At 41.1% G+C, this 72,089-nt stretch overlaps 2 protein-coding genes and 1 pseudogene across 2 annotated transcripts; 2 read left to right on the top strand and 1 right to left on the bottom strand.

Moving 5' to 3' along the window:
- Positions 1-235: 235 nt before the first annotated feature.
- Positions 236-9,480, top strand: LOC125349730 (annotated as a pseudogene).
- An 8,548-nt stretch (positions 9,481-18,028) lies between these two features.
- On the bottom strand, positions 18,029-26,078 carry LOC125349729 (zinc finger protein ZFP2-like). The gene is made up of 4 exons (XM_048344101.1): positions 26,048-26,078; positions 21,590-23,348; positions 21,237-21,339; positions 18,029-18,157 (listed from the first exon to the last, which is right to left on the bottom strand). Exons 1-4 carry the CDS (start codon positions 26,076-26,078, stop codon positions 18,029-18,031), a joined length of 2,022 nt encoding a protein of 673 aa, XP_048200058.1.
- Positions 26,079-39,988: 13,910 nt separating this feature from the next.
- LOC125347777 (zinc finger protein OZF-like) lies at positions 39,989-63,253 on the top strand. The gene is given in 6 exon segments (XM_048340738.1): positions 39,989-40,009; positions 48,534-48,621; positions 58,981-59,070; positions 61,810-62,551; positions 62,553-62,624; positions 62,695-63,253. Coding segments are annotated over 6 exon segments (1,572 nt in total).
- The last annotated feature ends 8,836 nt before the right edge of the window (positions 63,254-72,089 follow it).

The raw sequence follows: 72,089 nt of genomic DNA, 5'->3' as shown, positions 1-72,089 counted from the left end.
AGTCCTGACATCTAATTAAGCAATCATTTCTCAATGAACTTCATTCAAAATGTAATATGTTGGGTCAGTTTGAAATGAGCATCATTTTAGGATGTTATAGGAATTTCACATAGTAAAAGTACAACAGGGAAAGGTCCTTGTCTCAAAAATATGGACCAGTTGGACCTGCCCAGTGGAAGAAATTGCACATCCTGGAATGTGAGTTCATCATCCAGGACTGTATTCCAAAAAGGCAATGAGCCATGCATTTATTCACAACTTTTCTATTCCTTGTCTATTGTCAAGCCCTGTTTGGAGACGGTTACCCTTTATTAATCTAGCATCAAAAATTGAAGAGGTTCTCTGGAGGATAAGAAGGAAAATGAATGTACTGAACCACCTCAGGCAAGAGGAAAAAGGACTACCAACCCTCTGGTGCTTGACTACCTTCATAACAAACAAAAATTTGTCAAGACTGTGCTGAGCATGCTGAAGTAGTTGTGCTTCTGCCTCCTGCCAAGCACACTAATAAGATCATTGTTATGTATCTTCATATTTATAAAGTAAACATAATCAAACCCTAGTACACACTGCAAGGAATTACATGATAGTCTATGGACCAATGTTTTTGTTCCTTTCCAACCGGAGACCATCCTGTGTTGTGTGTGTGTGTGTGTGTGTGTGTACATTTGCATGCCCATTGGTCCCTTCTTTTTAGAACTATCAAATATGAGATTCAGAATATCTACATTCAGATACTCTGGCTCTATACAAGGTAATAATCACACTATGAATTACTAGAACAAGAAATAGAGAAACCAGTAGTCTTGAAGCAAAGTCAAAAGCAGAAGGACAGTAATAAGATGGGACCCTGGCTCTGTACACCTTGGGAAATTGTCACCAGACTCCAAGCCATTGTCACCTAGAAAAGGAATGGAGGAAGAGAAGTCCCCAGTCTCAATCAGTGTGAAGATGGACAAAAACGAACCTAGAGACAGACCGCAGACTTCCAAAAGCTATTTAAGAAGTGGTATAAGAAAAGGCAGCAAAGTGAGTTAGTCAAGATCGCAAAAGCAGTCATGGTCTAGATCACACAGTCCCAGAAGACATTACAAGGGGTGGACTCACTTGGGAACATGCACCTCGAGGTCCTGAAACTGTCCCACAGGCCAGTGAGCACCTTCAAAGACACCACAATCAGGCTTCCCCCCACATTAGGCCAGGTATACCACAGATGCCTTGAAATATTCAAATAGACACAGCCATAAGAGAAAAACATGCCATTCTCCACCTCAGAGCACATTTGGTGATCATTCAGATGCTGCTAAGAAGCACAGAAAGGAAAAGGGCCATCACAGGGACAGGTGCCCGCGATCTTCTTCCTCTTCTCCCATAAAGGCAAGCACTATGACATCAGCAGCACAGGACATGTCAGTCAGGGGCACTGACTAGCCTGGTATCTTTATTACCTACAGCCAGGTGTGTACCCTCCCTCAAAAGTAATTCTGGGGGCTGGGGATATAGCCTAGTGGCAAGAGTGCCTGCCTCGGATACACGAGGCCCTAGGTTCGATTCCCCAGCACCACATATACAGAAAACGGCCAGAAGCGGCGCTATGGCTCAAGTGGCAGAGTGCTAGCCTTGAGCGGGAAGAAGCCAGGGACAGTGCTCAGGCCCTGAGTCCAAGGCCCAGGACTGGCCAAAAAAAAAAAAAAGTAATTCTGATTTGATTTCTTCAAAGTGGGATTCCAGAAATTCTTAGGACATTTTCTTCTAAAAAGAACTATATTAAACTTTTAGACAAATTAAAATAATTCAAGTGTCTAATACAATAATGTGCAATAGAAAACTTTAAATTTTTAAGCAGAACTGTTTAGTCTGTTATACCCAGATTTCAGGTCCCCAAAGACCACCAAGGAGCCGATTCCGATGCAAATGCACAAGAGTCTTTATTGCAAGCCTGGACTCTCAACTGTCACTGACACAGCAGATCTGGATTGAGACCCCTGGCCCTCAGATAGGCAGGGTTTTTATTGTGATTACAACAGGGGCAGGGTATTTCCAACTTGGAAGACTCTTGATTGGATGGTATTTAGCAAGCTAGCCTTGTCCTATTTCTATTGGCTATCTTCCATTTCAGACATCTATTTTGGCTTTGATAATGGGAACTGGTCTTGGTATCAGGAACTGACAGCAGGTGGTCATGTAGCATTGATGCAGGGGCTTAAAGCAGGCATAGAGCAAGTCACAAATGGGTTTTGCAAACCATTTACAGAAGCAGAATTCTACAGTCATGCTGACCTAGTGCCAACTTTATGTTAACAATTGCTACCATGTTTTCCCATTACCACTAAGCAAGCTTTAGTGGGCTACAACAATCCAGTACTCCATCAGAAGTAAACCAACCCAACAGTTACCATGGCATTTCTACTACTTTTATGGTTATTTCTATAGTCTATGATTATGATCATTTTTACTGTCTGTTACCATGGTTACTATCTAGGTACAGAGGGGAACAAGAGCTCCCTTTATTTTTAAATGTCAAGCTACAAAAAACTAGTCTCATGGGTTGAGAGTGCATCCCTCTAGCATGGAGTCATTACCAGGGTTTAGAAGCTGTTATAATTTTAACACTTAAACTTATATTTAGTCACTCAGGATCTTAGGTTAGCCCTTACAAATCACTAGTGAGTAAGAAGATAGTCCAAATCCGGAGAGAAGGAAGGTATCCCACCCCGAAATCAATAACACCGTTGATCTCAAGCATTGATTATGGACACTTAGCCTACAATGAATTTATTTCAATTTTTTTTTACTTTCCACTCCTAGGCTTGAACTCTGGGATCTAGGCAATGTCCTTCAGCCTCTTTTCCCAACGCCAGCATTCTACCACTTGATCAACAGCAGCACTCTGGCATTTTCCGTTCATGAGGAATCAATCCCAGGGCTTCATGCATGCCAGGCAAGCACTCGACACTGAGCCATAGTCCCATCCACTTAAATTTGTTTAAGTAAGAACATATTCTTGTGATATATCAAAACCCAACAGTAATATACAATATTGTTTTCAAGTGATTCATATTATCTCTTAGCAAAAATACCCTCACTAAAGGCTACAGAGTAGATTTTCTTTCTTTTTTTGTACAACACTGTAGAAATTCACAGTGTATTTTGAGTTTCCATCTTCCATACTGGTGTTAAAAAACTGGAATACTAGCATTTCCTCTGTAATCCACAATCATATTCTACTGGCAAGGGCACACAGCCAATTAATTTGTTTTAAGTTTTATGGAACTCCATTTTCAGGTGTACTCAGCTTGGTATTTTGTGTTGATATTGTTTCAGTAACATGTGACTTTAATCATTTGGTTGCTTGAGTGAGGATGGTTGGTTCAGATTTGTGTTATGCCATGTATGTCCAGGAGAAAAGCCCAGGTTTTTCATATGACTGTGTTTAGGAAGATTAGCACTGAGGCATTTTTAAGACTGTTCTGACACTGAAGTTTTCACCAATTGCTTTTATAATAGCTATCTACTAACTAATGGACTTAGGTTTGTGTTTATTGGACAGTTGAAACGATCTAATGGAAACCCAGAAGATTCTTCTCCCTTAAAAAGTCTTTATTTTTTTCCAGCCAATGTATAATATTTTCAGGAAATTCTGGGGGCAAATTTCCAATATTTCCTTTCCTGACTACCTCATTTGCCTTTTTTCCCAACCTTGCTTCCAGAATATTCTGTTCATTGTCAACAGCAACACAGAATGGATGGATCTCAGGTGAGTTGCTTTTGATTTCTCACTTAGTTTTACATTCCATTTTATGAACTTAATGGGGTCTGAGATTTAAAATGGAAAAGTATATTCAGCTTCAAGAAAACATACCTAAATAAGACAAAGTTGGATTGTATATTATGTAGCTGATAAAATTTTACATTCTATCTAGATTTGCTTCAATTGGTCTCTAGGTTTTCTTTCCTTTGTTTGATTGTCAGCCTTGAACTCAATGGCTGGGTTCTGTCCCTGAGCCTCTCTGGCCTCAAGACTATCACTTGAGCCACTACACCACCTCTGCTTTTTCCTTATTATGTGGTGCTATGGGATGGTACCCAGGGATTCATGCATGCTAAGCAAGCACTGTACAGATGAGCTACATTCCCAGCCCTGTAGGTTGATTGGGCATTTTTTCTTTATGTGATGAAAACGTGGTCACACTTGTTATGTGACTCAATCACTCCCAGGAAGTCACTTCTCAGGGAAAGTGAGGGTTTGCTGGCAACTAATCAGAAACCACATCCTCTTTAATAATATTAAACTGTTTTAATGAAGCTTTACTGGAGTGACTGAAATAGTGTGGTCACAAACACCTTCAAATATTCTACAGGAATGAGTAAGCCATAGGTTCTTAAAGTACTCTTGGTACATATTTCTTGTTAGTGCCCATTTCCCAAAGGAAAACTAGTAGACTTTACAGTTGTGTTTATTCAAAAGCTCATCAGTTCAATCCCATGACTGCTTTGTGGTGTTTCTTTTACTTGAACCTCACCTGAACCATGCCTTCAACCTGTTTATTAGCAAGTTAACTGCAGTGGTAGAGTGCTATCCTTGAGCAATAAAGACGCCAGCAACAATGTTCACACCCTGAGTTCAAGCCCCAGGACTGGTAATAAAAGCAAACAAAAAAACCAAATTAAGTGTAGCATTTTATTTCTAATAATTGGAACTGTCCTTCTAATCTGGTACATTTTCTTATTTTCTCCAGTAATCACATAGCCTTGGGTAGCACAATTTGATGGATGAATTTTTATATAATTAGTTTAATTCATTGGTATTATAGAGGCTGTGTATAGAGATTACAATTCCATGAGTCAGGTAATTAGTGCGTTTTTTTCTTTTCTTTTCCTTTCTTTTCTTTTCTTTGTAATCTCATTGGCCACCTGTTTGTGGCAGGTTTGACTATTTGATGCTTGTCTTTGTTTTTATTTGTTTGTTTTGCAAGTCTTGGGCCTTGATCTCAGGGCCTGTGCACTGACCCTTGCTTTTTTGCTCAAGGATAGCACTCTGGCCATTTTGTATATATGTGCTACTGAGGAATTGAACCCAGGACTTCATGTATATGAGGTAAGCACTCTTGCCACTAGGCCATATTCCCAGCCCCTGCATTTCTTTTTATACTGTGACATATGTTGTTTTGTTACTCTCATACTCACTCACTCCTGTCTTGACCCACAAGTTGTAGAGTTGACTTTCAACTGTATACAGTGACTGCCACAGTTTCACCCTATATTCCTTGAGTTCTGTGCCATACCTACCTACACACTCCAGGAGGTATTACATGTGAACTCAGCATGCATAAGGACAACATTTGCTTTTCTCTCACAGTTGAAGGGTAGTCATTTTTAATATAGGAAAAATCACAGTGCTTGGGTATATTTTGTTCCAGATCCATTCCAAACTCCCTATGTTTATTTCACGCATAGGTTACTGGAAATATATAATATAATTTTAATGTATTAATATTCTATAGCTTTATTTTTCCTGTCAGTTTCTCTTAAGTGTGTCTAGAGGTTTATTTTTACTTTCTTCTTTTTATAAATTTTTAAAAATTTTATTGTAAAACTGATGTACAGAGAGGTTACAGTTTCATCAATAGGCATTGGAGACACTTCTTGTACTGTTTGTTATCTCCTCCCTCATTCCCACCTCTCCCTTTCTCTTCCCCCCCACCATGAGTGGTTCAGTTCATTTAAACCAAACAGTTTTACAAGTATTGCTTTTTTTTTTTTTTTTTTTTTTTGGTCAGTCCTGGGGCTTGCACTAAGGGCCTGAACACTGTCCCTGGCTTCTTTTTGCTCAAAGCTAGCACTCTGCCACTTAAGCCACAGTGCCACTTCTGGCCGTTTTCTGTATATGTGGTGCCGGGGAATCGAACCCAGGGCCTCGTGTATGAGGCAGGCACTCTTGCCACTAGGCCATATCCCCAGCACGCAAGTATTGCTTTTGTAGTCACTTGCCTTTTTGTAGTCTGTGTCTCTCCATATTGTTATTCCCTTTCACTTTCCAAGTGCAAATACCAGTATACAGTTTCCAATGTACTCAGAGAAGATACAGAGATACTTGTTGTTCTGCTTTCTTTCTTGTTGTTGTTCTTGTTCTTCTGCTTCTTGCTGTTATTGTTGTTGTTCTTCTTCTTTTTCTTCATGTTCTTCTTGTTCTTGTTCTCCTCCTCCTCCTTTTCCTTCTCCTCCTCCCACGTCTACAACAGTTCATTTTATTTTTATTTTTGCAAGTCCTGGAACTTGGACTCAGGGCCTGAGCACTGTCCCTGCCTTCTTTATTTTTTTCTTTTTTTTGCTCAGGTTAGCACTCTGCCACTTGAGCCACAGCACCACTTCTGGCCATTTTCTATATAGGTGGTGCTGGGGAATTGAACCCAGGGCTTCATGTATATGACGAAGCACTCTTGCCACTGGGCCATATCCCCAGCCCTATTTTTACTTTCATTCTGTTTGTCTTGGTAAATGTCACACAACTGTGCTTTATTACTGTCTTTAGGTTATGACAATGTCGTCAATAAGTGTCTCCCCACTGACTTTTGTTGTTCTATGAGTTATTAAGAGAATTAATGTTCTCCAATAACAATGGCATATTAACAAAAAGACCTTTAATTTATGTGTTTTGAAACTTTGATATTGAGCATGAAGCTTTTACTATGGAGATATATGATCTGTCTCTTATTATCCGTGGTCTGTATCAGTGCTCATACCATTTATACTGATGTTCATTTCCTTACAGACTATGTGTATTTGTATTTTTCATTCTTCATTTTTCCTACGGTATTTTGTATTAATTTGTTTGTGTCTTTTGATTTCTCTGTATTTAATGTATGTCTCTTTGGATACGATTTCTTCAGATATTGTGGGATTTTTTGGTAATGTCAAACAGTGCCACTTGTCTATTTATACTTATGTATTTTTCTGTGTATCCATACTATATTTATATTGTGATTATGTTTATGATGGTAATTTCCTTACTTATTACATGTTTGAATAATCTGATATTTCCTATTTTTCTTACAAGTAACCAGCAGGCATCCTTCCTGTAATGTAACCTGCAAACATTCTTCTATATACTGTAAATAACCTCTGATATCTGTTCCAATTTAAATCCTGTGGGAAAAGTTGGCTTTGTCTTCATTGTTGTTGTTGTTTTCCAGTAATAGGTCTTGAACTGGGGGCCTGGGCACTCTACCTGAGCTGCCCTGTCTGAAGAAAAGCACTCTACCACTTGAGCCACAATGAGACTACTTGTCATTTCTGTTTATGTGATACTGCTTTATTCAACCAGGGGTTGATGCATGATAGGCAAGCAGTCAACCACAAAGCTATTTTCCCACCCTCTTCTATATACTGTATTATTCATAGAAAACTGACAGTTGGTTTGCAAACTGCATATTTAATAGAGATGTCATCTTTTTTCAAGTATTTAGATGCCATGTTTGGTAGAATCTGTGACATTCATATACATGCAAGGGCTCATATACTCCTTTGAAAACCTCATTATGTGTTAGCTCTTATCTGCTTGGCTAATTTGAATGTTTTGTTCCTAAAACAGTAACCAAACATCTTATGTACAGAACAAGGACCATCCTTAGGCTGAAGCATGAAGCTTCAGAAGAATTAGCCTTAATGTTGTCATGCCAGACTTGTACACCTCAGAATTCTCTTGTCTCTATTGCTAATAACAGAGAAATGGTCTGATATATTAGGGAAACTTTCTATTAGTAAAATAGAGCCAAATATTTCTACATAAATTTTTCTTTATTCTATATATAGATAATGGAACAAGTTCCAAACATTTTATGTAAGAGAAAAGCATATATGAAGAAGAATAAAATTCCAGACTTGATCTTCTCATGACTCAGGGATAATTTATTTGATGAAAATGTGCCATTACAGAAGCCCATGTCCTTTGAATATGTGGCTATGGACTTCAGCTGGGAGGAGTGGCAGGACCTGGACATTGCTCAGAGATGTAGTGCTGGAGACCTACAGCAACCTGGTGCTCTGGGTGAGCAAAAGTCACATTGACAGGCTGGGAATATCGCCTAGTGGCAAAGTGCTCATCTCCTATACATGAAGCCCTGGGTTCGATTCCTCAGCACCACATATATAGAAAAAGCTGGAAGTGGTGCTGTGGATCAAGTGGCAGAGTGCAAGCCTAGCCTTGAGCAATAAGAGGCCAGCGATAGTGCTCAGGCCCTGATTTCAAGCCCCAGGCCTCACAAATAAAACAAAAACCAAACAAAAGTCACATTGACACACAAGGTCAAGTGCTTTGTTTTTAGTAGAACTGTGAATATATATAAAAGTGTTAATGCTATTTAGAAGTAAGAATCCAGTCCACGGGAAGTGTTACTTCTTTCAAAGAAAATCCTCCTCTTGATGATATTACTCCAGAGGCAATTATATTTTTATTCTTCAAGAAGTAAATAGCCACAGTTTGGCAACTTTTCTGACATATGTTTTATTAAGAGGGGACTGTTCTGAAATTGAGATGATTGTTATAGATGGATATATAATCTAGACTAAAATGCATGACTCCTGAACGTGTGTCCTGCAAATTACCAGTATAAAAGGACATTTAAAATCAAGAGCTGGCACTGGGCATACCATTTCATACCTGTAATCCTAGCTATTGAATCCTGAAGAACAAGGTTTGACACCACCCCAGGAGCAAGAGTCCCCATGAAACAGACTCTTTTGTTCCAATTAGCCAATCTAAAAGGAGTAGGGAAACTGTTATTGAAAGATGTAGAACACTAGCCTTGAGCAAAAGAGCTCAGGGACCTTGGCCATGCATTGAGTTCAAGCAGAAACAATGAGGAAAAAAACCCCAAAGCTTCTATTTACAGGAAACTTCAACCATAGAGCTCATGAGAAATTAGAAACTAGATTTAGGAGCAACATTATATACCATAATTTCTGAGGTCATTACAGCAGGGAGGATCCAGAACGAGGAATGGGTCTGTACTGTTTCCTCTAAACAGGGCACTGTGATTTTAAACCCAAATTGATTGTCAAGCTGGAGGAAGGTACAGAACAATGGATGGGAGAAGCTCCAACTAAGAATTCCACGGGTGAGTGAATGCATCCTATACAGTGATGTTGCAGACAGAGCCCTGTTGGTAAGTTCATGTTGAGCTGTACTGAGCAGTAATGTTCCTCGTTCCCCTGAGTCCTGTATTTGGCAGAGAATTAGGTGATTCTTTGTCCTAAGGAGTGGAAAGTGAAAAATTCATGTGGAGACATATTAAGTTCTGTGTGGGAATAGAGTTAATTTAGCAAATGTCTTTCTCCTTGTGATACTATTTCTGAAACAAAAAAGAATATGAGAAATGTACACTTTGTGTCATTTCTGCTTTGTACCATTATGCAGGTCTGAGCAAATCAGAAGGACACGAGTATTGCTGTCCACGAAGAAGGAAAAGAGCTTCTCAATGATTGTGGTATTCACAAACAAAACCTTTAGTGTACCAAGCATGATTACCTGAGTGGTGGTTTGGAATATCCTTTCTCATCAATGGTTCTGAGGGTCAGGAGTGTCAGTAAAGTAATTTTGATGACACCCAGAAGGATGGGGGAAATCAGATTTAAAAATTCCCACATATGCCTATAGTAATTCTTGGTGAGAAGTTAGAGACTTGTAGAAATGTGGGGATAAATCCTTACTCACAGGAACTATTCCTGCGTAGGTGAAAGGCAAGGATTTTATAAAACACTTTTGTGATCTATGAACCTAAAAAATTGCTGTTCCTAACCTAATAGTTGAGAAGAAAAGCAGCACAGAACACAGGAAGAAAACACAGCAAGTATTCTTCGATATCAAAACTTATTTGTAAGGGTAACTAACTGAATGCTAATGGGAGATTGTAAATACTCACCATAAAATTATTGCTATAAAACTCTTAATTATGTAATTTGAGTAATTATTTCTTTTGCTGTAAAAGAAAACAAGTAAAACAGAAAAACATTATTTTGCATTGTATTATATTAGTATGAATTTCTTCCATAATTCTTTAGGGGTTAAGCATGTATTTCTCATTAATTCCTAGTATTGATATTTTAAATTCTATAATAATTATTAAGTGTGGAAATTTCGTAAGTTTTACATTAAAAGCTCTTTGGATCTCATTCATGTTTTTTTTTCCTTGTTTTTGGATGCATCATTTTAGATGTCCAAGGAATGGATGACATACTTAAGACTTGCCGGGAAATTCCAGATAATTGGCTTCGTGATTTAGCAACGCTGTGGAGGAAACAGTGAGATTAGTTAGAGCTTCTAATGTGAGCTCAATACACGTGCCAGTGCTGAGTGGGAATAATGGGAACTCCTTAGAAATGAGGACTGAGGCATCCATTGCATGTCAGAACATGCTTCCCTACAGTGAGCCTGAAGAGATGCATGCTGGATCCAGGCCTGGTGTCTATCATGTAGTGGAAAAATCCCTCAGCCATATGAAACATTTTACTCAACATTCTGAGAGTCCAAATGAGCATCAGTATTTCAAGGTGGTAAAGAAGGTATGGTATTAAACTCAGAGACCATATTCTTTAAAAATAATGGTGTTTGTGTGGGAGAACATTCCCAGAACCATAATGAATACAGAGAATGCAATGGTAAATCTGCTCTCACTGGCCAAGAAATATTTCAGGGAGTGAGGAAATCACCTGAATGCACTGTATGGGAGAAAACATTCTGCTTCAGACCTACAGTCAGTAGACATCAGAAGGGACACAATGGAAACCATCCCTGTCCATGGAGTGAACCTGAGAAAACTTTCAATAAGGAAATCGATCTTATTAACCATTGCAACAAATATCCAGAGAAGTCTGATTAGTATAACAAAGGTGGAAAGAAACCATATGAATGTAACCAATGTGGAAAGTCTTTTACCTGGAAGTCACATGTTAGTGTTCATCAAAGAACCCACACAGGGGAGAAAACTTATAAATGTAACCAATGTGGGAAGGTCTTCACACACTGCTTCTCTCTAAGAAATCATAAGAGAATTCACAGGTGAAAAACCCGATAAACTTAACACATGGAAACAGCACTCAACAGCATAAGAGGAGTCACACAGATGAGAAACTATGAATATAGCCAATGTGAATACCACATGAGCAAGGGTGCGGCTATAAAACAATTTGATGTTGTTAACCTGAGGTGGCACTTGCAAACCTAATGTCCTATATCAACAAAAACCTTTGTACTAGTAACAAATAGAACAATGATTGAATGAATTAATAGATACAGAAATCATTACCTACCGAGGTAGAAAGACAAATGTAATCACAATATTATATGTAAATCACTAATTCAATTAATTAACAAATAATTGCTATGAAATTGCATGAAAACTAGCTATGCAAGCCCAAAGTACAACATTTAGTTCTATCGATGAATCTCAAGTATATTTGCAAAGAGAACTCATGATGAACAAAAAAGCCTAATGAAAATCCCTTGGACGGAACTTGTCATCTGGGCACAAAACATAGATGTGTTATTTGAAAACTGTCATCTCATGGGTGCATTGTCTTCTCTTCCCAGAGTATATAAAATAGAATTCATCTGTAGTGAAAAAATTGGAAGAATTTTTTTACTTTTAAGAAACACTTAATACTAGGTATGGGAATATGGCCTAGTGGAAAGAGTGCTTGCCTTGTATACATGAGGCCCTGGATTTGATCCCTGAACACCACATATATAGAAAAGGCCAGAAGTGGCGCTGTGGTAGAGTGCTAGCCTTTAGCAAAAAGAAGCCAGTGACAGTGCTCAGGCCCTGACTTCAAGCCCCAGAACTGGCAAAAAAAAAAAAAAAAGTAATACTATACTGTCACCACTAATACCAACTTTGGAAATATAGTCTGATTTCACTATAAGGTTCTTGGCTACTTACAAATAGTAAAGTATCAATCTTTTCCATCTCAGGCCAACATATATAAAATAGTAAATACAGATATACATAACTATATATTTATAATTGTGTTATATTTATATATTGTTCTGTTCGATAATATACTATTATATATGTTATATATGTATGTGTGTGTGTATATATATATATATATATATATATATATCAAGAAAGTAATCATGTAGTAGGATTTACTTCATTCTGAGATTTATCCATCTGTTAGAGTACTTATATATGTTCTGTGGACAATCCGATAGTACTAAGCCAAGAATTCCTAAACTTAAGTATGGAATAAAACCTAAGGATTTGGTAAATTCAATATTCTGATCTGCAGTGGGCTGGGAATAAGGCCTGGTGGCAAGAGCACTTGCCTTCTATACATGAAGCCCTGAGTTTGATTCCCCAGCACCACATATATAGAAAATGGCCAGAAGTGGCGCTGTGGCTCAAGTGGCAGAGTGCTAGCCTTGAGCAAAAAGAAGCCAGGGACAGTGTCAGGCCTTGAGTCCAAGCCCAATACTGGCAAAAAAAAAAAAAAAATTCTGATCTGCAGACATCGTTGGTTTTAATTTACAAGTACTGAGTATGGAGGGCCGTCATCACTTTAATTTATTTAAATATGGATTTCTAACAAATTCCAAAAGAATGTTGGTGCATCTGGATTGCACACTCCACTGTGAGCCTCACTTAAGGAATTCTGACTTACTATAGAAATCAAGCACCTTTACATCTAGAATTACTTTCTGTTGAGATGTATTCAAAGTGACAAGTATTTATACTCTGGAGAGACTTTCATTGAACATTCTAAGAGTGGCGTATCCTAGTGCAACACAGGAAGTTTACACTTGTAATCGTTGCTAGACATTAGGGTAAGACCTCATATGACAGTTCAAAGTCAGTGTCGGGAGAACCTTTGGGACTTTTACCCCTATTAATTAATAAAAACCAAAAAGTACAGCACAAAGCTTAGAAAGTGCACCAGGCCAGCATTCAAACCACAATGTATAGTACTTTCACAGAATGATGAAGATGAGGATGATAGTGTTAATGACTGCAGTGATTAAAAAAAAAAGTGGAATGCTCTAGTTTCAAATATGTGGAAAAGAAAACCAGGAAAATGGGCTGTGAATGTGGCTTCGTGGTCGAGTGCCTGCCTGGCATGCATGAAGCCCTGGGTTCAATTCCTCAGTAGCACATAACCAGAGAAGGCTGGTAGTGGCACTGTCGCTCAAGTGGTAGAATGTTAGCCTTCAGCAAAATGAAGCTCAGAAACAGCACCCAGGCCCTGATTTCAAGACTGGCAGCAACAACAAACCCCCACAAAAACAAAAAAGAATACCAGGAAAACTGAAGTGAATTATATATTCATAATAGTTGTGGATGGCTGGACAAGATCCATCTCAGGTTTTCTTTTATTCTCCAAGTTGTTTTAAAAGCAGCCTAAGCTTACCCAGGCACAGTCTCATGTCTCTGTTCCTAGTGACTCAGGAGGGGCTGGGAATATGGCCTAGTGGCAAGAGTGCTTGCCTCATATACATGAGGCCCTGGGTTCGATTCCTCAGCACCACATATACAGAAAATGGCCAGAAGTGGCGCTGTGTCTCAAGTGGCAGAGTGCTAGCCTTGAGCAAATAAGAAGCCAGGAACAGTGCTCAGGCCCTGAGTTTGCGGCCTAGGACTGGCAAAAAAAAAAAAAAAAAAAAAAAGAAAAGAAAAAGAAAAAGACTGACCATTCCTAGTGACTCAGGAGACTGAGATCTGAGTATTACATTTCAAAGGAATCCTGGGCAGATAAACACGTGAAACTGGAATGTTTAATTAGGTAGTAAAATTTTGAAGTCAACCTGTGGCTTAATTATGGAGCAGAAAAGAGCAGTTGTGTGCTTGAAGGTGTGAGTGGAACACTGGAGAGAGGAAGGCAAGGAACCTCACCCTTCCCAAGATGCCAGGTTGTATTTGCAAAGATATCCCTTGAGTATTATGACTGCATCAATGAGCCATTTAGTACCTATGAATATGCTCATTACATGCTTGTAGACTGAATTCACTCCTCAAACTGCTGTAAATTTCATGCATTTTTTGAGTGAAGATAGCTTCATTATTGCCATTTTCTAGATTCTTGGGCTACAATGCTTCTGCCTTTTAAGGCAGTTACTAGAGAAGAAACCAGATAAGAATACAGTGAGTGCTACAACAGTGGTGTACATAGGCCCTTGTAGAAACACTAGTGCAAATAACAGTGTAGCAAGAGTCAGCCTGATAATGACCTGTGAATAATATGGTGACCACTATAGTTATTTTTAGTTAGCTTTCTTTATTATTATGTGCAGAGGGATTTTTTTTGCAAGTTTTTATTATCAAACTGATGTACAGAGAGGTTAGTTTCATACGTTAGGCATTGGATACATTTCTTGTACTGTTTGTTACCTTGTCCTTCAGACCCCCCTCCCCCCTCCCCCTTCCCCCCTGAGGTGTTTAGTTCACTTACACCAAACAGTTTTGCAAGTATTGCTTTTGTTGTTGTTTCTCTTATTTTACCCTTTGTCTCTCAATTTTGGCATTCCCTTTCAATTTCTTAATTCTATTACCAGTATACACGGTTTCCAATATACTCAGATAAGATTACAGAGATAGTGTAGATACAATCACAAGAAGGTGATACAAGAACATCATCAATAATAGAAGCTACAGATACACATGGGACGTTGAAAGTAGTTACAACTGTGATATAACAATCGTTTCCATAACATGGAGTTCATTTCACTTAGCATCATCTTATGCATTCCTAAGGGCATAGATATTAGGTTCTTGTGATGCTCTGCTATTACTAGCCTAAACCTGTACTAATTATTCCGAATAAGGGAGACAATAGAGTCTATGTTTCTTTGGGTCTGGCTCACTTCACTTAGTATAATTTTTTCCAAGTCCTTCCATTTCCTTACAAATGGGGCAATGTCATTCTTTCTGATAGAGGCATAAAATTCCATTGTGTATATGTACCACATTTTCCTGATCCATTCGTCTACTGAGGGGCATCTGGGTTGGTTCCAGATTCTAGCTATGACAAATTGTGCAGCGATGAACATGGTTGTACTGGTGGCATTACTGTGATTTTGTTTGTGGTCTTTTGGATAGATACCCAAAGGTGGGGCTGCTGGGTCATAGGGGAGTTCTATATTTAGCCTTCTGAGGAGTCTCCATACTGCTTGCCAGAGTGGCTGAACCAGTTACATTCACACCAACAATGAAGTAGGGTGAGGGATTATAACTAGATGAGTCATTCACTTTTGATCTCTCCATCAAGACTTAGGACCATCAAAAATAAACAGAATATTTGAATATATAGATATAGTAGGTGCTTAGACCTGGGATGATAAGAAGGAGCATTGTTTTACAAGCAGTAAGATTCCTTGAGATAAGTTATGGAGACAGCGGGAATGTTGCCTAAGTGAATGTAATAATTGCCATTGAGCTGTGTTATTGAAGATAGCTAATAGTCAATATTACATGTATTTCACCACAGTAAAAATTTAATGGAAAGAAAGAAATTTTTTTGCTTCACAATGAGGCTAGAACTCTGGTGCTGGGCACTGTCGCTGAGCCTTTCAGCTCAAGGATAAAGCTATACCACACTGAGGCACAGTGCAATTTTCCAATTTCTGGTGGTTAATTGCAGATGTATCTAATGGAATTCCTTACAAAGGCTGGCTTTGAAACAAGATCCTCAGATCGCAGCTTCCTGAACTGTAAGGATTACAGGCCTGAGCAACTGGCGCCTTGCTCATAGGACGTTTGAGGTCACACCCCGTACCCAGGGAGGTAAACTGAAGAACTCATGTAAACATCACTAGAGATTATTAAACCCCTGACCTACTATCCAGCAGCTTCAATAACACTGACTTTCAAGGAACAAAACAAGATGAAGAACTCGGGCTAGAGGAAGTCACATGGCCACCACTATATTTGGCAATGGCAAATAAGTAGTGATACAGAGAACTAAGCAAGGCTGCCCCTCTTTTTAAAGGATTAGCACTGAGAGTTTCTGCTTATGACACACAGATAAACCTCTTACTTTTTCCTTTGTTTTCTAGGCTTATGTGCTCAGGTTGCTGTGCCTTTTCTTATCTTTCTAATTTTTAAGTCAAAACAAGATTTGAATATTATTTCCTTGTAAAGAATCTTTCCATGTCAGAAAAACCCATGTACAATATTCACCATCATTTACAGAAACAAACCACTGAAGAGAACAGTGTCTGTAGTTTTAATTGTGCAAAAACAAAAGATAATTTTAGAGCATTTATGCTCAGGTTCTTATTGCAATAAAGAACACACACAATTATAATAAAGCACAATGGAAGCTGTTTGTGGTATTTTTCTTTTTTCTTTTGCCAGTCCTGGCACTTGGGACTCAGGGCCTGAGCACTATCCCTGGCTCCTCTATGCTAAAGCCTAGGACTCTGCCACTGGAGCCACAGCGCCTCTTCTGGCCTTTTCTATATAAGTGGTGCTGAGGAACTGAACCCAGGGCTTCATCTATACTAGGCAAGGGGTCTTGCCACTAGGCCATAATCCCAACACGTTTATGGGTTTCAATTAGATAATACAGGGTATTATAATTTGTATAAATGGTAATATAAAACCTTTCCAAAGAAAATACCCTGATTCTAGAAACCTACTTTGAAGACATTCTATCTAAACTTTTCTCTATTTTTTGCCAGGCCTGGGTATTGAACTCAGGGCCTGAGCAGTGTCCCTGGCTTCTTTCTGCTCAAGGCTAGCACTCTACCACTTGAGCCAGAGAGCCACATCTGGCTTTTTCTATATATGTGGAGCTGAGGAATCAAACCCAAGTCTTCATGTGTACGAGGCAAGTTCTCTGCAACGAGGCCATATTCCCAGCCCAAACAATGATCTTATTATTGTTTTTGACACTGAAATATATCTCCTCTAGCATCCTCTGCTAAGCCTTCACAAATTTGTGTTTGGTATAGTAATGGGGTCCGAGTGGGGGGAATCCTCCATCCCTTCAATTGTTCACCACTCAGAGACAGCCTCAAGTACCAAGAGGGGTTTATTGGAGAAGTAAACAGCAGAATGGCCATCCAAGGCCACAGCCTTGGAGCTGGGGAGAAGCACACTGGGCTGGGCTCAGGGCCGGGTTATATAGGCAAATATCACATGGTCAAGGCAGGCCACATGCAGGTGGCCAAGGAGGTTACAACACTTGCAGACAAACAGCATAGTCATGTCAGGTCATAGGCAGGTGGCCAATGGAGTTACAGTCTGCCTCATAGTAACTTGCTGAAAGAACCTATCATTTTAGATAGCATGGGCCCACGAATTTGGCAGGTCTCCACACAATGCAGGTGGGGGTAAGGCTGCTCCTTCCTGAAAGGGCACAGGTTGCTGGGCTGCTTTACTATCACTAGCCCCTAACAAGTACCATGGACTTGCTTTAACTCATGCTGCTATTAATCAGGCCAAGCTCTTAAATGCCAGAGAAAATTGGGAACTATTTTTAATGAAGTGACAACACTTATGTATAATGATGATGCTGAAAAAAAGGTATCAGGATAGCAAAGGATTGACTGGGTGCAGAGAACTGTGCAATAAATTAGCACCAGTGGGCTCACTGTGTGCTGGCCAGTTTGGGCAGAGCAGGGATAACTACCTTTAAATTCAAACAATTCTGATTTTTAAAGTTCCCTGGTTACATTGCAGACCATGAATATTATCTCTTTCAACTAGATGAATTGATTCAAATAAAACAAAAATTCAAATGTCAGTATAATTGTAGCTTTCTCAACATCCCCTAATGAGTGAAGCTTCAATAATCTTGGGGCTCGAGCTGAGAGCTTTTGTGCTCTAGGCTAAATGTTCTACCACTTGAGGCACAGCTCCACTTCCAGTTTACTGTTGGTTAACTGGAGATGAGAGTCTCAGAGTCTTTCTTGCCCAGGGAGTCTTCCACCCTTGATCCTCAGGTCTCACCCCCCTGAGTAGCTAGGCTTAAAGATATGAACTATGACACCCAGGACAATTTCTCTTTGGTCTCATGTACATCAAACAGGCTCTTAAGGTCTAGTCTGATGTTCATTCAAGCACTTCACACTCTGTTTCACAAGGTGGATGAAGCAGCAAGAGATGCAGGGGGCAGATCCAGTCAGGGGACACATGTCAGAGTGAGGACTGAAGGCATCTATCTGGAGAACACCCATAGAGTATGGGGGAATCCTTTGACGCTTCTTGTACCACAACTTTTTTTTTCTTTTGTCCAGTCCTGGGCCTTGTACTCTGGGCCTGAGCACTGTCCCTGGTTTCTTTTTGTTCAAGGTTAGCAATCTGCCACTTGAGCCACAGCATCACCTCTGTCCATTTTCTGTATATGTGGTGTTGGATAATTGAACCCAGTGCTTCATGTATATGAGGCAAGCACTCCTGCCACTAGGCCATATTCCCAGCCCCTGATGCTTCTTATGCCTACATTCAGTTCATGTAAACTATCAGAGATTTGTTTCATAAAGGGAGTTGCAGGTATACTTGTGGAGCTACTTCATAGACTCAATAGAGGGTTGCCCCTGTTTGAATTAGAAATGTAATTATTTAAATGAGTCGGGAAAACCCATTAGGTGAGGGTTGATATTTTGTTCTTTAAGTTGTGAGGAAAAACAATCCCTGTCCTTCCCCAAAGAAAAGAGTAACAAACCTAGAGCTGGGCTCAGAGTACAGGGGTTTTGGTAGCCCTGTGGATTGCAGCTTATTACATTCATACCACTGTAAGCAAAGTCTGTGGCTTAACTAGGCCCTAACATGCATCAGTTCCTTGATCTATGTGAAAAGGGAAATTTTCAGCTGTCACTTGGGGGTAAATTCTTTTCTGCTCTTCTTCACTGAAATATATTAATACTTAGTTGGTGAGATATTGAATTTTTGCCTGGTTATAGGATTATCCATCAGTGCACTAAACTCTCCATTGCCTCCTCCATCCTTTTTGGGGAACTGTCTTAGGAAAGATGGTGCTGTGAGCACCCACTCTCCTCTGGCTTTGTAAAACAGCACTAGAATGCTGCACATCAACTACATTGCCATTTTCATGATGGCGGTACAGAGGGGACACGGCAGGGGGTATGGGTGCTCAAAGCCATAGATCCCCTTACGCACTGGCTTATGGGTTTGGTTTTAGGTATTTGTTCATTAATTTCCAGCACTGGGGCTTGAACTCAGAGCATCATGCTCTACTTTGTTAAATTTTTTTGTTGATAAGGGGATGTACATAGAGGGTACAGTTACATAATAAGGTAGTGAGTACATTTCTTGTCATATTTGTTACACCCTCCTTCATTTTTCTTTCTCTTCCCTAGTTCAGATAAGCATATATACAATATCCAGTGTACCAGAATCATATACAGTGACCAACTGGGGTATGTCAAAGGAAATTCACCTAGTACATTAAACATAATGACGACAGTAAAATCCTCCTGTTTCCATCTCTTGGAGTTCATTTTGCTTAGTCTCATCTTATATAATCATATGTATGTAGCTGTTGAGCTATTGTGCTCCTGGCAGGTCTATCCTAGACCTTTTTATATTTATTTAGTAATTGTTTGGTTTTAGAGACATGATGTAAAGTCGCTGACCAAAACAGTAGAAATACCATTTGAAAAGAAGTTTATTTTACAGACATGATCTGTCCTCAGTGCTCTAGGCTTGTCTCGCTCAACATTATTCATTCCAGAACTGACCATTTCCCTGTGAATGCCATTATTTTATCATTTTTTTTGCCATTAAGATTACCATTAAGTACACATTAAACAAGAGATTATCTAAAATCAAATGTAACACTTTTGAAAGAGACATATTCTAAAGTACCTGATTTCAATGACAAATTAAAAATTTACTGAGTAGTCTGATTTCTAAGTTTATCTTACTGTTGGTCTTTGTTTTCTCTACTCAAGTCTGGTGCTTTAACACTTGGGCTACAGTTCCACTTCTGACTTTTTGCTGCTTAATTGCAAATAGTCGTGTGGAATTTTCTGCATGGACTGATTCTGAATCTAAATCCTCAGCCCACAGGCTCCAGAGTAGCTAGAATGAGAGGTGTGTGTCAAGGGCCAGCTTCATTGGCTACTGTGTTGATAATTTAGGTGGTCCAAATCAGTAAAAGATGTGGTTTTAGGGGCTGGGAATGTGTCCTAGTGGTCCTTTGTGCTTGCCTACCATGAATAAAGCACTGAGTTCGATTCTCCAGTACTACATATATAAAAAAAGCCAAAAGTGGTGCTGTGGCTCAAGTGATAGAGTGCTAGTCTTGAGCAATAAGAAGCCTGGGACATTGCTCAGGGCCTGAATTCAAACCCCAAGGATAGCACATAAAAAAGGAATTACTTTAGAAATTGGGTCTCAAAAATTATACAGAACCAAAAGATGTTCTGTATTCAGAAGAAAACTGATAGTACATCTTTATTTTGGGCTCCCAGCTCTTCCATGGACCTAGAACATTTCTCATCTTCCATTTCCATATGTGAAGCAGTAGAATCATTGAACATGCAGCTCTTGTGCCTCTCTATCCCAGGGTCCAGAGCCATCTTTCTTTTTCTATATGAGTTTGTTGATCATTGCACACTCAATAAGAGACAGCATGCCATGGCTGTTCCTTTCTAACTGGTGTATTTTCTTTAGCTGATTGTATTCAAGGTTCATCTCTAGTGTAATTTTGTAGTAATATTTTCTTCCTTTTCAATGCATTCAAGAATTGTTTTATGTGTTCCTATGTCTTGTTGGTGAGTAATAATGTAGCATTTTTTAAAGTAGTTACACTCCTCGCTAGACTTCTTTTGCACAGGTGTGTTTTCTCGGTGAAAGACTTCCCACACTGGTTAGATTCATGATTCCTGAACTTTGTAAATTCTGTTATGTTTCCTTAAGGATGACCTGACCCTGAAGGACTTTCCAAATGTGCTGCATTCCTAAGGTTTCTCTCCTGTGTATATTTGCTGATGAACAGGAAGATGGGATTTCTGGGTGAAAACTTCCCACATGTGCTAAATCCATAGTTTCTTTCATGTGTGTGTGTTCTCATGAAAAGCAAGGTGTGACTTCCAGGTGAGTGATTTTCCACATTGATTACATTGATAAAGTTTATCACTTGTTTGAACTCACTTCTGTGTACTTAGATATGACTTGTGGGTTAACAACTTTCCACAGTCGTTATGGTTTCTCTTCTGTGTTGACTGATGAATATTAACATGTCTTCTGGGTGAAAGACATTCCACTTGTGTTACATTTGTAAGGTTTCTCTCCTGTATGTGTTCTCTCATGAGCACTAAGGCTTGATTTCTGGGAAAAACACTTCCCACATGTGTTACATTTATACGGTTTCTCTCTTCTATGTGTGCTCTCATGAGCACTAACAACTGATTTCTGGGCAAATGACTGTCCACATGTGATACAATTATAAGGTTTCTCTCCTGTATGTATTCTCTCAGGAGCTCTAAGGCTTGATTTCTGTGTAAAATACTTCACATGTGTTACAATTATAAGGTTTCTCTCCTGTATGTGTTCTCTCATGAACACGAATCCTTGATTTATCTGCAAAACGCTTTCCACATGTGATACATATATAAGGTTTCTCTCACGTATGTGTTCTCTCATGAAGACTTACATATGATTTCTTGGTAAAACACTTTCCACATGTGGTACATTTGTAAGGTTTCTCACCTGTATGTCTTCTCTCATGAACTCTTAGGTATAATTTCAGGGTAAAACATTTTCCACATGTGGTACATTTGTAAGGTTTCTCTCCTGTATGTATTCTCTCATGAGCAGTAATGCTTGATTTCTGGACAAAAGACTTTCCACATGTGTTACACTTATAAGATTGCTCTCCTGTATGTGCTCTCTCATGAAATCTTTGATATGATTTCCGGGTAAAAGACTTTCCACATGTGTTACATTTATAAGGTTTCTCTCCTGTATGTGTTCTCTCATGAAGATTAACATGTGATTTGTGGGCAAAAGACCTTCCACATGTGATACATTTATAAGGTTTCTCTCCTGTATGTGTTCTCTCATGAAGACTTAGGGCTGATTTCCAGGTAAAATACTTTCCACATGTGTTACATTTATAAGGTTTCTCTCCTGCATGTGTTCTCTCATGATGACTTAGGTATGATTTCTGGGCAAAACACCTTCCACATATCTTACATTTATAAGGTTTCTCTTCTGTATGTGTTCTCTCATGAACACTAACACATGACTGACGGGCAAAAGACTTTCCACATGTGTTACATTTATAAGGTTTCTCTCCTGTATGTGTTCTCTCATGAACACTAAGCTTTGTTTTCCTGCCATAAGACTTTCCACATGTGTTACATTTATAAGGTTTCTCTCCTGTATGTATTCTCTCATGAAGACTTAGGTATGATTTCTGGGCAAAAGACCTTCCACATGTGTTACATTTATAAGGTTTCTCTCCAGTATGTGTTTTCTTATGAAGACTTAGGTATGATTTCCGGGCAAAAGATCTTCCACATGTGTTACATTTATAAGGCTTCTCTCCTGTATGTGTTCTCTCATGAAGACTTAGGTATGATTTCTTGAAAAAAGACTTTCCACATGTGTTACATTCATAAGGTTTCTCTCCTGTATGAGTTCCATGATGAATACTGAGTTGAGTTTTCCAGGTGAAGGACTTCCCACACTGGTTACATTCGTATGGTTTCCCAACTGAGTGAATTCTATTATGTGCATTTAAAATTGTCCTCAACCTCAAAGATTTTCCACATTTGTTACATAGATGAGGTCTCTCACCTGAGTCAATTTTGTTATGTCTTCTAAGAATTTTCTTGCTCCTGAAGGAATTTTCACATATATTACATTCATAATGTTTCTCACTAATATGTATTCCATTATGTGTTCTTAGAGTTGACATGTGTTTGTCGGACTTTCCATATTTGTTGCATTCATAATGATTTTCTCCCACATAAGCACAATTATTTTTAAAGAATATGGTCTTTGAGGTTAATACAATCCCTTCTCCACCATCTGTGAAATACTGCTGCTCACTGGGACTCTTGGAATTTTGATTAAAAGTCTCCATGTTGCCAAGAGATTTTTCATCTACATGAGAGACACCAGGCCTGGATCCAGCATGGATCTCTTCAGGCTCAAAATGGAGAACCATACTCTGATATGCAATGGATGCCTCAGTCCTCATTCCTAAGGATTTCCTACTATTCCTATGCAGCTCTGGCATGTGTTTAGGGCTCAAATGAAAAGATCTCAATAATCTCACTCTTTCATCCACAGGGTTGCTTTTGCTGATTGCTACTTCACACAGCCATTCTTCTGGACTTTCCTTGCAACTCTTAATCATGTCATCAATTTCCAGGACATCTAAAATGATTCATCAAAAAATAAATAAACATGAGGATCAAAGACATCCAAATAAAAACAGATACCCTGAAAACACTAAAAGAATAAGTAGGAGAAACACTTGGGTCCTTGGCACAGGATGAAATTGCCTTAATAAAGGCCCAGAAATGCTACAAATCAAAGAAAGGTTGGGCAAATGGAACTGCATAAAACTGCAGAGCTTTTGCTGGGCAAAAGACATAGTTTCAAAGATAAACAGAAAGCCCACAGATTGGGAACGTATCTTTACCAGCCCTACAATGGACAAAGGCCTCATATCTAAAATATATTCAGAACTAAAAAAATTAAATTCCGGGCTGGGATATGGCCTAGTGGCAAGAGTGCCTGCTTCATATACATGAGGCCCTGGGTTCGATTCCCCAGCACCACATATACAGAAAATGGCCAGAAGGGGCGCTGTGGCTCAGGTGGCAGATTGCTAGCCAAGAGCTGGAAGAAGCCAGGGACAGTGCTCAGGCCCTGAGTCCAAGGGCCAGGACTGGCCAAAAAAAAAATTTAAAATTAAATTCCTCCCAAATAAAACCTCAAAGAACCAAGCGCCCCCTCAACAAGTGAGCTAAATACTTAAAAAGAGACTTCTCTGATGAGGAAATGAGAAAGGCCAAGAGACATATGAAAAAGTACTCTTCGTCACTGGCCATAAAATAAATGGAAGTCAAACAACATTGAGATTCCACCTCAACCCAGTAAGAATGCCCTTTATTAGGAAAAAAAAACAGTAACAAATGTTGGAGGGGATGAGGACAAAAGGAACCCTACTTCATTGGAACAAATCTTCATTAAAGAGTCTCCTTTGTTAGCTAAAGGAAGACACTTTGTGTCATGAGACTCTTGCCCCCTGCATAGAGCCTCCCTGGGGAGACTTGTATGCACAGCTGCTCCAGCCAAAGCTTTTGACAGTAAATAGGGAAGTCAGTGATCTAAGATAATTAGTCTTGAGGAAATAGTAGCTAGCTGATAAGAGTTCTGCCTTGACTGGTTTGATCCTTTGTAGTAATGACACCCTTTGTAGTAGTGATAACCTTTGTAGTAGCAATAACCTTTGTAGCGACATCCCTTGCAGTAGCGACATTCGCAACTTTTGTATTGAACTTATAGGCACAGGAAGGAACTTCCTGAATAGAGTCCCAGGGGCACAACAGATGGGGAGAGTCTCGACAAATGGGATTACTACAAAACAAAAAGGTTCTGCACAGCTAAAGACATAGCCACCAAAGTAGAAAGACAGCCAACCATACGTGAAAGTATCTTTTCCAGCACAGCAACAGACAAAGGCCTAATATCCGTCATCTACAGAGAACTCAAAAAACTAAGCCCCTCCAAGCCCAGTAAACCAATTATGAAATGGGCAAAGGAGCTAAAGAGACACTTCACAAGAGAAGAGATAAAAATGGCAAAGAAACACATGAGGAAATGTTCAACATCCCTGGCAGAAAAGGAAATGTAAATAAAAACAGCCCTGAGATACCACCTCAATCCAGTTAGAATGGCCTATACTCTGAACTCAGGCAACAACAAATGCTGGAGTGGATGCAGGGAAAGAGGAACCCTTCCTCCCTATCGGTGGGAGTGAAAATCAGTACAACCTCTTTGGAGAACAGTATGGACGTTCCTCAAAAAGCTCAACATAGGGCTGGGAATATGGCCTAGTGGCAAGAGTGCTTGCCTCCTACACATGAAGCTCTCAGCTCAATACCCCAGCACCACATATATGGAAAACGGCCAGAAGGGGCGCTGTGGCTCAGGTGGCAGAGTGCTAGACTTGAGCGGGAAGAAGCCAGGGATAGTGCTCAGGCCCTGAGTCCAAGGCCCAGGACTGGCCAAAAAAAATAAAAGCTCAACATAGACCTACCCTATGACCCAGCCATAGCACTCCTAGGCATCTATCCTGAAAAACAGGTCTCGGGATATAAAAAAGACATCTGCACTTCCAAGTTTATCACTGCACAATTCACAATAGCCAAAATATGGAAACAACACAGATCCCCTACACAGATGATTGTATCCAAAAAATACGGTACCTATACACAATGGAATACTACATAGCAATTAGAAATGGTGAAATATTGGTATTCACAGGGAAATGGTCAGAACTTGAACACAGAAAACAAAGGGGCATGATCACCTTGACATATAACTGTTAAGGTGGGTGGAGGGGGAGACAGTAGAGACCAGGTCTGAGAAACAAAAAACTTCTTGTCAAATGGTATTGCCCACAAGTTTCAGTCAGCGACCTTACATTATGTAAATAAAACCAAACAACGAGGTCTAAAGTGGACCTCTCACTGGATCACAACAGCACAAAAGCTCTGTCTGAATGATCATAAAAGACAAGGATAAGCAAACTCTATTGTTGACGTTATATTTAAAGTTCTAGGTGAATTTCCTTTGGCATATGCCACGTGGCTACTGTATATGTTTTTGGTACACTGTGTATTGTATATATGCCTACCTGATCTAGGGAAGGCAAAGAAAAACATGAGTGTAAGATATCACAAGAAATGTACACACTGCCCTATTATGTAACTGTACCCCTTTTGCACAACACCTTGTCAACAAAATTTAATTAATAAATAAATTAAAAAACAAACAAACAAAAAAAGTGAACTTACCACCTGAGCTCTGTCTCCAACAGCACTGTGTAGGATGCATTCACTCACCTTGGAAATTCTTGCCTGAGGCTTCTCCCATCCATGTTTCTATACCTTCCTCTAGCTTGATAATCAACTTGGGTTTAGAAACACAGTGCCCTGTAACGAAGAAACAGTGGAGAACTATTGTTCATGCTGATTCTGGACATCTGTGCTATAATGATCTCAGACATTCTGGTACACAGGTTACTCCAAACTCTGCTTTCTCATTTCTCAATAGCTTCATGGTTGACTTCACATAGAAATACAAGCTTTGGTTTTTTGTTTTTTTTTTTCTGTGTATTCCCTTGAACTCAAGGAATGGCCGAGTCCCAGAGCTCTTTTGCTAAAGGCCAGAGTTCTACCACTTTCTTTTTTTTTTGGCCAGTCCTGGGTCTTGGACTCAGGGCCTGAGCACTATCCCTGGCTTCTTTTTGCTCAAGGCTAGCACTCTGCCACTTGAGCCACAGCGCCACTTCTGGCCATTTTTTTCTGTATATGTGGTGCTGGGGAATTGAACCCAGAGCCTCATGTATACGAGGCAAGCACTCTTGCCACTAGGCCATATCCCCAGCCCCAAGAGTTCTACCACTTTCAATGGATTATTATTATTGTTTTTTTGTTTTTTTGGCAAGTCCTGGGGCTCAGACTCAGGGCCTGAGCACTGTCCCTGGCTTCTTCTTGCTCAAGGCTAGCACTCTGTCACTTGAGCCACAGCGCCACTTCTGGCCATTTTCTGTATATGTGGTGCTGGGGAATCGAACCCAGGGCCTCATATATACGAGGCAAGCACTCTTGCCACTAGGCCATATCCCTAGCCCGGATTTTTTATTTTTAATTGAAGAAAGGATTCTCCTGGAGAATCTTCTGATTTGGCTGGTTTGCATTTCCATACCTAGGATTACAGGCATGAAGAGGACTGCCACGTAAAACCTTCAGATTTTAAATGCCCACTTTCAATTACTGATTTCCTCTGATTGAGTAGAAATATACATTATACCCTAGATTACATATCCATTTATCACAATGGCCACGAGTTTCTTAAGAAACTCCCGTAGAAATAGATTATGTCTCAGAACTGTTGCCTAACTGGTGCTACCTTGACTTCTTGAAGAATGAGAATAAAATTGCCTCTGGACTAATATAATCAAGGGGAGGATTTTTCTTAGAAAGACGCACTACTTCCCATATTCTGTAATCTTGTACCTAAATAGCATTGCACCTTTAATAAATACTCATAGATCTACTAAAATCAAAGCACTTGACCCTGTAAGTTAATGTATCTTTTTCTCACCCAAGGACAACAAGTTGCTGTAGGTCTCCAGCATTACATCCCTATACAAGGTCCTCTGAGCAACGTCCAGGTCCTGCCACTCCTCCAAGCTGAAGTCGATAGCCACATCTTCAAAGGACACGGGCTTCTGTAATGGCACATTTTCATCAAGAAATTAGCCCTGGGGCTGGGGATATGACCTAGTGCCAAGAGAGCTTGCCTCGTATACATGAGGCCCTGGGTTCGATTCCCCAGCACCACATATACAGAAAATGGCCAGAAGTGGCGCTGTGGCTCAAGTGGAAGTGTGCTAGCCTTGAGCAAAAAGAAGCCAGGGACAGTGCTCAGGCCCTGAGTCCAAGGCCCAGGACTGGCAAAAAAAAGAAAAGAAAAAGAAATTAGTCCTGAGTCAGGAGAAGACCAAGTCTGGAATTTTATTCTTCTACAAATGTGATTTTCTTACATAATATTTTGGAGCTTGTTCAGTTATCTATAAAGTAGGAAGAAGAAATATCATAGTAGTAATACTTGGCTCTATATTAACTAGATAATTAGGAATACAATAACAAATACACAATGCCCCTATTAAATCAGGATATTTCTCTTTGCTAGCACCAAAAACAGGATAAACATTCTCAGGTGCAACTAATCTGACACGACAATATTAAGAACAAAAGATGCTTGGAGGGGCTGGGGATATGGCCTAGTGGCAAGCATGCTTGCCACGTATACATGAGGCCCTGGGTTCAATTCCCCAGCACCACATATACAGAAAACAGCCAGAAGTGGCGCTGTGGCTCAAGTGGCAGAGTGCTAGCCTTGAGCAAAAAGAAGCCAGGGACAGTGCTCAGGCCCTGAGTCCAAGCCCCAGGACTGGCCAAAAAAAACAAACAAACAAAAAAGATGCTTGGAATGGTATGTGTAGGTTATTTTGATAAAGTTTACTAAATATCAGCATAACAATTTTTCTGCAGGTTTCACTTCTTCTGAAGCGCCATGCTTCTGCATAAGGATGGCCTTTTTTCTATACATAAATATCTGGTTACTTTTTTTATTAACATAATGGTCAAAGTATCAGTGGAGTTAAGAGCTAATACACAATAGGTATTTGAAAGGAACATATGAGCCCTTGCATATTTGTGAATGCCACAGATTGTACCAAGCATAGAATCAAGATACTTGCAAAAATCAATACCTATATTAATAGACAACTTGGAACAAAATATTATTTTTCTATGAATACTAATGTAAAACCCTTTAATGGCTAGGACTATGTCTTGGTGTCGCACTGTGGTCCAAATGGTCTTGAGCAAGAGCACCTCTAGTACAGTGCCAGGCACTACTTCAAGCCCCAAGACTGCCAACAAAGAAGTCAGAAAAAAGAAAAATACAAAAGATTAGTACAAAATAACAGTGAAAGCAGGGGATAAAACAAGTACTTGGGGAATGACTTCACAATACCTTCTCATAATCAAAATCACAATAAAATAACTACTTTATACATGTCAATATGCTCATAGCTTAAAAACAACAAAAAACCAACAACCCATAAATCTAATAAGTTCTGGGAAGGATGTGAAAATAGTGTGATCTTTGGTGCCCATCTGCCAGGAATGTAAAACAATCAAAGATGGTATAGACAACCACAAAGTGAATTTAAACATAGAAACACACTGGCATATGACTCAGGACTTCTTTTTCTAGGTTTCTATACAACAGAAGTAAAGCAAGTACTATAACAACTATTTGGAGAAACACTTCACATTTATTCACCAACAAAAGATGGGAACACATAAAACAATAGATAAATGCATTGAAAAGAAAATATTACTACACATTACAGCAGGGATGAGTGTTGAATAAATCACCTTAAGTAAAATATACCAATTAGAAAGGAACAGCCATGGCATAATGTTTCTTCTTGACTTTTCCAGGATCAACATACTCATAGGCCAAAAAGAATGATGGTTCTGGAGACTGGGATAGAGAGGAACAGGAGCTGCATATTCAGTGACTCTACTGTTTCTCACATGGAAGATGAGAAATGCTCTAGATGGATGGCAGACATGGGAGCCCAAAATGAAGCAACGTGTACTCTCAGTAAATGGTATAGTTATGAATGCTTAATGCAGCCAAAGAGGATTAATGTGTAGAAAGATGGCAGAATGAAATACAGCCTGTTTCAAGTAAAACAAACACAATGAAGCTGCCATAGGATTTAACTAATGTGCTTTTGAAAAAAACAACTCTAAAGTTTAACGCATTTCTATTGGAAATGTACACTAACAAGAACTATATGGACAGTACTTCAAGTATCTTCAGCTCGATCACTCAACAATGTGCTCAATTCTTCCTCACATCCAAAAACCTAGAAACAGGACTGGGATGTGGCTCAGTGGTAGACTGCTTGCCTGGCATGCACGAAGCCCTTGGTTTGATTCCTCAGGACCATATAAGCAGAAAAAGCCAAAAGGGATGCTGTAGCTCAAGTGGTAGACTGCGAGCCTAGAGCCTAGAAAGGCTCAGGTACAGGGCTCAGGGACTGATCTAGGCACAGTAAAATAAATAAATAAACAAATCTACAGACAAACTGAAGCAAATCTGTACTCAACTTAGAATGTAACATTTTGTAAGCCACAAAAACTACAATATATCTTTTTCTTACTTAGGAACATTTTGCTGAAGCTGAATCTACTTTTCCATTTTCAATCTTGGATACCCTTTAGGTACAAAAAATGGTACGTAAAATAAGGTGAGAGAGGCTGGGAATATGGCCTAGTAGTAGAGTGCTTGACTCGCATACATGAAGACCTAGGTTCTTTTCCTCAGCACCACATATATAGAAAAAGTTAGAAGTGTCACTGGCGCTCAAGTGCAAGAGTGCTGGCCTTGAGCAAAAAGAAGCCCGGGAGAGTGCTCAGGCCCTGAGTCCAAGCCCCATGACTGGCAAAAACAAAGAAAAAAAAAACAAAAGAAATGTACTAAACTGTATCCCCTCTGTACATCACTTTGACAAGAAATAAATCAATTAATTGAAAAAATTAAAAAGAAACAAAAACAACACCTAGAACTCTGGCCCAAGAATATTATCTTACTCCAGGTACAAAGGAGGCTGAGGTCTGGAAGCCAGACTGGGCAGAAAACTCAAATTAACTAGCTAATAAACAGGTTGCAGGCATGGTTCAGGTGAAAGTTTCAAGTAAAAGAAACACCACAAAGCAGTCATGGGATTTAACTGATGAGCTTTTGAAGAAATACAACTCTAAAGTCTACTGCTTTTCCTATTGGAAATGGGCACCAATGAGAAATATGTTCTCAGAATACTTGAAATACCTATGGCTTACTCAGTCCTGTGAAACATTTGAAGGTTTTTGTGACTGCACTGTTTAAGTCACTCCAGTAAAGCTTCATTAAAACAGGTTAATATTATTATTGAGGATGTGATTTCTCATTAGTTGCCAGAAAACCTCACTTTCCCAGAGAAGTGACTTCCTGGGGGTGATTGAATCCCATAACAGGTGTCACCACTTTTTTCTCACATAAAAAAAACAAAAAACCCTGGAGGGTTGGAAATGGGGAACAGTGCTTCCTTGGCATGCATGAATCCCTGGGTTCCATCCCTCAGCACCCCATGAACAGACAAAAGCTGACATGGTGCAGTGGCTCAAGTGCTAGCCTTGAGAACAGAGAGGCTCAGGGACAGAGCCCAAGCTTTGAGTTCAAACTACAGGACTGGCAAATCAAACAAACAAAATTTTTAAAAGTGTGAGGCCAATCGAAGCAAATCTGCACATGATGTAGACAGAATGTAAGATTTTTATCAGCTGCAAAATGTAAAATGCATCTTTGTCTTAGGTACATTTTACTCAAGCTGAATCTACTTTTACATTTTAAACCTGGGACCTCCATTAAGTTCATGAAATGGAATGTAAAACTGGGTGAAAACCAAAACAACTCACCTGACATCCATCCATTCTGTTCCTATTGGCAATGAACAGAAGATTCTGGAAGCAAGGCTGGGAAAAAAGGCAATGAGGTAGTCAGCAAAGGAACTATTGGGAATTTGCCCCACATATTCCTGCTCTATACTTGTTAGAAACTGCAACCTACTCTGCCAAGCCATCTATAACCACCTGCATGTGGTTTTTGCCTTTCTAAACCCCAGATCAGGGCTGGGACTATGGCTTAGTGGTTTACTGCTCCCTTTGCATGCATAAAGCCCTGGGTTCCATTCGTCAGCACCACATAAAAAGAAAGAGTCAGAAATGGAGCTTTGGCTCAAGGGGTAGAGTGCTAGCCTTAAGCAAAAATGAAGCCAGGAACAATGCTCAGCCTTGGGGTCCAAGCCCCAGGATTGGCAAAAAAGAAGAAGAGAAAAGAACAGAAAACATCTTGTGAACTGTTCAGGGTCAAAGTTTTAGCTTCCTAGTCTGCACCATGTTCTTGGATGGTCAGCTTCATGCTAGTAATAAAGCTTGAATTCTCCCGACTTTGTTCATGTGCTTGACTCACTTTTCCTGGGACCCTGTAACATCTTTGGGTTGGGTTTAGTCCCTCCGACCCTCTTACAGAACTGGGACAAAATGAGTATCCCTAGCTAAACCTTCAGGATATGTGGTATCTTCAAATCAAACCACCTTGGGAAAGATGCATTGCCTTAAGATTACTCTTCTTATTTTTCTTCTAAGGCCAAAACACAGTCAGACTTTCTGAACTGACAGAAGAAAAAAAAAAAGTTAGAGCTAGCATCAGTACATCCCTTCCTAGGACATTTAGGATTAGTTTGAAAGATCACATTCTGGGAATAATAGTGGGAACAGGAGGCTCACTAAATTAGAAGGAAGACAGTTACGGTATTATTATGTGCATATTTGTAGTTGTGGACCTTACCTTTCCACCCCAAACTACAGCCTCAAGTCCCATTGAATTTCCAGGCTCTGGTTTATTAGTCCACCTCAACTCTCTACCTAAACGTTCATCTAAACCTTCTAACACCAAGTGATTGAAAGTGTTACAGGATCTAGAACCTCATGAATCTTGTGCAAAGTAAAACTGACTCTTGCTTAAGGCAAGGAAACCTAAATAGATCATTTCCTTCCCGTCCTTTTCACCCTCTACTTTTTGGGGCTTGCCAGACTTCACAAGATCTCTTCCTTCAGCAGGGACATTCCTATCACAGGATGCCCTCCTTCCAACACCGATAGGCTTCATTCTATAAACACACAACCATCACACAGTACTCCAATACACCGTGTGGAATAGTCTCTAGAAAAAACCTGGGTGAAGACAAAGCAGGTCCGCTATGAAGGCTAAGAAAGCACGAGCAGACCAGAAAAACAACACAGGAGCAACCACCCAGAACCCGAAAACACAACTGCAATATGACAAGCCCCAGGGCCCGCGCACACTTCACGTTCTCCCTACCACTGTCGCCAAGCTCGCTGTCCCGCAGGGCAAAGTGAACGCCATCACCAGGGTGCTTGGCAGAATCTCAGTGGGGGAGTGTGCGCGCGCACCTCCCTGTTCTCCCGAACCGGACAACACCCACCCTGTGTGCAGAGCTCCGGCGCCGCTGACAAGCCTGCTAACTGCAGCGTCCAATGGGGAAGCCCAACTGGAGGAGCGCATGGAGGGCAGACTCAGGTCCCGAGCCCGGGCCGTGCTTCTTACCTGACTACTTCCCTCCCTGGGATCCCTTCAGGTCACCGTCCCACGGCCCACTGAACACAGGCTCGGGCCTCACTTGGTGGCTCCAAACTTGGCAATGCAAATGCGGGCTTCACAGCACTTCCCAGGAGTGGGAGAGACAGGAACCAAAATTTACAGACCAGAAACAACTTCCGTGGGCGAGAAAGCGCATGCTCACTTGGAGCCCAGTTAGGCACTTCCTCCGTGTTCGTGCTCATTGGACTACAATTCCCACAATGCTGTCTGCACCCTACGGGAAGTTGGCCTTAGGCATTGGAGCTGGCTTGACCTTTTGTCATAAGAGCACATAGATACTGCCACACCTTGGGCAGTTAAGGGTCAAATAGCTGGCATTTTACAAGGGATGCTCTCTGATTCTGAGACAGTGCCTTAGTTATGATTTGCAGGGTAGTATTCGTCATAGCAGAATCCAGAGAGAGACTTTTTTTTTCCATTTTTGCCAGTCCTAGGACTTGAACTCCGGTTTTAGGTACTGTGCCTGGGTTCATTTTTTCATGCCTAGCACTCTACCACTTGAGCCACAACACCACTTCTGGCTTTTTCTATAAACATGCTACCGAGGAATCAAACCAGGGCTTCAAGCATGCTACGCAAGCCACCTACCTCTAGGCAAAAGTCTTGTTCCTCAAAACGACCCTTTTACTAGTCCTCTCTTTTGTAGTATCATTAAATATTTAAAAAGGGACAACATTCAGGTTTAATACATTGGAGAGTAAACTTCCATTGCATGTGTTTTATGTGACATATTCCAATCAGAGCACTCTGAATAACAAAATAGGGAGATTCCTCCACCTGCATTCATGTGTCCCAGGTGTGTTCTTTCACAGAGCCACTCCTGGTTTTTATGTTTATGTGGTGCTGGGGAATGGAAACCCTGGGTTTCCTGTATGCTAGGCATGCACTCTACCACAAAGCCACATTCCCAGCCCATAAGACATTTTATAGAGTTCATTCTCCAGTTCTTAGTGCAATAAACAGCACACAACTGTAATAAGGTACAATGTAAGCTGGCCATGGTTTTCAGTTAGACACTTCAATTATTTTAATTTGTTTAAAAGTTTAATATAGTTCTTTTTAGAAGAAAATGCCCCAAGAATTTCTGGAATCCCACTTTGAAGAAATCAAATCAATTACTTTTGAGTGAGTGCACACACACGAATGTACGTATTAAAGATACCAGGCTAGTTAGTGCCCCTATCTGCCATGTCCTGTGCAGCTGCTGCCTTAGTGCTTGCCTTTATGGGAACTCAGGAAGTAGATGATCGCTGGCACCTGTCCCTGTGATGGTCCTTTTCCTTTCTGTGCTTCTTTGCAGCATCTGAATGATCACCAAATGTGCTCTGAGTTGGAAAGTGGCATATTTTTCTCTTATGGCTGTGTCTATTTGAATATTTCACGGCATCTGTGGTATGCCTGGCCTAATGTGGGGGGCAAGCTTGATTGTGGTGACTTTGAAGGTGCTCACTGTGCCTATGGGACAGGTCAGGACCTCAAAGTATACGTTCCCAAGCGACGACACCCATTGACATGTCTTCTAGTGTTGTGCCAAGTCGCGAAACCACCACCAAGAAGACCACCAAGACTCAGACATTCCAAAATGCAAAAGCAAGGCAAGGCTTTATTTAAGCGAGCTGCAACTCGGGCCTCGGTCCTACCCACCGACACAGCGGAGATTAGGAGGGAGCCCCGAGCTGTGATTGCACAGGGCTTATAAAGGCAAAGAACAAGGTTACAACAATCAGCTGTTCAAGCAAGCAAGATTAGGACACAGGTACAAATCTGATTGGCTCAGGGTTCTATTCTAAAATGGGGCTCACGTGGTAAAATGGGGCTCACGTGGTAAAGTGGGGCCTAACTTCAAAGTCTGGCACTTTATTTTCCCCTTTTCCTTTTTGGTACCTTGGGAGCCAATCATGGCTCCATTCTGTCCATTTCAATGGCTTTCATGTCTAGGGGATGATATAGAGATAAGGCATGGGCCAATAGGGCCCAAAGTAGTAACCAAAGGGCCTGTCACCGTTTCTCACAAGTACAGTCTCTGTACTTCTCTTTTGCATGCCTCTAGTTTATCCTGCCTCATCTTCCCAAAAACAACTCTAGTCCCTCGGTTTTAAAGGGGGGCTGATGGGTGAAGATCATCCATCTTCTGTAACTTCTTCAGGCTGACTCAGGGGCGTTGACCTTACCTAGCCCGGAACCTATAACCTTAGTCTACTTTACCAAGGGACTGCAGGATTACTGCAAACTGGAAATTAACTTTCAGCTATACAGACTTACCATTAGCTGAATAGTGTCCAAATGTAAGCAACAAAATAATACATAAACTTCTCAGCTGTGCTCTAAGGGTCGGGTGGCTATACCCATATTCCTGAGCAAGCCCAAAACTACCTAAAATAAGGGGGTCACCTCACTTTGGAGTGAGCTGCCAAAATAACATCAACACTAGCCAGGGTAGTAAGGAAAGAAGGCAAAAAGAAAATTATAACAATATTCAGTCTTTTCTTGAGGCAAAGTCGAAGAGGCTGAATTAGGTGGTGCTTGGAGACCTCCCATGTTCCACCCATGGTAGTCGTCATCCAGGGCAAAGGGGTCAGCTGGCCTGGCGTGGAAGCAATGAACCCAAGTGGCGATGCCGTCTAGGGTTCCTTCCACCATGGTTCTAAGGATTTCAGTCCCCTGGCCTGAATAAATGGGGGATAGGGACAGAAGCAGAATCATATAATGCCTTAAGTTGTGGTCACATTCTTGTGCACGAGCTGCAAATAATCGAGTTTACACAAAAATTCAGCATCATCCAAATCAGCAAGCAATTCAGTCTGAAGGCTAGGGATAATGGGCGGGGGGTACCCGTACATTATTTCAAAAGGAGTAAAGCCAAGCTGATAGGGAGAATTTCTTACTCTAACCAGAGCAAAAGGAAGGAGTGACATCTAGTCTGCGCCATTCTCTAAGGCCAGTTTAGTTAAGGTTTCTTTTAGAGTCTGATTCATTCTCTCTACCTGTCATGAACTCTGGGGTCTATAAGCACACAATGCAATTTCCAATCCATCCCCAGTGCTGCGACTATTCCCTGACTTACTTTTGAGATGAAAGCCTGTCCATTGTCTGACCCAATGGTGGATGGGAAGCCATACCTGGGTAGGATTTCTTCCAGGATCTTCTTAACTACTACATTCGCAGTCTCATGCTTTGTTGGATAGGCTTCAACCCATCCTGAAAAGATGTCTACAAAAACTAGCAAATATTTGTAATTTCTGTGAAATCTACTTCCCAATACACACCTGGCCTATTCGCACAGGAGCGAGCTCCTTTAGTAATCTGTTGATTGGGGGCATTGGCAAGCTGACAGGCCTTGCAATTTTTAACAATATCTTCAATAAGTTGATCTCCTTGTCTAATTTTCACTTTGGAGTGTCGGAGCAAGTCCTGAATTTTTTGAGTTCCCATGTGAGAAACTCAGTGGATTCTCTTAAGGATTCCCTTACCCAGCCCTTGTGGCAGGATAAGTTTCCCTTCACAAGTTTTCCACCAGTCATTGTTTCCTTCTCTGTCCAGGGGTTTGTGGGCCATGGGAATTTTCTTTATCCACTCCAAGTCTTCTTGGGAATACTGGGGCACAGGAGGCAAAGCTCGTGGCCCAGGGTCTACTAAAGTCTGTTCCCAGGAAATCTGACGTGTCTGGCTGATTTAGGCACAGGGATTTTCAGGACAGTCTCTTTACGTGCATCTGACAGCCAACGCTTGCCCTCTCTTAATACGAAGCCCAGATAGGTGACTTCAGGTTTATGAATGTGTGCCTTTTAACATTCTAGTTTGTAAAAGCTTTTTCCTGATTGGCTGGGGAACTGATCTCTGATGACCTAAAAAAAATTATCTTTGCAGGCCTTTAACAGATCTCAATAAGGACACAATCTCAGGTCTACAAGCTTTCTTTCCTAAACATATGTATCAGCTTTAAATTCTCACTGCCATTCAGAGCTTTGAGTAAATGCGGGGGGGGGGGGGGGATTTTAATCTATCCTCTCATTTGACAAACTTACCTTTACAACCACTACCACAGATGACTAGCAAGTTCCTGCCCAGTAGACAGACATGGGCATTGGAAAGGCATGCTTATGAACTATTCTTCCAGGACTCCCCGGCTTTGATTAACTTTTGAAAGGCCAAACAGGAGTGATTCTAGGATCTGACACCATCTCTGCCATCCAAGCAGTGGCTTACTGCCTCTGTATGCTCCATCACATTTGTCCCAGGAGGAGTGACTTTCCACTGGACTTGGACTCCTGAGCGCTGTCCCCCAGCTCTCCAGCTCAAGACTAGCACCCAACCACTTTGAGCTCCACACAACTCCATTCCCACCACTCTGCTGGCTGATTAGAGACAAGTCTCTCACAGGGACCTTTCTTTGCCCAGGCTGGCTTCGAACCGCAGATTCAAATCAGTGAGTCTTATAAGGGGCCACTTTACTCCAATTATAAGCAACAAGGTAGTCCACACAGAAGTAGTTTTTAAGCATGCTCTCTTACCTGGAACTTATTAAGGGTCAGAATTAGATCTCTACAAACTTGTGGGAATCACCTGTGCTCTGTGGGCCTGCTGGAAACTGTTACAAAAAAACCTACAAAGAAGCTGGAATGGCAATTAAACATTTTGGTAGCCATAATTCTTCTTTTCTCATTTTGCAATAATTATTTAGGACAATATTACTTCCAAATTTCTTATCTAGAAATGTATTCTTGATTTCCAAAGCCTTTTTAACACTAACACAACATTTTAGCTTTTATCTGCATCGGAAAAATTGAAGCTCACAGGCATTCTGAAACCAGGTGCCGCCCTTTGCCTATGGACTGCTTGTTTCAAAAGAGCCTCTTTGTTTTTTTCTTCAGTCCCAGTTACTGCATGGCATGAAGACCTTTGAACTCAAATGACAATTTTTCCTTAATGCAAGAATTAAAATTAGAAATACTTATCCATTCAGCTTTCCAATATATTAGTGAGAAACATTAGTGCATTTTGCCATTTCTTCCTACATACATAGACATAATGAGAGTTTACTTCTATCCCCATTAGTTTAATATATATATGTATATATATATATATATATATATCCTTTTAAATACAAATCTCTGACACTTAGCTCTGATTTTTTTTAATTTTAATTAAAGAACCCTGAGAAATCCTTTAAAGCATTAGGTAATGCCCAAACTTGATGACCCTTTGACTTTAAACTTAAACTTAGTTTTGCATCGGGCCTGGGGATATGGCCTAGTGGCAAGAGTGCTTGCCTCATATACATCAGGCCCTGGGTTCAATTCCCCAGCACCAAATATACAGAAAATGGCCAGAAGTGGCGCTGTGGCTCAAGTGGCAGCGTGCTAGCCTTGAGCAAAGAGAAGCCAGGGACAGTGCTCAGGCCCTGAGTCCCCGCCCCAGGATTGGCAAAAAAAAAACAACAACTTAGTTTTGCATCATACTGCAGTCTTGAATATGTTCACACTCACACATGCACACACACATACATTTTCAAAAGATCTTAAAGTGCAGAATAACGATCGGCCATACATTTTAAGACAAAAAACTTTAACAAATGGTTTTAGCATTCTCCAGCCTCATTTTCCAGGGCTTGATAGATTTAGTAAAACATTTTTAGTCTTAGTAAAACATTTTAGTGCACCAAATAATTTTCTACTTAAGAAGGCTGGGTGGGGGTCCCCCTAGAGTTCTTTTTTTGCAGACACTCTCACTGATTGACTGATTGTGGGCTGTCACCTGTACATCTTTCCAGTGAGCTAAAGTCAAGTCCAGGGGAGTGGAAGGAACATTCCCCATCATCCGTTTGTCATTCAGGCACAGTGCAAGAAAGAAACACACAAAAATAATCACAGGCACAAAGACCAGACAACACTTACAGACAGACTTAGGGAGCTGCGACTTACAGGTTCGACTGTGTCTCTCCTGCCCCTGTGAGGAGGCAGACCACACAGTCTCACTGTGCCTCTCCTGCCCCTGTGAGGGGGCAGACCACACAATCTCACTGAGTCTCTCCTGCCCCTGTGAGGGGGCAGACCACACAGTCTTGAGGCTCTCTCTCTCCCGTTCCTGTGTAGGAGCGGACCAGACAACCCCGAATATAGAGTGGACTAGACGGGCGCCCATTAGAAGGGCCTCCCAGTCTAGTCCTTAAGGTTCAGGGTGGTAGTGGGAAGCCTGAGCCCCCTGTGGAGGGCTTGAGGTCCTCCAGGACTGCCCATACGAGCGTGTCCACTCCGGCTGGTCCTTCACTACCTACAGGGTCAGATTCAAGTGGCTGTCCTAAACAGAAAAGAAAACTACAAATCACACAGACACAGACACACAGAATGAACAGTGCTATTTTCTTACCTTCGGAGTCTGGGGTCTCGGGGGTCTCTGGGGCCATCCCGGATGAAACCCCAAATGTTGTGCCAAGTCGCGAAACCGCCACCAAGAAGATCACTGAGACTCAGACATTCCAAAATGCAAAAGCAAGGCAACGCTTTATTTAAGGGAGCTGCAACTTGGGCCTCGTCCTACCCACCGACACAGCGGAGGTTAGGAGGGAGCCCTGAGCTGTGATTACACAGGGCTTATTAAGGCAAAGAACAAGGTTACAACAGTTAGCTGTTCAAGCAAACAAGATTAGGACACAGGTACAAATCTGATTGGCTCAGGGTTCGATTCTCAAATGGGACTCATGTGGTAAAATGGGGTTCACATGGTAAAGTGGGGCCTGACTTGAAAGTCTGGCACTTCACTAGGACTGTGTGGTCTAGACCACGAGTGATTTCAGGATCTTAACTGACTTGCTTTCTCTGTCTCATACCACTTCTTACACAGCTTTTGGGAGTCTGCAAATAATGCCTACCAGAATGTTTAATTGTCATTCCAGTTTCTCTGTAGGTTATTTGTAAGTTTCCAGCAGGCCCACAGAGAAGCACTGGTGATTCCTACAAGTTTGACAAGATCTAATAATGGCCCTTAATAAGTTCCAGGTAAGTGCATGCTTAAAAACTACTTCTGTGTGGACTACCTTGTTGCTTTAATTGGAGTAAAGTGGCGTCTTGTAAGACTCACTGATCTGAAATCTGCACTTCGAAGCCAGCCCGAGCAGAGAAAGGTCCCTGTGAGAGTCTTCATCTCTAGTTGGCAAGCAGAAGTGCTGGGAACAGAGTCCTGAGTTGCTTTGAGGCTCAAAGTGGTAGGGTGCTAGTCTTGAGCTGGAGAGCTGAGGAACAGCACTCAGGCCCTGAGTCCAAGTCCGGTGGAAAGTCACTCCTGGGACAAAAGTGATGGAGCATCCAGAGGCAGTAAGCCACTGCTTGGATGGCAGAGATGGTGTCAGATCCTAGAGTCACTCCTGTTTGGCCTTTCAAAAGTTAATCAAAGCCAGGAAGTCCTAGAAGAATAGTTTGTAAGCATGCCTTTCGAATGCTCATGTCTGTCTACTGGGCAGGAACTTGCCAGTCATCTGTGATAGTGGGTAGTAAGGGTAAGTTTGTCAAATGAGAGGATAGTTTAAAATCCCACTCCCCGCATCTACTCAAAGCCCTGACTGGCAGTGAGAATTTTAAGCTGGTACATCTGTTCAGGAAAGAAAGCTTGTAGACCTGAGATTGTGTCCTTATTGAGATCTGGTAAAGGCCTGCGAAGGTAATGTAGGCATTTTTTTTACATCATCAGAAATCGGACTCTAAAAGAGACCTTAACTAAATTGGCCTTAGAGACTGGCACAGACTTGGTGTCACTCCTTCCTTTTACTCTGCTTAGAGTAAGAAATTCTCCCCTAGCCTTCAGACTGAATTGCTTGCTGATTTGGATGATACTGAATTTTTGTGTAAACTTGATTATTTGCAGCTCTTGCACAAGAACATGTGGCCCCAACTTAAGGCATATGATTCCGCTTCTGTCCCTACCCCCCATTTATTCAGACCAGGGGACTGGGTGTTTGTCTGGAGGCATAACCCCTAAGTCTTAGAACCATGGTGGAAGGGACCCTACGTGGTGCTACTGACTACTCCCACCACCCTCAAGGTTATGGCATCGCCACTTGGGTCCATCGCTCCCACGCCAGGCCAGCTGACCCCTTTGCCCTGGACGAAGACTACCATGGTGGAACATGGGAGGTCTCCAAGCACCCAACTCAGCAGCTTCGCCTTCACCTCAAGAAAAGAAAGTTAGACTGAATATTGTTATAATTTTCTTTTTGCCTTCTTTCCTTGCTACCCTGGCTAATGTTGATGTTATTTTGGCAGCTCACTCCAAAGTGGGGTGACCCCCTTATTTTAGCAACTAGCAGGAGTCCTGTAAAGTCCCATGAAAGCAAGAAGGCATTGGTAGTTTTGGGCTTGCTCAGGAATGTGGGTATAATTTCCAGTTTGGAGTAAACTAATGGACATTTGATCCTGCAGTCCCTTGGTAAAGTATAGGTTCCTGGCTAGGTAAGGTCAACGTCCCTCAGTCAGCCTGAAGAAGCTATAGAAGATGGATGATCTTCACCCATCAGCCCCCCTTTAAAACCAAGGGACCAGAGTTTTTTTGGTTACTACTTTGGGGCCCTATTGGCCCATGCCTTATCTCTATATCATCCCCTAGACATGCAAGCCATTGAAATGGACAGAATGGAGCCATGATTGGCTCCCAAGGTACCAAAGAGAAAAGGAGGAAATGAAGTGCCAGTCAGGCCCCACTTTACCATGCGAACCCCAATTTATCACATAAACCTAAGATAAGCAGGCCCTGTGAGTAAGCTTATTAGGATAAGCTTATTAGGGCCCAGCCAGTCTAGAACTCTAACTGCTGGGAATGCTTAACTAACCACTCCCAGAATGCCTCGAGCCCCGAGCCAATCAGATTTGTACATGTAATCTTGCTTGCTTGAACACCTGATTGTTGTAACTTTGTGTTTTTCCTTTATAAGCCCTGTGTAATCGCAGCTCAAGGCTGCCTCCTAACCTCCGCTGTGTCGGTGGGTAAGAAAAGGCCCCGAGCCATGGCTCGCTTGAATAAGGTCTTGCCTTGCTTTTGCATTTCGGAATGTCTGCGTCTCGGTGGTCTTCTTGGTGGTGGTTTCGCGACTTGGCATAACAGTCATCCCTTCTTTCACCCCCATCATTCCCCAAACCTTATCCCATCCCTAGCCTTAAGTTACATTTTAATATAATGTACTAATGCAGTGTGTGTGTGTGTGTGTGTGTGTGTGTGTGTGTTTCAAAAGAGCCTCTTTTTTTTTTCTTCAGTCCCAGTTACTGCATGGCATGAAGACCTTTGAATTTTTCCTTAATGCAAGAATTACAATTAGAAATACTTATCCATTCAGCTTTCCAATATATTAGTGAGAAATATTGGCCCATTTTGCCATTTCTTCCTACATACATAGAGATAATGAGATTTTACTTCTATCCCCATTAGTTTAGTATATATATATATATACATATATATATGTATATATATATATATATATATCCTTTTAAATCCAAATTTCTGACACTTAGCTCTGATTTTTTTTTAATTTTAATTAAAGAACCCTGAGAAATCCTTTAAAGCATTTGGTAATGCCCAAACTTGATGACCCTTTGACTTTAAACTTAAATTTAGTTTTGCATCATACTGCAGTCTTGAACATGTTCACACTCACACATGCACACACACATGCATTTTCAAAACATCTTAAAGCACGCAGAATAAACATTGGCCGTACATTTTAAGACAAAAACCTTTAACAAATGATTTTAGCATTCTCCAGCCTCATTTTCCAGGGCTTGATAGTTTTAGTAAAACATTTTTAGTCTTAGTAAAACATTTTAGCACACCAAATACTTTTCTGCTTAAGAAGGCTGGGTGGGGGTCCCCCTAGAGTTCTTTTTTTTCGGATACTCTCACTGATTGACTGATTGTGTGCTGTCACCTGTACATCTTTCCAGTGAGCTAAAGTCAAGTCCAGGGGAGTGGAAGGAACGTTCCCCATCATCCATTTGTCATTCAGGCACAGCGCAAGAAAGAAACACACAAAAGTAATCACAGGCACAAAGACCAGACAACACTTACAGACAGACCTAGGGAGCCACGGCTTAGAGGTTCGACTGTGTCTCTCCTGCTCCTGTGAGGGGGCAGACCACACAGTCTTGAGGCTCTCTCTCTCCCGTTCCTATGTAGGAGCATACCAGACAATCCCGAATATAGAGTGGACTGGACAGGCGCCCGTTAGAAGGGCTTCCTGGTCCAGTCCTTCAGGTTCAGGGTGGTAGTGGGAAGCCTGAGCCCCCTGTGGAGGGCTTGAGGTGTTCCCCAAGTTCTCCAGGACTGCCCATATGAGCGTGTCCACTCCGGCTGGTCCTTCACTACCTACAGGTTCAGATTCAGGCGGCTGGTCAAAACAGAAAATAAAACTACATATCACACAGACACAGACACACAGAATGAACAACCCTATTTTCTTACCTTCAGAGTCTGGTGTCTCGGGGGTCTCTGGGGCCATCCCGGATGAAACCCCAAATGTTGTGCCAAGTCCCAAGACCACCACCAAGAAGACCACCAAGACTCAGATATTCCAAAATGCAAAAGCAAGGCAAGGCTTTATTAAGCGAGCGGCAACTCGGGCCTTGTCCTACCCACCGACACAGCGGAGGTTAGGAGGGAGCCCAGAGCTGTGATTACACAGGGCTTATAAAGGCAAAGAACAAGGTTACAACATTCAGGTGTTCAAGCAAGCAAGATTAGGACACAGGTACAAATCTGATTGGCTCAGGGTTGAATTCTAAAATAGGGTTCACGTGGTAAAATGGGGTTCACGTGGTAAAATGGGGCCTGACTTCAAAGTCTGGCACTTCAATCAGAGTTAAGCATTCCCAGCTGTTAGAGTTCTAGACCGACTGGACCCTAATGGGCTTGTCCTGGGTTTGCTCACAGGGCCTGCTTATCTCAGCTTCACGTGGTAAAGTGGGGTTCGTGTGGTAAAATGGAGTTCACGTGGTAAATTGGGGCCTAACTTCAAAGTCTGGCACTTCAGTGCAAGGACATGGCTTAATGGAAAATCGGAAATGCTTTACTATATCTGCCATGAGTCCATTCTTATGTTAACCAAACTCATCCTGTCTTTGCTACCATCAGGTATTGCTCTGGGGTCCATTCTTATGTTAACCAACCTCACACTGTCTTAGCTATGTCCGGTATTGCTAACTCCAAGCCTTTTTGTGTTCTGGAATTTTAAGCCTATGCTGTTTCCTGGTTTTCAAACTGCATTTATCCTGACAGTTAAGAATAAACCTGGCTGTAGTCTTGAGTTACATTCTTGAGATGCAGACCTCCCATACCCCATCTTTGCCTCTTGTCTTTCTTGCATTTTTCCTTTTCTTTAATCCCTGCCCCCCTCATTCAGGATTCCCTTTTCACTGCCGGCTGTCTCGGCAGAACTATGTGCAATATTGTGGCACAAATTTGTTTGATATTTTTCATTGCTCAGGGACTGATTTGGGGCTTTTCCTGAACAGGTATAAATGTCCAAATTTCTAAGTCCTCACTCTCTACCAAATCAATGCAGGCTTTTACTAGTACTAATGTAAACACTAATGAGAGTCCCACTCAGAGATAAGAATCTGGTGTTGTGTGGATCAAAGGAGCACACAGCACACAACATGTTGCCAGAGGTCAAATATTTTCTTTCATTTCAAGCTCTGTCTTCCCTTTTAATTCCCAGGATATTTTCTCCTGGTTAGTTATACTTAAGTACTCCCACTCAGATACCCAACTCAGGAGGAACTACAGTCATGCCTAGTTAATAAACAATGCAATTCTAGGCAAACTAAGCCTTAAAACCACAACTCAGGCTGTGTAACAACTATGACAACACCACAATGAGATAGCCATGTTTCAGAGGATCAAAGTAAGTCAAGTAGACAACAATGGACTCAGTAGTACTCATGTTCCATCAAACTGTAGTCTGAAGTTTCTGGGAGAGTCCACTAGTTTACATATATCATCTATTATATATAATATCTATTAGCTATTATTTTATATCTACTATAATATCTATTATTGCATCCCAATCTGAAAATTATTCTGCACTTTTTGATTGGACTTACATTGTAAACCCAATGATGCTTCCCTCTCATACTCTCTAAGTCTTGGTCACATATTCTTATAAAGAATTTGTCTTTGGCCCATGACACTGTCCACTTCCTACAATGGCAAGAGAGAGACAAGGCCAGAGATGATGGAGCAGAGACTGCAGTAGTGTGCACCTGACATTGTCAGGGAAACTCTCTGTACATGATGCCAAACTTTGTGCTTCACTCTTGCCTTAGAAAGAGATTTCCTGTGTGGGAGATGAATCAAGATGTGTGCTTCCACTGATGCATATTTGTGCACTTAAACTGTAAGGAGGAGGGCTGGGAATATGGCCTAGAGGTAATGTGCTTGCCTGGAATACATGAAGCCCTTGGTTTGATTCCTCACCACCACATATAGGCAAAGCCAGAAGAGGTGCTGTGCTTCAAGTGGTAGAGTGCTAGCCTTGGGCATAAAGAAGCCAGATACAGTGATCAGTCCCTGAGATCAAGCCTCATGACTGGCAAAAAACGAAAACTTAAGGAGATACTCAGAGGAAGAACTTTACATTCAACATACACAAAAAGATAAATTATAGCATTTTTCTTCTTTTCAAATAGACTTATACTGCTTTTTTTTTTTAAGCACGAGAACTTTAACATATAAAGACATATATTGACTAGGACTCAGTAGTATGCTGAGATAAAATACACTGTGGTTTTATCTTCACTCTCTGCTTTCTCTGAATCTCCCTAAATTCTGATGACAGAACATTTGTAACTTATTCCTTTTGACTGACTGCAATCTTGTGTCACAATCTGTGTGTCACAGGCATCTCTATTTTGGGGTGTACTTAGGTTGATATCTTATGTTGCTATTGTTTCAGTAAAATGAGGCTTTAATCATTGTGTTGCTTGAGTGAGGATGGTTGGTTGAAGTTTGTGTCACTCCTATGACCATTATTTTTTGCTGACTCTTTATTAGGCCATGTGCTCCCCCACCCTAAAGGAAAGCCAAGGTTGTTCATATGACTGTGTTTAGGAAGATGAGCACTAAGGCCTTTTCAAACCTGTGCTGACACCATCTATAGTTTGTTGTTGGGTTTTTTTTTGTTTTGTTTTTGTTTTTTTTACCAATTCTGTGTGTAATCAAGATCAAAATGAACTGCTTCTATAATATCTACCAAGTAATGCACTTGGATTTGTCTTTATTGTAGACTTTAATGCTCTACTTGAAACATAAAAGATTCTTTTCCCTTAAGATTGTATTATTGGGCTGGGGATATGGCCTAGTGGCAAGAGAGCTTGCCTCGTATATATGAGGCCCTGGGTTCAATTCCCAGCACCACATACACAGAAAACGGCCAGAAGTGGCGCTGTGGTTCAAGTGGCAGAGTGCTAGCCTTGAGCAAAAGGAAGCCAGGGACAGTGCTCAGGCCCTGAATTCAAGGCCCAGGACTGGCCAAAAAAAAAAAAAAAAAGATTGCAGTATTGTTTTTCAGCCCATGTATAATGTTTTGAGCAGGAAAAGCTGGGAAAAATTTGCAATAGTTCTTTTCTTGAGGACTTCATTTTCCTTTTCTCCCAGCCTTGCCCCCAGAATCTTCTGTACATAGTCAACAGCAACACAGAATGGATGGATCTCTGGTGAGTTGGTTTTGTATTCAAACTTTATTTTGTTTTCTCTTTGTTGTTGTTGTTTGTTCTAGTGCTGGGGCTTGGACTGATGGCCTGAGCATTTTTACGGGCTTCTTTTGCTCAAGACCAGCATTCTTGCACTTGAGCCACAGTGCCACTTCTGGATTATTCTATAAATGTGGTGCTAAGGCAAAGAACCTAGAGCTTCATGTATGTGAGGACAGCACTCTATTACTAGACCATATTCCAAGTTCCTCTCACTTTATTTTAAATGGCATTTAATGAACTTAATGGGTGTTCAAGTCTGAAAATGAAAAATGAGATTCAGCTTCAGCAAAATGTTCCTAAATAGGAAAAAGATATATTTTATACTTCGTAGCTTAGAAAATCTTACATTCTATGCTGAGTACAGAATTGCTTCACATTTTCTCTATGTTTTTTTTTTTTACTTATTTACTTTACTCTACTGTGCTTAAGTCAATGCCTGAGCTGTGTCTCTGAGCCTCCCTGTGCTCAAGGGTAGCACTCTACCACTTGAGCCACAGCACCACTTCTGGCCTTTTCTGTTTATATGGTCCTTAGGAATCAAACCCAGGGTTTCCTGCTGCTAGGCAAGTAGTCCACCACAGAACCTCATCCCAGTCTTATTTGTAGGTTTTTGGGTGTGAGGAAAAAGTGGTCAAACTGTTAGAGGATTCAGCCCAAGGTATTTAAACTACTGACCATAAAGTTCTTGTTCGTGTACACTTTCAATAAAAATGTGTTCGCATTTAGAGGTGTGTTTACTTCAAAAGCACATTAGTTAAATCCCATGACTGCCTCATTGTTTTTGTTTTACTTGAAACTTAGGCCATATTTCATTCTGTCGTCTTTCTACACATCAATCTTTTCTAGCTCCGTTAAACATCCTCAACTATACCATTTACTGAGAGTACATGTTGCCTTATTTTGGGCTCCCATCTTCCCATGCACCTTGAACATTTCTCATTTTCCATGTGTGAAGCTGTAGAATCACTGAATATGCAGCTCCTGTTCCTCTCTAGTTCAGTCTCCAGAACCATCATTCATTTTGGTCTATTAGTTTGTTGATCCTTGGAAACTCAAGTAGAGACATCATGCCATGATGTTCCTTTCTAATTTCTATAGTTTATTTAGCTGATTGTGTTCAAGATTCATCCCTGCTGTAATATGTAGTAACGTTTTCTTCCTTTTCAATGCATTTCTCTATTGTTTAGTGTATCACTATCTTTTTTTTTTATTGAGTAATCGTGAAGTGTTTCTCCAAATAGTTGTTAAAGTCCCTGCTTTACTTCTTTTGCATAGAAACCTAGAAAAAGAAGTGGTCAGTTATATGTCCACACATTTCTAAGTTTAATTCACTTTATGATTATCTACACCATCTTTGATGTTTTACATTCCTGGCAGAAGCACAGCAAAGATCACATTATTTTCACATCCTTCCCAGAACTTACTAGATTTTAGGAGTTGTCAGGTTATTATTTAAAATATGCACATACTGACATGTATAAAGTAGTTATTTCATTGTGAGTTTGATTGTGAGAAGTTGTTGTGAATGATTCTCCAAGTATTTGTTTTAGCCCCTGCTTTCATCGTTGTTGGTTACTAATCTTTTTTTTTTTTCATTTTTTGTCTTCTTCGTTGGCAGACTTGGGGCTTGAACTCAGGGCCTCGCACTGTACCGGAGCTGCTCTTGCTCAAGACTAGCATTCTACTATTAGAACCGCAGTGCCACTCCAAGCCATTGACCCAGTCATGCAAAGTGTTTTACATAGAAAAATGACAGTTTGTTTAACTCCTTCAAAAATCTTGATTCTAGTTTGATACAGTCTGTGGCATTTACAAATATGCAAAGGCTCGTATATTCTTTTCAAACACCTATTATGTATTAGCTCTTAACAACACAGGTAATTTGGCTGTTATTTTAATAAGGAAGTAACTAGATATTTTATGTATAGACAAGGAATACCATTTTTTGATGAATCATTTTAGATGTCCTCGAAATTGATGACACTTCATTTAAAATAGTTTCAAATTATCTCTAGCACTCAAGAGCTTGGCCTGACAAATAGGAGCATGAGTTAAAGCCAGCCAGTCAAGTCAGTCCATGGTACTTGTTAGGAGCAAGCAATGGTAAAGCAGCCCAGCAACCTGTGCCCTTTCAGGAAGGAGCAGCCTTACCCCTGCCTGCATCGTGTGGGTACCTGCCAAATTCATACACCAATTCTAACTAAAATGATAGGTTTGTTCAAACATTTGCTATGAGGCAGACTGTAACTCCATTGGCCACCTGTCTGTGACCTGACATGACTATGCAGTTTCTCTATAAGTGTTATAACCTTCTTGGCCCCCAGAGTGTGGCCTGGCTTGACCATGTGGTATTTGCCTTTATAACCTGACCCTCAGCCCGGCCCAGGGTGCTTCTCCCCAGCTCCCAAGTCTGTGCTGTGGCCCTGCCTGGTATTCTGCTTTTTACTTCCCAATAAAACTATCGTTGTACTTGAGATTGTCTCTCACGGGTAGACTTTTGGAGGGGTGGAGGATTCTCCTTATTCGGACACCATTACAAAACCAAACACAAATTTGTCAAGGCTTAGCAGAGAATGCTAGAGGACATGTATTTCTGTGTCACACACACTAATGAGATCACCTTTGGGGATGGGAATATGGCCTAGTTGCAGGGAACTTGCCTCATATACATGAAGCCTTGTGCTTGATTTCTCAGCCCCATATATATAGAAAAAGCTAGAAGTGGCTCTCTGGCTCAAGTGGTATAGTGCTAAAAGTGGTATAGTGAGCAAAAAGAAGCTAGGGACACTGCTCAGGACTAAGAAAAAAAATCATTGTTACACCTTTTGAAATTTAGAAACAGAACATAATGAAACCCTAGTACACATGTTATGTCAAGTCGTGAAACTACCACCAAGAAGACCACCGAGACTCAGGCATCCCGAAATGCAATAGCATGGCAAGACTTTATTCAAGCAGGGCCGCAGCCCAGGCCTTGTCCTACCCACCGACCTAGCCGAGGTTAGGAGACAGCCTCGAGTTGTGATTACACAGAGCTTATAAAGGCAAAAGACAAAGTTACAGCAATCAGGTGTTTAAGCAAGCAAGATTACGGGTACAAATCTGATTGGCTCAGGGCTTGAGACATTCTAGGGGTGGTTAGAGTTAAGCATTCCCAGGCGGTTAGAGTTCTTGACCGGCTGGACCCTAATAAAGTTGCCCTGGGTTTGCTGATAGTTTAAACAGACAACAAAACGGGGGCTGCCTGAAAGTGGGGTTCACCCTATCTCTTCATTCCCCCATTCACACGCTGCCTCTAATTACATGAAAAGTCTATGGAACAACATTTTCTTCCTTTGCAGCCAGAACCCATCATCTCTCTCTCTCTCTCTTTCTGTGTGTGTGTGTGTGTGTGTGTGTGTGTGTGTGTGTGTGTGTACCATTGCTGCATGCCCATTGGTTTCTTCTTTTGTTAGTATAAAGATGATATTCAGAAAATCTACATAGAGACACTTTGGCTCTATCCAAGGAAATAATCACACTACGAATTACTAGGACAGGAAGGAGAGAAGAAGAGCCATAAAGAAAGCCCAGTCAAAAAGCAAAGGAATGAATTACGATGGGATGCTGGTGAAGTAGAGTGGGGATATACTACAATGAAATGGGGTCCCCCACAAGGGAGGTGATTCCTGGTTCCCCCAAGAGTCCAACACACAGTCTCCAGCTACAAGATGACAAAAAGACAGACTTATTGGGGAAGTAAAAAGTGAACAAAAAGTGAACCGACCGGCCTTGGTCGCAGCCCAAACTTGGGAGCAGAAACTGCCGACCACGTGTGCAGGATCAGGGCCCAGACTCGGGAGCTGGATCTGCCCGCACGTGTGCAGCCCAGACTCGGGAGCTGGAACAGTGTGCACGTATGGCCTTCCAGCCTGGTTATAAGGCAAACATCACAGACAAACTTGCCACACGCAGGTGGCCAATGAGGATACAACACTTACAGAGCATGCTAGGCTGCACTCAGGTGGCCAATACAGTTACAGCCTGCCTCATAGTATCTGTTTGAACCAACCTATCATTCTAGTTGGAATTGGCACATGGATTTGGCAGGGCTCACATGATGCAGGTGGATACGCCTACTCACAGGAGGGCACGGGTTTAACCATAAATGTTCCTTGAACTTTTCATGCTTCAGGTGGTCAAGCAGTTTACACAATCTTATCACAGCAAAGGGGAACTTCCCTGGGTAGAGTGGGGTGATCTTAGTGAAAATGGAGTTGGCTGCTGCTCTAATCTGACTTGGAGCCAACCTGAAGTTCCTCCACAGCTAATGATGACACTGGCCAGATCTGACCTCCCTATTACAGCTGGCACTCTTCAGCTTGGGAACTGGTCACCAGCTTCCAAACCACTGTCACCTAGAAAAGGAGTGGAAGAAGAGAAGTCCCCTGCCTCCATCAGTACAAAGATGGACAAAACGGAACCTGAAGACAGACTGCAGACTTCCAAAAGCTGTGTAAGAAGTGGTATGAGACAGAGAAAGCAAGTCAGTTAAGATCCTGAAATCACTCGTGGTGTAGACCCCACAGTCCTAGAAGACATGTCAATGGGTGTCGTCACTTGGGAACGTCTACTTTGAGGTCCTGAACCTGTCCCATAGGCCCAGTGAGCACCTTCAAAGTCACCACAATCAAGCTTGCCCCACATTAGGCCAGGCATACCACAGATGCCTTGAAATATTCAAATAGACACAGCCATAAGAGAAAAATATGCCACTTTCCAACTCAGAGCACATTTGGTGATCATTCAGATGGTGCAAAGAAGCACAGAAAGGAAACGGACCATCACAGGGACAGGTGCCAGCGATCATCTCCTTCCTGAGTTCCCATAAAGGCAAGCACTAAGGCAGCAGCTGCACAGGACATGGCAGATAGGGGCACTAACTAGCTTGGTATCTTTAATACGTACAGTCATGTGTGTGCACTCACTCAAAAGTAATTGATTTGATTTCTTCAAAGTGGGATTCCAGAAATTCTTGGGGCATTTTCTTCTCAAAAGAACTATATTAAACTTTTAAACAAATTAAAATAATTGAAGTGTCTAACTGAAAACCATGGCCAGCTTACATTGTACCTTATTACAGTTGTGTGCTGTTTATTGCACTAAGAACTGGAGAATGAACTCTATAAAATGTCTTATGGGCTGGGAATGTGGCTTTGTGGTAGAGTGCATGCCTAGCATACAGGAAACCCAGGGTTTCCATTCCCCAGCACCACATAAACATAAAAGCCAGGAGTGGCTCTGTGAGAGAACACACCTGGGACACATGAATGCAGGTGGAGGAATCTCCCTATTTTGTTATTCAGAGTGCTCTGATTTGAATATGTCACATAAAACACATGCAATGGAAGTTTACTCTCCAATGTATTAAACCTGAATGTTGTCCCTTTTTAAATATTTAATGATACTGCAAAAGAGAGGACTAGTAAAAGGGTCGTTTTGAGGAACAAGACTTTTGCCTAGAGGTAGGTGGCTTGGGTAGCATGCTTGAAGCCCTGGTTTGATTCCTCGATAGCATGTTTATAGAAAAAGCCAGAAGTGGTGTTATGGCTCAAGTGGTAGAGTGCTAGGCATGAAAAAATGAAGCCAGGCACAGTACCTAAGGACTGGCAAAAATGGAAAAAAAAAGTCTCTCTCTGGATTCTGCTATCACGAATACTACCCTGCAAATCATAACAAAGGCACTGTCTCAGAATCATAGAGCATCCCTTGTAAAATGCCAGCTATTTGACCCTTAACTGCCCAAGGTGTGGCAGTATCTATGTGCTCTTATGACCAAGAGTCAGGCCAACTCCTATGCCTAAGGCCAACTTCCCCTAGGGTGCAGACGGCATTGTGGGAATTGTAGTCCAATGAGCACAAACACGGAGGAAGTGCCTAACTGGGCCCCATGTGAGCATGCGTTTTCTCACCCATGGAGGTTGTTTCTGGTCTGTAAATTCCGGTTCCTCTCTCTCCCACTCCTGGGAAGTGCTGTGAAGAACGCATTTGCATTCTCAAGTTTGGAGCCACCGAGTGAGGCCCGAGCCTGTATTCAGTGGGCGGTGGGACTGTGACCTGAAGGGATCCCAGGGAGGGAAGAAGTCAGGTAAGAAGCGCGGCCCGGGCTTGGGACCTGAGTCTGCCCTCCATGCGCTCTCCCAGTGGACGCCGCAGTTAGCAGGCTCTTCAGTGGCACCGGAGCTCTGCACACAGGGTGGGTGTTGTCTGGTTCGGGAGAACAGGGACGTGCGCACGCACACTCGCCCACTGAGATTCCGTTCACTTTACCCTGCGGGACAGCGAGCATGGCGACAGTGGTAGCGAAAACTTGAAGTGTGCGCAGGACATGGGGCTTGTCATATTGCAGTTGTGTTTTCGGGTTCTGGGTGGTTGCTCCTGTGTTGTTTTTCTGGTTTTCTCGTGCTTTCTTAGCCTTCATAGAGGACCTGCTTTGTCTTCACCCAGGTTTCTTTCTAGAGACTATTCCACACAGAATATTGGAGTACTGTGTGCTGGTCGTGTGTTTATAGAATGAAGCCTATCGGTGTTGGAAGGAGGGCATCCTGTGATAGGAATGTCCCTGCTGAAGGAAGAGATCTTGTGAAGTCTGGCAAGCCCAAAAAAGTAGAGGGTGAAAAGGATGGGAAGGAAATGATCTATTTAGGTTTCCTTGCCTTAAGCAAGAGTCATTTCTACTTTGCACAAGATTCATGAGGTTCTAGATCCTGTAACACTCTCAATCGCTTGGTGTTATAAGGTTTAGACGAACGTTTAGGTAGAGAGTTGAGGTGGACTAATAAACCAGAGCCTGGAAATTCAATGGGACTTGAGGCTGTAGTTTGGGGTGCAAAGGTAAGGGCCACAACTACAAATATGCATGTAATAATACTGTAACTGTCTTCCTTCTAATTCAGTGAGTCTCCTGTTCCCACTATCATTCCTAGAGTGTGATCTTTCAAACTAATCCTAAGTGTCCTAGGAAAGGATGTATTAATGCTCGCTCTAACTTTTTTTTTCTTCTGTCAGTTCAGAAAGTCTGTGTTTTGGCCTTAAAAGAAAAATAAGAAGAGTAATCTTAAGGCAATGCACCTTTCCCAAGGTTGTTTGATTTGAAGATACCACATTTCTTGAAGGTTTAGCTAGGGTTACTCATTTTGTCCCTGTTCTGTAGAGAGGGTCGGAGGGACTAACCCCAACCCAAAGATGTTACAGGGTCCCAGGAAAAGTGAGTTGAACACATGAACAAAGTCGGGAGAATTCAAGCTTTATTATTAGCATAGAAGCTGACCCACCACCCAGGAACATGGTGCAGACTAGGAAGCTAACACTGTGACCCTGAACAGTTCACAAGGTGTTTTCTTTTCTTTTCTCTTCTTCTTTTTTGCCAGTCCTGGAGCTTGGACTCCCAGGCTGAGCACTGTTCCTGGCTAAATTTTTGCTTAAGGATAGCACTCTACCCCTTGAGCCGAAGCTCCATTTCTGGCTCTTTCTTTTTATGTGGTGCCGAAGAATGGAACCCAGGGTTTCATGCATGCTAAGGGAGCAGTAAACCACTAAGCCATAGTCTCAGCCCTGATCTGGGGTTTAGAAAGGCAAAAACCACATGCAGGTGGTTATAGATGGCTTGGCAGAGTAGGTTGCAGTTTCTAACAAATATAGAGTAGGAATATGTGGGGCAAATTCCCAATAGTTCCTTTGCTGACTACCTCATTGCCTTTATTCCCAGCCTTGCTTCCAGAATCTTCTGTTCATTGCCAATAGGAACAGAATGGATGGATGTCAGGTGAGTTATTTTGGTTTTCACCCAGTTTTACATTCCATTTCATGAACTTAATGGAGGTCCCAGGTTTAAAATGTAAAAGTAGATTCAGCTTGAGTAAAATGTACCTAAGACAAAGATGCATTTTACATTTTGCAGCTGATAAAAATCTTACATTCTGTCTACATCATGTGCAGATTTGCTTTGATTGGTCTCACACTTTTAAAAATTTTGTTTGTTTGAATTGCCAGAACTGTAGTTTGAACTCAAAGCTTGGGCTCTGTCCCTGAGCCTCTCTGTTCTCAAGGCTAGCACTTGAGCCACTGCACCATGTCAGCTTTTGTCTGTTCATGCGGTGCTGAGGGATGGAACCCAGGGATTCATGCATGCCAAGGAAGCACTGATCCCCATTTCCAACCCTCCAGGGTTTTTTTTATGTGAGGAAAAAGTGTTCACAATGTTATGTGATTCAGTCACCCCCAGGAAGTCACTTCTCTGGGAAAGTGAGATTTTCTGGCAACTAATGAGAAATCACATCAATAATATTAACCTGTTTAAATGAAGCTTTATTGGAGTGACTTAAACAGTGCAGTCACAAAAACCTTCAAATGTTTCACAGGACTGAGTAAGCCATAGGTATTTCAAGTATTCTGAGAACATATTTCTCGTTGGTACCCATTTCCAATAGGAAAAGCAGTACACTTTAGAGGTGTATTTCTTCAAAAGCTCATCAGCTAAATCCCATGACTGCTTTGTGGTGTTTCTTTTACTTGAAACTTTCACCTGAACCATGCCTGCAACCTGTTAATTAGCTAGTTAATATGAGTTTTCTGCCCAGTCTGGCTTCCAGACCTCAGCCTCCTTTGTACCTGGAGTAGGATAATATTCTTGGGCTAGAGTTCTAGGTGTTGTTTTTGTTTCTTTTTAATTTTTTTCAATTAATTGATTTATTTCTTGTCAAAGTGATGTACAGAGGGGATACAGTTTAGTATATAAGGTAGTGAGTACATTTCTTTTGTTTTTTTTCTTTGTTTTTGCCAGTCCTGGGGCTTGGAGTCAGGGGCTGAGCACTCTCCCGGGCTTCTTTTTTCTCAAGGCCAGGACTCTAGCACTTGAGCTCCAGTGCCACTTCTAGCTTTTTCTATATATGTGGTGCTGAGGAAAAGAACCTAGGGCTTCATGTATGCGAGTCAAGCACTCTACTACTATGCCATATTCCCGGCCTCTCTCACCTTATTCTACGTACCATTTTTTGAACGTAATGGGTATCCAAGATTGAAAATGGAAAAGTAGATTCAGCTTCAGCAAAATGTTCCTAAGTAAGAAAAAGATATATTGTAGATTTTGTGGCTTACAAAATGTTACATTCTAAGTTGAGTACAGGTTTGCTTCAGTTTGTCTGTAGATTTGTTTATTTATTTATTTTACTGTGCCTAGATCAGTCCCTGAGCCCTGTACCTGAGCCTTTCTAGGCTCTAGGCTCGCAGTCTACCACTTGAGCTACAGCATCCCTTTTGGCTTTTTCTGCTTATATGGTCCTGAGGAATCAAACCAAGGGCTTTGTGCATGCCAGGCAAGCAGTCTACTGCTCAGCCACATCCCAGTCCTGTTTCTAGGTTTTTGGATGTGAGGAACAATCTGTCACATTGTTGAGTGATCGAGCTGAAGATACTTGTACTGTCCATATAGTTCTTGTTAGTGTACATTTCCAATAGAAATGCGGTAAACTTTAGAGTTGTGTTTTTTTCAAAAGCACATTAGTTAAATCCTATGACTGCTTCATTGTGTTTGTTTTACATGAAACAGGCTGTATTTCATTCTGTCATCTTTCTACATATCAATCCTGTTTGGCTGCATTAAGCATTCATAACTATACCATTTACTGAGAGTACACGTTGCTTCATTTTGGGCTCCCATGTCTGCCATCCATCTAGAGCATTTCTCAACTTCCATGTGAGAAACAGTAGAGTCATTGAATATGCAGCTCCTGTTTCTGTCTATACCAGTCTCCAGAACCATCATTCTTTTAGGCCTATGAGTATGTTGATCCTGGAAAAGTCAAGAAGAAACATTATGCCATGGCTGTTCCTTTCTAATTGGTATATTTTACTTAAGGTGATTTATTCAACACTCATCCCTGCTGTAATGTGTAGTAATATTTTCTTTTCAATGCATTTATCTATTGCTTTATATGTTCCTATCTTTTTTTGGTGAAGAATTGTGAAGTGTTTCTCCAAATAGTTGTTATAGTCCTTGCTTTACTTCTGTTGTATAGAAACCTAGAAAAAGAAGTCCTGAGTCATATGCCAGTCTGTTTCTATGTTTAAATTCACTTTGTGGTTGTCTATACCATCTTTGATTGTTTTCCATTCCTGGCAGATGGGCACCAAAGATCACACTATTTTCACATCCTTCCCAGAACTTACTAGATTTTAGGGGTTGATGGTTTTTTGTTTGTTTTTTTTTTAAACTAGGAGCATATTGACATGTATAAAGTAGTTATTTTATTGTGATTTTGATTATGAGAAGTTGTTGTAAAGTCATTCTCCAAGTACTTGTTTTATCCCCTGCTTTCACTGTTATTTTGTACTAATCTTTTGTATTTTCCTTTTTTCTGACTTCTTTGTTGGCAGTCTTGGGGCTTGAACTTAGTGCCTGGCACTGTACTAGAGGTGCTCTTGCTCAAGACCAGCACTGTACCATTTGGACCACAGTGCGACACCAAGCCATAGTCCTAGCCATTCAAGGGTTTTACATTAGTATTCATAGAAAAATAATATTTTGTTCAAAGTTGTCTATTAATACAGGTGTTGCTTTTCTGCAAGTATCTTGATTCTATGCTTGGTACAATCTGTGGCATTCACAAATATGCAAGGGCTCATATGTTCCTTTCAAATACCTATTATGTATTAGCTCTTAACTCTACTGATACTTTTTTTTTTAGTTTGTTTGTTAGTTTTTTTTGCCAGTCCTGGGCCTTGGACTCAGGGCCTGAGCACTGTCCCTGGCTTCTTTTTGCTCAAGGCTAGCACTCTGCCACTTGAGCCACAGCGCCACTTCTGGCCATTTTCTGTATATGTGGTGCTGGGGAATCGAACCCAGGGCCTCATGTATATGAGGCAGGCACTCTTGCCACTAGGCCATATCCCCAGCCCTCCACTGATACTTTGACCATTATGTTAATAAAAAAGCAAACAGATATTGATGTATAGAAAAACGGCCATCCTCATGCTGAAGCATGGCGCTTCAGAAGAAGTGAAACCTGCAGAAAAATTCTTATGCTGATATTTAGTAAACTTTTTCAGAATAACCTACACATACTATTCCAAGCATCTTTTGTACTTAATATTGTCATGTCAGATTAGTTGCACCTGAGAATGTTTATCCGGTTTCTGGTGCTAGAGAAATATCCTGATGTAATAGGGGCCTTGTGTATTTGTTATTGTATTCCTTATTATCTAGTTAATATAGAACCAAGTATTACTACTATTATATATCTTCTTTCTACTTTATAGATAACTGAGCAAGCCCCAAAATATTATGTAAGTAAAGCACATTTGTAGAAGAATAAAATTCCAGACTTGGTCTTCTTCTGACTCAGGGCTAATTTCTTGCTGAAAATGTGCCATTACAGAAGCCCGTGTCCTTTGAAGATGTGGCTATCGACTTCAGCTGGGAGGAGTGGCAGGACCTGGACATTGCTCAGAGGACCTTGTATAGGGATGTAATGCTGGAGACCTACAGCAACATGTTGTCCTTGGATTAATTTACAGGGTCAAGTGCTTTGATTTTAGTAGATCTATGAGTATTTATTAAATGTGCAATGCTATTTAGGTATAAGATTACAGAATACGGGAAGTAATGCATCTTTCCAAGAAAATCCTTCCCTTGATTATATTACTCCAGAGGCAATTTTATTCCCATTCTTCAAGAAGTCAAGGTAGCACCAGTTAGGCAACAGTTCTGAGACATGATCTATTACCAGAGGAGTTTCTTATGAAAATTGTGGGCATTGTGATAGATCGATATATAATCTAGAGTAGAATGTATATTTCTACTCAATCAGAGGAAATCAGTAATTGAAAGTGGGCATTTAAAATCTGAAGCTTTTACGTGGCACTTCTCTTCATACCTGTAATCCTAGGTATGGAAATGCAAACCAGCCAAATCAGAAGATTCTCCAGGAGAATCCTTTCTTCAATTAAAAATAAAAATCCATTGAAAGTGGTAGAACTCTGGCCTTTAGCAAAAGAGCTCTGGGGACTCAGCCATTCCTTGAGTTCAAGGGAAAACACAGAAAAAAAAATCCAAACCTTGTATTTCTACGTGAGGTCAACCATGAAGCTATTGAGAAATTGGTTTGGAGTAATCTGTGTATCAGAATGTCTGAGATCATTATAGCACAGATGTCCAGAATCACCATGAACAATAGTTCTCCACTGTTTCTTCGTTACAGGGCACTGTGTTTCTAAACCCAAGTTGATTATCAAGCTGGAGAAAGGTGTGGAAACATGGACAGGAGAAGCCTCAGGCAAGAATTTCCAAGGTGAGTGAGTGCATCCTACACAGTGCTGTTGGAGACAGAGCTCAGGTTGTAAGTTCACTTTTTTTTGTCTGTTTTGTTTTTTAATTTATTTATTAATTAAATTTTGTTGACAAGGTGTTGTGCAAAAGGGGTACAGTTACATAATAGGGCAGTGTGTACATTTCTTGTGATATCTTACACTCATGTTTTTCTTTCCCTTCCCTAGATCAGGTAGGCATATATACAATACACAGTGTACCAAAAACATATACTGTAGCCATGTGGCATATGCCAAAGGAAATTCACCTAGAACTTTAAATATAGAGTTTGCTTATCCTTGTCTTTTATGATCATTCAGACATAGCTTTTGCGTTATTGTGATCCACTTAAAGGTCTACTTTAGACCTTGTTGTTTGGTTTTAGTTACATAATGTAAGGTCGCTGACTGAAACTTGTGGGAAACACCATTGGACAAGAAGTTTTTTGTTTCTCAGACCTGGTCTCTACTGTCTCCCCTTCCATCCACATTAACAGTTATATATCAAGGTGATCATGCCCTTTGTTTTCTGTGTTCCAGGCTTGTCTGACTCAACATTATTTGTTCAAGTTCTGAACATTTCCCTGCAAATACCAATATTTCACCATTTCTAATTGCTATGTAGTATTCCATTGTGTATAGGTACCATATTTTTTGGATACATTCATCTGTGTAGGGGCATCTGTGTTGTTTCCATATTTTGGCTATTGTGAATTGTGCAGCGATAAACTTGGAAGTGCAGATGTCTTTTTATATCCCGAGACCTGTTTTTCAGGATAGATGCCTAGGAGTGCCATGGCTAGGTCATAGGGTGGGTCTATGTTGGGCTTCTATTTTTTTTTGGCCATTCCTGGGCCTTGGACTCAGGGCCTGAGCACTATCTCTGGCTTCTTCCCTCTCAAGTCAGCACTCTGCCACCTGAGCCACAGCGCCCCTTCTGGCCATTTTCCATATATGTGGTGCTGGGGTATCGAACCGAGAGCTTCATGTGTAGGAGGCAAGCACTCTTGCTACTAGGCCATATTCTCAGCCCTATGTTGAGGTTTTTGAGGAACCTCCATACTGTTCTCCAACGTGGTTGTACTAATTTTCACTCCCACCGATAGGGAGGAAGGGTTCCTCTTTCCCCGCATCCACTCCAGCATTTGTTGTTGCCTGAGTTCAGAGTATAGGCCATTCATTCTAACTGGAGTGAGGTGGTATCTCAGGGTTGTTTTTATTTGCATTTCCTTTTCTGCCGGGCATGTTAAACATTTCCTCATGTGTTTCTTTGCCATTTTTTTCTCTTCTCTTGTGAAGTGTCTCTTTAGCTCCTTTGCCCATTTCATAATTGGTTTATTGGGCTTGGAGGGGCTTATTCTTTTGAGTTCTGTGTAGATGATGGATATTAGGCCTTTGTTGCTGTGCTGGAAAAGATCCTTTCCCATATGGTTGGCTGTCTTTCTACTTTGGTGGCTATGTCTTTAGCTGTGCAGAACCTTTTTGTTTTGTAGTAATCCCAGTTGTCGAGATTCTCCCCATCTGTTGTGCCCCTGGGACTCTATTCAGGAAGTTTCTTCCTGTGCTTATAAGTTCAACACAAAAGTTGCGAATGTCACTACTGCAAGGGATGTCGCCACGACAAAGGTTATTGCTACTACAAAGGTTATCACTGCTACAAAGGGTGTCACTACTACAAAGGATCAAACCAGTCAAGGCAGAACTCTATCACCTAGCTACTATTTCCTCAAGACTAATTATCTTAGACCATTGATTTCCCTATTTACTGTCAAAAGCTTTGGCTGGGGCAGCTGTGCAAGCAAGTCTCCCCAGGGAGGCTCTATGCAGGGGGCGAGAGTCTCATGACACAAAGAGTCTTCCTTTAGCTAACAAAGGAGACTCTTTAATGAAGATTTGTTCCATTGAAGTAGGGTTCCTTTTGTCCTCATCCCTCCAACATTTGTTACTGTGTTTTTTTTTTGTTTTTTTTTTTTCCTAATAAAGGACATTCTTACTGGGTTGAGGTGGAATCTCAATGTTGTTTGACTTCCATTTATTTTATGGCCAGTGACGAAGAGTATTTTTTCATATGTCTCTTGGCCATTCTCATTTCCTCATCAGAGAAGTCTCTTTTTAAGTCTTTAGCTCACTTGTTGAGGGGGCGCTTGGTTCTTTGAGGTTTATTTTGGAGGAATTTTATTTATTTTATTTATTTATTTTTTGGCTAGTCCTGGGCCTTGGACTCAGGGCCTGAGCACTGTCCCTGGCATCCCCAGCTCAAGCCTAGCATTCTGCCACGTGAGCCACAGCACCCCTTCTGGCCATTTTCTGTATATGTGGTGCTGGGAATCGAACCCAGGGCCTCATGTATTTGAAGCAGGCACTCTTGCCACTAGGCCATATCCCAGCCCGGAATTTAATTTTTTTAGTTCTGAATATATTTTAGATATGAGGCCTTTGTCCATTGTAGGGCTGGTAAAGATATTTTCCCAATCTGTGGGCTTTCTCTTTATCTTCGAAGCTATGTCTTTTGCCCAGCAGAAGCTCTGCAGTTTTATGCAGTCCCATTTGCCCAACATTTCTTTGATTTGTAGCATTTCTGGGCCTTTATTAAGTAAGTTTCATCCTGTGCCAAGGAGCCCAAGTATTTCTCCTACTTGTTCTTGTAGTGTTTTCAGGGTATCTGTTTTTATTTGGATGTCTTTGATCCTCATGTTTATTTATTTTTTGATGAATCATTTTAGATGTCCTGGAAATTGATGACATGATTAAGAGTTGCAAGGAAAGTCCAGAAGAATGGCTGTGTGAAGTAGCAATCACCAAAAGCAACCCTGTGGATGAAAGAATGAGATTATTGAGATCTTTTCATTTGAGCCCTAAACACATGCCAGAGCTGCATTGGAATAGTAGGAAATCCTTAGGAATGAGGACTGAGGCAGCCATTGCTTATCAGAATATGCTGCTCCATTTTGAGCCTAAAGAGATGCATGCTGGATCTAGGCCTGGTGTCTCTCGTAACCAATGTGGGAAGTCCTTCACCAGGAAAACTGAACTCAGTGTTCATCAGGTAACTCATACAGGAGAGAAACCTTATAAATGTAATACATGTGGAAAGTGTTTCATGTGGAAAGCACCACTACTAATGCATCAGAGAACTCATACAGGAGAAAAACGATATAAATGTAAGACATGTGGAAAGTCTTTTACCCAGAAATCATGCGTAAGTGTTCATGAGAGAATACATACAGGAGAGAAACCTTATAAATGTAACACATGTGGAAAGTCCTTTGCCGCAAAAGCAAAGCTAAATATTCATGAGAGAACACATACAGGAGAGAAACCTTATAAATGTAGGACATGTGGAAAGTCTTTTGGCCATCAATCAGGTGTTAGTGTTCATGAGAGAACACATACAGAAGAGAAACCTTATAAATGTAAGACATGTGGAAGGTCTTTTGCCTGGAAATCATATCTTCATTTTCATGAGAAAACATACAGGAGAGAAACCTTATAATTGTAACACATGTGGAAAGTCTTTTGCCAGAAATCATGGCTTAGTGTTCATGAGAGAACACATACAGGAGAGAAACCTTATAAATGCTACACATGTGGAAGGTCTTTTGCCACAGATCACATGTTAAATTTCATGAGAGAACACATACAGGAGAAAAACCTTATAAATGTAACACATGTGGAAAGTCTTTTGCCCGGAAATCATATGGGAGAGATCATGAGAGAATACATACAGGAGAGAAACCTTACGAATGTACCACATGTGGAAAGTGTTTTGTACAGAAATCAGGCCTTCGTGTTCATGAGAGAACACATACAGGAGAGAAACCTTATAATTGTAACACATGTGGAAAGTGTTTTGCACAGAAACCAGGCCTTCGTGTTCATGAGAGAACACATACAGGAGAGAAACCTTATAATTGTAACACATGTGGAAAGTCTTTTGCCACAAAAGCAGCGCTAAGTATTCATGAGAGAAGACATACAGGAGAGAAACCTTACAAATGTACCACATGTGGAAAGTATTTTGCAGATACATCAACCATTCGTGCTCATAAGAGAATGCATACAGGAGAGAAACCTTATAATTGTAACACATGTGGAAAGTCTTTTGCCGGAAATCAAATCTTAGTGTTCATGAGAGAACACATACAGAGTAGAAATATTATACTGTAACACATGTAGGAAGTCTTTTGCCTGTAAATCATACCTAAGTGTTCATGAGAGAAACCTTACAAATGTTACACAAGTGGGATGTCTTTCACCTAGTAGACATAACTTAGTATTCATTAGTGAACACAGAGAAGAGAAACCATATGACCATAACAATTGTGGGAAGTTGTTAACCCACAAGTCATATCTAAGTACTCAGAGGTGAGTTCAAACAAGTGATAAACTTTATCAATGTAATCATTGTGGAAAATAACTCACCTGGAAGTCACAACTAGCTTTTCATGAGAATACACAAACACATGAGAGAAACTTTATGGATGTAACACATGTGGAAAGTTTTCACCTAGAAATCCTGTCTTCCTGTTCATCAGCAAATATACGCAGGAGAGCGACCTTACGAATGCAGCACATTTGGAATGTCCTTCAGGGTCAGGTCATCCTTAAGGAAACATAACAGAATTCACACAGGTCAGGAATGTAACCAGTGTGGGAAATCTTTCACCTGGAAAACACACCTGTGCAAAAGAAGTTTAGTGAGGAGTGTAACTACTTTAAGAAATGCTTCCTAATTACCAACAAAATAGGAAGACACAAAACAATTCGTGAAAGCATTGAAAAGGAAGAAAATATTACTACACATTACACTAGGGATGAATCTTGAAGACAATCAGCTGAAGAAAATACACCAGTTAGAAAGGAACAGCCATGGCATGCTGTCTCATTGAGTGTGCAACAATCAACAAACTCATACACAGAAAGAATGATGGCTCTGGACACTGGGATAGAGAGGCACAAGAGCTGCATGTTCAATGATTCTATTGCTTCACATATGGAAATGGAAGATGAGAAATGTTCTAGATGCATGGAAGAGCTGGGAGCCCAAAATAAAGATGTACTATCAGTTTTCTTCTGAATACAGAACATCTTTTGGTGCTGTATAATTTTTGAGACCCAATTTTTAAAGTCATAGTTTTTTTGTGTGCTATCCTTGGGGCTTGAGTTTAGGCCCTGAGCACTGTCCCAGGCTTCTTATTGCTCAAGACTAGCACTCTATCACTTGAGCCACAGCACCATTTTGGCTTTTTTTATATATGTGGTACTGGGGAATCGAACTCTGTGCTTTTATGTATGCTAGGCAAGCAAAAAGTACCACTAAGCCACATTCCCAGCCCCCAAAACCACATCTTTTACTGATTTGGACCACCTAAATTATCAACACAGTAGCCAATGAAGCTGGACCCTGACTCACACCTCTCATTCTAGCTATTCTGGACTATGTGTCCTGAGGATTTGGGTTCACAATTAGTCCATGCAGAAAATTTCACAAGACTATTTGCAATTAAGCAGCAATGAGTCATAAGTGGAGCTGTGGCCCAAGTATTAAAGCACCAGACTTTACTAGAACAAAGACCAACAGTAAGATAAACTTAGAAATCAGACTACTCAGTAAATTTTTAATGTGTCATTGAAATCAGTTACTTTAGAATATGTCTCTTTCAAAAGTGTCACATTTGATTTTAGATAATCTCTGTTTAATGTGTACTTAAAATAAGGTAATCTGAATGGCAAAAAAACCCAAAATGATAAAATAATGGCATACACAGGGAAATGGTCAGATCTTGAGTGAATAATGTTGAGCAAGACAAGCCTAGAGCACAGAGGACAGATCATGTCTGTAAAAAAACAAACGTCTTTTCAAATGGTATTTCTACAGGTTTTGGTGAGTGACTTTACATCATGTCTGTATAACCAAACAATTCCTAAGTAAATATAAAAAAGGTCTAGGATAGACCTGCCAGGAGCACAATAGCTCAACAGCTACATACATGTTATTATATAAGATGAGGCTAAGCAAAATGAACTCCAAGAGATGGAAACAGGAGTATTTTAATGTTGTCATTCTGGTTAATGTACTAGGTGAATTTCCTTTAACGTACCCCCTGGGGTCACTGTATATGATTCTGGTACACTGGATATTGTATATATGCTTATCTGAACTAGGGAAGAGAAAGAAAAATGAAGGACGGTGTAACAAATATGACAAGAAATGTACTCACTACCTTATTATGTAACTGTACCCTCTCTGTACATCACCTTATCAATAAAAAATTTAGGGGCTGGGAATATGGCCTAGTTGCAAGAGCGCTTTCCTCCTACACATGAAGCTCTCGGTTCGATTCCCCAGCACCACTATATGGAAAATGGCCAGAAGGGGCGCTGTGGCTCAGGTGGCAGAGTGCTAGCCTTGAGCGGGAAGAAGGGACAATGCTCAGGCCCTGAGTTCAAGGCCGAGGACTTGCCAAAAATTAAAAAAAAAAAAAAACTAAAAAATTTAAAAAAAGAAGAGCATGACACTCTGAGTTCAAGCCCCAGTGTTGGAAATTAATGAACAAATAACTAAAACCAAATCCAGAAGCCAGTGCGTAAGGGGATCTATGGCGTTGAGCACCCACATCCCCTGCTGTGTCCCCTCTGTACCGCCATCATGAAAATGGCAATGTAGTTGATGTGCAGCATTCTGGTGCTGTTTTACAAAGTCAGAGGAGAGTGGGTCCTCATAGTACCAACTTTCCTCAGTCAGTTCCCCAAAAAGGATGGAGGAGGCAATGGAGAGTTTAGTGCACTGATGGATAATCTTATAACCAGGCAAAAATTCAATTACTCACCAACTAAGTATTAATATATTTCAGTGCAGAAGAGCAGGAATGAATTTACTCCTAAGTGATAGCTGAAAATTTCTCTTTCAGACAGATGAAGGAACTGATCCATGTTAGGGCCTGGTTAAGCCAGGGGCTTTGCTTACAGTGGTATGAATGTAATAAGCTACACTCCACAGGGCTACCAAAACCCCTGTGCTCTGAGCCCAGCTCTAGGTTTGTTACTCTGTTTTGTTTGGAGGAGGAAGGGGAATGTTTTTCCTCACACCTTAAGAAAATATCCACCCTCACCTAATGGGTTTTCCCGACTCATTTAAAAAATTACATTTCTAATTCAAACGGGGCAACCCTCTGTTGAGTCTATGTATTAACTTCATAAGTATACCTGCAATTCCCTTTATGAAACAAAGCTCTGATAGTTTACATGGACTGAATGTAGGTATAAGAAGCATCAGGGGCTGGGAATATGGCCTAGTGGCAGGAGTGCTTGCCTTATATACATGAAGCCCTGGGTTCAATTACCCAGCACCACATATACAGAAAATGGCCAGTGGTGGCACTGTGGCTCAAGTGGCAGATTTTTAGCCTTGAGCAAAAAGAAACTGTGGACAGTGCTCAGGCCAGGAATGCAAAGCCCAGTACTGGCAAAAAAAAAAAAAAAAAACCAACAAAACAAAAACAAACTTCTGTTACAAGAAGCATCAAATGATCCCCCAAACTCTGGGAGGTGTTGTCCAGATAGATGCCTTCAGTCCTCAGTCTGACATGTGACCCCCTGACTGGATCTTGCCCATGCATCTCCTGCTGGCTCATCCACTTTGTGGAACAGAGAGTGAAGTACTTGAATGAACATCAGACTAGACCTTAAAAGCCTGTATGATGTACATGGGACCAAAGAGGATTTTTCCTGGGTGTCATAGCTCGTATCTTTAAGCCTAGCTACTCAAGAGGCTGAGACCTGAGGAGCAAGGGTTGAAGCCATCCTGGCCAAGAAAGTCTGTGGGACTCTCATCTCAAGTTAACCATCAGTAAACCAGAAGTGGAGCTGTGGCTCAAGTGGTAGAGCATTTAGCCTAGAGCACAAAAGCTCTGAGCTTGAGCACCTAAGATTATTGAAGCTTCACTCATTAGGGGATATTTAGAAATCTACAGTTATACTGAAATTTGAATTTTTGTTTTATGTGAATCAATTTGTCTAGTTTGAAGAGATAATACTCATTGTCTACAATGTAACCAGGGAACTTTAAAAATCAGAATTGTTTGAATTTACACGTAGTTCTCCCTGCCCTGCTCAAACTGGCCAACACAGTGAGCCCATTGGTGCTAATTTATTGCAAAGTTCTCTGCACCCAGTCAATCCTTTGCTATCCTGATACCTGGTATTCTGTTTTTGTTCAGCATCATCATTATACATAAGTGTTGTCACTTCATTTAAAATAGTTCCCAATTTTCTCTGGCATTTAAGAGCTTGGCCCGATAAATAGGAGCATGTGTTAAAGCTAGTCCATGGTACTTGTTAGGAGCTAGGGATAGTAAAGCAGCCCAGCAACCTGTGCCCTTTCAGGAAGGAGCAGCCTTACCCCCTCCTGCATTGTGTGGGGACCTGCCAAATTCATGGTCCAATGCTATCTAAAATCATAGGTTGGTTCAGAAAGTTACTATGAGGCCACCTGCCTATGACCTGACATAACTATGCTGTTTCTCTGCAAGTGTTAGAACCTCCTTGGCCACCTGCGTGTGACCTGCCTTGACCATGTGATATTTGCCTATATAACCCGACCCTGAGCCCAGCCCAGAGTGCTTCTCCCCAGCTCCCAAGTGTGGGCTGTGGCCTAAGACGGCCATTTTGCTTTTTTACTTCTCCAGTAAACCCCTCTTGGTACTTGAGGCTGTCTCTGAGTGGTGAACAATTGGAGGGATGGAGGATTCCCCCCACTCAGACCCCATTATGATACAGGGAGGGAGGGAGCTCTACCTTCTTTGTCCCCTTCTGATGAGCTCTACATGAGGTTTTCAGTCTCTGCTAGAGCTGATCACCCATTTGGGGTGGGGGATGGGGCAATGGGGAAATCACTGGTCCTGAATTGTGTGTGTGTCCCATGCTGCTGTGGGCTTTTCTGGGCTGGGGTGTGATCGATCCTTTGGCAGTGGCAGTCCTGGCTCTCCCCGTCTGTCTCTACTGATCTGCACCGCCCGGTTTCCCTGCTGTTGTTGTCTGGTCCCAGCCATTCAGTCCTGCGCCTTGGGTCCTGCACTGCCGTCTGTCTCTGTCTTCTCTGTGCTGGGTCTGGGGCCCATGGAGCTTCTGCTGTCTGGACTCTGCACTCGTGGCAGGACTTTTCGGCTGTTGCTAGATGGTAAGTTCTTGTTCAGCTGGTACTGAGCAGTAATGTTCCTTGTTCCCCTAAGCCCTGTACTTTGCAGAGAACTAGGTGATTGTGTCATTTCTGGGATGTCAGGTTATGCAGGTTTCAGGAAATAAGGAGAACACCAGGACTACTATCCTCTAAGGAGGAAAACAGCTTATCAGTGGTTGTGGGATTTAGCGCCAAAGCTTTTAGGGTAGCAAGAGTGATTACCTGGGGTAGTGATTAGGAATATCCTTTATCATAAATGGTTCTGAAGGTCAGGAGTGTCAGTGATGAGAATCTGTAAAAGGTTGAGAAAGGGATTTAAAAATTCCCACACATGGCTATAGTAATTTTTAGAGAGAAGCTAGACCTGAAGAAATCTATGCATAAATCCTTACTCCTGGGAACTATTCCTGCTTAGGTGAAAGGCATTGGTTATGTAAAACACTTTTATGATCTAAGAATCTAGAAAACATTGTTGTTCCTAACCTAATGGTTGAGGAGCCAGGCAGCCAAAGTAGAAATTATTTCAAGAAAGTAAGTGCAAACAGTGCAACTCTGCTTCTGTAATAACACAAAGATTTGTGAAAGTAACACAAGTAATGCTAAGGGCAGTTTGTAAGTAATCACTTGAAATCTATTGCTGTGAAACAATAATTGTGAAAATTGAGTAAATATTTCCTCTAATATAAAAAGAAAAAAATGAAACAAGAAATACATTACTCTGAGTTGTAATACATAAGTGTGCAGTCCTAAACAAACCCAAATAGGATGGGCAGGGGCCCTGATGGCAGCAGGCAGCAGTGTCTCCCAGTGGCTCCAATAGAATGTCAAACCTCCTGCTGGGCTGCCTGCAACTTTCTGCATAGACTGGTTAAAGAAGCTAGGTTATAAAACCTGACTTGAGCAAAATCTATTATTTTCCTGGTTGCTTTTTAAGTACAATGGCTTTTGTAATCTGGCGCCCCACTGAATTTCAAAACAGCTTTAGGTAATCAATGGCCCTTGGGTAATTTTGCCAGGGCAGTAAGTTTTAGTAATCAGACCTTTTTAATAAGGCTAGGATTTTCTAGGCCAACATAGAAGGTTTGGCTAATAGCCATCTCTCACAAGTGCAGTCTCTACCCTTGTACACTTGTTAGCACTGCATTCTATACTTCTGGTTTATCCTGCCTCATCTTTTAAAAAATAAGTATAATCCCTCAATCCTTAAGGGGAGCTGATGGGCAAAGATCATCCATCTTCTGTAACATTTTCAGGCTGACAACAATGCCTACATTAACTCTTAATAATTATATACACTTTTTCTTGGGGCCACAGCACTGTAGCCTTTTAACATTGTACTTTGTAAAAGTATTTTCCTTACTAGCTGTGGGAACTGATAGTAAGACAAGTTAAAAGATCTTCCTCTTCCATAGGAAAGACTGGAATACCAGACCCATAAGCGGGAGATATCAGGAATAGATGGAGAAACAGGGACAGTGGCTTCTGCCCATAAATATAATAAAGGAGGGTTAGAAATATAGGTCCAATATATTGCCTCTGATATAGCCCCTGCAGGTTATCAGAGCAGACCATTAGAATGGCCTTATCACTTAGATGAGAATGTTTCACCCCAGTATTGATGCACAGGAGGTGTTTATTGCCAGATCCTCTGGAGCAGGTGGTAGAAAAATCGGCTGTCTTTTGTAGAAACATAAGCAAACCCTCACCTCTGGGTTATTATCTCCTCTGGAACACAATCTAGCCCCACACCCAATCAAGTCCAGGCAGCCTGTGGCTTGTTTAACAAAGGTGGGGCTAAGAATTGGTGCTCTGCTCTGGCCATTATATCTCATAGAGGCAATTAAAAAATTAAGAACAAATAAATTAAGAACAAATATTGCTTCCTCAATAACAGTTCAGGCTACTTCATAAAGACCTTTCATAGAAGTCTAATACCCCTCAGTACTATCCATATTGCCCCTCCCCCCTTTGTTTTTAGCTTGTTCTAATACACTTGACCTTGAGGATTATATTTAATTCATGTAAGATATTTTGAAATTTTAAGGATAGCATGGTTATGGTTTTCTTTTGCGGGAGCAAAAGAGGCTAAAGCATCTACTTGAGAATTACCATGTGCCATAGGACCTGGCAAATTATAATGAGCATGAATGTGACCTACATACAGAGAGTGCTGTCTTTGGCATAACAGGCTTTGTAAATGTTTAAATAGTGAATCTAGTGGGGGTTTTATTTGAGAAATATTAGCAGAATATACACTGCATAATACATGTGCTGCATATGCAGAGCCAGTGATTAAATTAAAAGGAATTAAGAAATTCTGTGAAACATATATAACAGCCTGTAACTCAATTTGTTATGGTGATTGCCAGGGAATGAGGAAAAGTTGATATTTATCTTCTGTCCCCAAACAAAGCACATCTACAAAAACATTTGGAGCATTTAGAATGGGCTCAGAAACTAAAATATTATCAATAATATAAATTTGTTTTTGAAAGAATTGCCACAAAGGGCTAGAAGGTAAATGGTATAAAATTTCTCCAGGAAAGCCATTCAAGGCCAAAGGGAGTATATCAGAGGTTTGTAATGCAAATTGAAATTGTTTAGATATAGGCATGATAATGAAGTATGTGTTTTGCTCACTGATTTGTAGGCACCTTTCATGACCTAGCATAATAATAAAACCAATCACTTTTAGATGTGTGGTTAGCATTTTAGAGAATGTGGCCCTCATATATATCCATTCCAAAGGCTTGTTGTATTGTGCTAGCACCCCTGTGGGCTAGACTTTGCTAAGTAGAGTCAATCACCCAATAGGGGCAGATAACTCTACCTTAGATACGGAATTTTGAGTCAGGGCTTTTTGTACTAAAAGTAATTCCTGACGTGCTTCACTAGTTAGTTTACGTGGACTATTTCAAGCCGAATAGCCTTGAAGAATGGAGAATAGATTATGTAAAGCATAGGTAGCGATCAGTTAATGTTTCCCTGCAACTTTCGAAAATCATTAGTGTTCAATTCTTCATTCCAAATTTTTATTAATTGGGGGTAACCTCTTGTCTTCTAACTAAATATCCTAGATACTTTAATGGATCTTCTGTTTAAATGAATTTTATCAGTGGCAATTATTAAACCATACTGTTGCAAGTGCAAAGGCAAAATTTGTAACAATTCTGATACAATATGTTTATCAGGTACAGCAAATAAATCATTTTATTGAAAACCTGCAAGGCAAACTGGAGTAACAATTAAACAATCATCTTGGTAGCCATCATTTTCCTATATCCAACTTAAGACTACCATGTAGAACAGGTCTTTTTGCAAATCTCATATCTAGAGATCCATTTTTGATCTCTTAAGTCTTTTAACCAGCCTGGATGTATTTGAAGACATCTGGAGCCTAGGTGCCACCCATTGCTTTAGGCTGCTTGTTTTCACTTCCAAATTTCTTATCTAGAAAGGCATTCTAAAGCCTTTTAAAGTAGAGGCTTTCACACCTTCTCCTAAGCCTTTATTTGCATGGAAAAACTGAAGCCCAGGGGACACATTGCCTCCTGACTGCCTGTTTTAAAAGAACCATTTTGGGGCTGGGGATATAGCCTAGTGGCAAGAGTGCGTGCCTCAGATACACGAGGCTCTAGGATCGATTCCCCAGCACCACATATACAGAAAACGGCCAGAAGCGGCGCTGTGGCTCAAGTGGCAGAGTGCTAGCCTTGAGCGGGAAGAAGCCAGGGACAGTGCTCAGGCCCTGAGTCCAAGGCCCAGGACTGGCCAAAAAAAAAAAGAACCATTTTGTTTATATACAGAGAGAAAATGAGAGTTGTG

This window comes from Perognathus longimembris, chromosome 3 (assembly GCF_023159225.1).
Source record: "Perognathus longimembris pacificus isolate PPM17 chromosome 3, ASM2315922v1, whole genome shotgun sequence".
In the NCBI taxonomy this organism is placed as follows: Eukaryota; Metazoa; Chordata; class Mammalia; order Rodentia; family Heteromyidae; genus Perognathus; species Perognathus longimembris.
Note: the sequence above shows the minus strand (reverse complement) of the source record. Positions and strands in the feature narration are given on the sequence as shown.

Bases quoted from the DNA above. Each gene is read 5' to 3' on its own strand.
- LOC125349729 (XM_048344101.1), bottom strand. From the start codon at position 26,078: ATGGGAGAAGCCTCAGGCAAGAATTTCCAAG. The intron at 21,340-21,589 runs GTGAGAGAAACC...GAGCACACATAG, and splicing joins CTTCATGAGAGAACACATAC to AAGAGAGAAACCGTATAAAT. The intron at 18,158-21,236 runs TGTAACACAAGT...GGTGTTCTCCAG, and splicing joins CAGGAGAGAAACCTTACAAA to ATAGATGCCTTCAGTCCTCA.